We start from the raw sequence: 72,089 nt of genomic DNA, 5'->3' as shown, positions 1-72,089 counted from the left end.
AGATATTTCCATGTTTATACAGATCCTGGTGTAGATATTTCCATGTTTATACAGATAGCAGTGGAGATAATTCCATGTTTACAGATAGCGGTGGAGATATTACCATGTTTATACTGATGGCGGTGTAGGTATTTCCATGTTTTCTCAGATGGCGCTGTAGATATTTCCATGTTTATACTGATGACTGTGTTGTTATTTCCATGTTTATACAGAAGGCGGTTTAGGTATTTCCATATTTATAGAGTTAGCCTTGTAGATATTTCCATGTTTATACAGATAGTGTTGTAGACATTTCCATCTTCATAGAGATAGCGGTGTAGATATTTCCATATTTATACAGATCTCGGTGTAGATATTTCCATGTTTATACAGTTAGCGGTGAAGATATCTCCATGTTTATACAGATAGCTGTGTAGATATTTCCTTTTTTATACAGATCGTGGTGTAGATATTTCCATGTTTATACAGATAGCTGTGTAGATATTTCCATGTTTATCTAAGTAGCGGTGCAGATATTTCCAAGTTTATACAGATCGCGGTGTAGACATTTCCATCTTTCCACAGATGGCAGTGTAGATATTTCTATGTTTATACAGACGGCGGCATAGATATTTCCATGTTTATACAGATGGCGCTGAAGATATTTCCATGTTAATGCAGATGGCGGTGTAGATATTTCCATGTTCATAGAAATGGCGGTGTAGATATTTATATGTTTGTAGAGATAGTGGTGTAGATATTTCCATGTTTATAGACATGGCGGAGTAGGTATTTCTTTGTTTATAGAGATATTGGTGTAGATAATTCCATGTTTATAGAGATGGCAGTGCAGGTATTTCCATGTTTATAGAGATAGTGGTGTAGATATTTCCATGTTTATACAGATAGCGGTATAAATATTTCCATGTTTATACAGATAGCAGTGTTGGTATTTCCATGTTTATACAGATAGCGGTGAATTTATTGCCATGTTTATACAGAGAGACTTGTAGATATTTCCATGTTTATACAGATCATGGTGTTGATATTTCCACGATTATACAGATAGTGGTGTTGGTATTTCCCTGTTTATACAGATAGCAGTGTAGATATTTCCATATTTATACAGCTCGCGGTGCAGATATTTCCATCTTTATACAGACGGCAGTGTAGATATTTCCATGTTTACACAGATGGCGGTGTAGATAGTTCCATGTTTATGGAGATGGCGGTGAAGATATTTTCATGTTTATAGAGATGGCGGTGTAGATATTACCATGTTTATAGAGATTGTGGTGTAGATATTTCCATGTTTATACAGATTAAAGGGTAGGTATTTCCATGTGTATAGAGATAACGGTGCAGAAGTTTCCATGTTTATACTGATGGCTCTGTAGTCATTTCTATGTGTATACAGACGGCAGTGTAGATATTTCCATGTTTATGGAGATGGTGGTGTAGATATTTCCATGTATATACAGATGACTGTGTAGATATTTCCATGTTTACAGATGGCAGTGTAGATATTTCCATGTTTAAAGAGATGGTGGTGTAGATATTTCCATGTATATACAGTTGACTGTGTAGATATTTCCATTTTTATACAGATAGCGGTGTAGATATTTCCATATATAAACAGATAGCGGTGGTGATATTTCCATGTTTATACAGAGAGCGATGTAGATATTTCCATGTTTATACAGATTGCTTTGTAGGTATTTCCATGTTTATAGAGGTAGCGGTGTAGATATTTCCATGTTTATACAGATGGCTTTGTAGATATTTCCATGTGTGTACAAGGCAGTGTAGATATTTCCATGTTTATGCAGATGGATGTGTAGATATTTCCATGTTTATAGAGATAGAGGTGGAGATATTTCCATGTTTATACAGATGGATGTGTAGATATTTCCATGTGTATACACATGGCAGTGTAGATATTTCTATGTTTATAGAGATGGTGGTGTAGATATTTCCATGTTTATACACATGACTTTGTAGATATTTGTATGTTTATACAGATGGCAGTGTAGGTATTTCCATGTTTATAGAGATAACGGTGAAGAATTTCCATGTTTATACAGATAGCAGTGTAGATACTTCCATGTTGATGGAGATTGCGTTGTAGGTATTTCCATGTTTATAGAGATAGCGTTGTAGGTATTTCCATGTTTATAGAGTTAGCAGAGTAGATATTTCCATGTTTACACAGATGGCTGTGTAGTTATTTCCATGTTTATACAGATAGCGGTGTACATATTTCCATATTTATACAGAACGTGGTGTAGATATTTACATGTTTATACAGATAGCGGTGTAGCTATTAACATGTTTATACAGACCGCGGTGTAGATATTTCAATGTTTATACAGATAGCCGTGCAGATATTTCCATGTTTGTACTGATGGCGGTGTTGATATTTCCATGTTTAAACAGATGCCTTTGCAGATATATCCATATTTATACAGAGGGCTGTGTACATATATCCATGTTTATACAGATAACGTTGTAGATATTTCCATCTTTATACAAACGATGGTGTAGATATTTCCGTGTTCCTACACATGACTGAGTAGTTATTTCCATGTTTATACAGATGGCAGTGTAGATATTTCCATATTTACAGAGATAGCAGTGTTGATATTTCCAAGTTTATACAGATAGCGGTGAAAATATTTCCATGTTTATACTGATCGTGGTGTACATATTTCCATGTTTATACAGATACCGGTGTAGATATTTCCATGTTTAAACGGACTGCAGTGTAGATATTTCTAAGTTTATACAGATAGCGGTGTAGATATTTCCATGTTTGTACAGATGGCGGTGTTGATATTTCCATCTGTACACAGATTGCTGTTTAGATATTTCTATCTTTATACAGATGGCAGTGCAGATATTTCCATGGATATGCAGATGGCGATGTAGATATTTTCATGTTTATAGAGATAGCGGTGTAGATATTTCCAGGTTTGTAGACATAGTGGTGAAGATATTTCCATGTTTATGTAGATGGCGTTGTAGATATTTCCATGTTTATACCGATAGCGGTGTTGGTATTTCCACGTTTATACAGATAGCGATGTAGATATTTCCATGTTTATACAGCTCGCGGTGCAGATATTTTTATCTTTATACAGATGGCATTGTAGATATTTCCTTATTCACACAAATGGCGGTGTAGGTGTTTCCATGTTTATACAGATGGCGGAGTAGATAGTTCCATGTTTACGGAGATGGCAGTGTAGATATTTACATGTTTATACAGATGGCTGTGTAGATATTTCCATGTGTATACAGATGGCATTGTAGATATTTCCATGTTTATACAGATGGTGGTGTAGATACTCCCATGTTTATACAGATGACTGTATAGGTATTTCCATGTTTTTACAGATTGCAGTGTAGATATTTCCATGTTTATAGAGATAGCGGTGTAGATATTTCCATGTTTGTACAGATGGCAGTGTTGATATTTCCATCTATACACAGATGGCCGTGTAGATATTTCCAAGTTTATACAGATGGCGGCATAGATATTTCCATGGATATGCAGATTGCGGTTTAGATATTTCCATGTATTTACAGATGTCTGTGTAGATATTTCCATGTTTATACAGACCGCGGTGTAGATATTTCCATGTTTATACAGATAACTTTGTAAGTATTTCCATGTTTATACAGATGGCTGTGTGCATATTTCCATGTTTATAGAGATACCGGTGTAGGTATTTCCGTGTTTATGGAGATAGCCGTGTAGATATTTCCATGTTTACACAGATGGCTGCGTAGATATTTCCATGTGAATACAGATCGCATTGTAGATATTTCCATGTTTATAGAGATGGCGTTGTAGATATATCCATGTTTATACAGATGACTGGGTAGATAATTCCATATTTTTAAAGATGGCAATGTAGATATTTCAATGTTTACAGAGATGGCGCTGTAGATATTTCCATGTTCATACAGATGGCGCTGTAGATATTTCCCTGTTTATACAGATAGCGGAGTAGATATTTCCTTGTTTACAGAGATAGCAGAGTAGATATTTCCATCTTTGCACAGATTGCGGTGTAGATATTGCCAACTTTACAGAGATAGCGGTGTAGGTATTTCCAAGTTTACACAGATAGCTGTGTAGATATTTCCAGGTATACAGAGATAGCATTGTAGATATTTCCAAGTTTATACAGATAGCGGTGTAGTTATTTCCACGTTGATACAGATAGCGTTGTAGATATTTCTAGGTTTATAGAAATAGCGGTGAAGTTATTTCCACGTTTATGCAGATAGCGATGTAGATATTTCCACGTTTATACAGATAGCGTTGAAGATATTTCCACATTTATACAGATAGCGGTTTAGATATTTCAACGTTTATACAGATAGCTGTGTAGATATTTCCACGTTTTACAGATAGCTGTGTAGATACTTCCATGTTTACACAGATAGCGTTGTAAATATTTCCATGTTTACACAGATAGCGTTGTAGATATTTCCATGTTTACACAGATAGCGGTGTACATATTTCCAAGTTTACACAGATAGCTGTTTAGATATTTCCATGTTTACAGAGATAGCGTTGTAGATATTTCATTGTTTATACAGATAGCGGTTTAGGTATTTCCATATTGATACAGATACAGGTGTAGGTATTTCCATGTTTATACAGATAGCGGTGGAGATAATTCCATGTTTATATAGATAGCGGTGGAGATATTTCTATGTTTATACAGATAGCGGTGTAGATATTTCCTTGTTTACACAGATAGCGGTATAGATATTTCCATGTTTATTGAGACAGCGGTGAAGATATTTCCATGCTCATACAGATGGCTGTGTAGATATTTCCATGTATATAGATATAGTGGTGCAGATATTTCCATGTTTATAGAGATGCTGGTGTAGATATTTCCATGTTTATGCAGATGACTCGGTAGGTATTTGCATGTTTATACCGATGGCGGCGTAGATATTTCCATGTTTATAGAGATAACAGTGTAGATATTTCCATGTTTATGAAGATAGTGGTTTAGATATTTCCATGTTTATAGAGATTGCAGTGTAGATATTTCAGTATTTATACAGATAGCGGTGTAGATATTTCCATGTTTATACAAATGGTGGTGTAGATATTTCCATGTTTATACAGATGGCGGTGTAGGTATTTCCTTGTTTATAAAGATAGCGGTGTACATATTTCCATGTTTATACAGATATTGGTGCAGATATTTCCAAGTTTTTCAGATAGCGGTGTACAAATTTCCATGTTTATACAGATAGCGGTGCAGATATTTCCATGTTTACACAGATACCCGTGTAGATATTTCGATGTTTACACTGATAGATTTGCAGATATTTCCATGTTTAAAAAGATAGCGGTGCAGATATTTCCATGTTTATACAGATAGCGGTGTCGGTATTTCCAAGTTTATAAAGATAGCGGTGTAGATATTTCCATGTTTATAGAGATGACTGTCTAGATATTTCCACGTATATACAGATTTCCCTGTAGATATTTGCATGTTTATACAGATGGTGGTGTAGGTATTTCCATGTTTATAGAGATTGCACTGCAGATATTTCCATGTTTATTCAGATAGAGGTGTAGATAATTCCATGTTTATACAGATAGCGGTGTTTTTATTTCCATGTTTATACAGATAGCGGTGTAGATATTTTCATGTTTATACCGCTCGCAGTGCAGATATTTCCATCTTTATACAGATGGCAGTGAAGATATTTCCATCTTTATAGAGATAGTGGTGTATATATTTCCATGTTTAAACAGATGGCGGTGTAGATACAGCCATGTTTCTGAAGATGGTGGTGTAGATATTTTCATGTTTACACAGATGGCAGTGTAGATATTTACATGTTTACAGAGATTTCGGTGTAGATATTTCCATGTTTATAGTGCAAGTGGTGTAGGTATTTCCATGTTTATAGAGATAGCGGTGTAGTCATATCCATATTTATACAGGTAGCGCTGTATGTATTTCCATTTTTATACAGATGGCGGTGTAGATATTTCCATGTTTCTATAGATGGCGGTGTAGGTATTTCCTTCTTTATACAGATAGCGGTGTAGATATTTCCATATTTAAACAGATAGCGGTGTAGATATTTCCATGTTTACAGAGAGAGCGGTGTAGATATTTCCAACTTTGCACAGATTGCCGTGTAGATATTTCCATTTTTAAACAGATTGCTGTGTAGATATTTCCATGGTTACACAGATAGCGTTGTAGATATTTCCATGTTTATACAGATAGCGGTGTAGATATTTCCATGTATATACAGATAGCAGTGTAGATATTTTCACGTTTTACAGATAGCTGTGTAGATATTTCCCTGTTTACACAGATAGCGTTGGAAATATGTCCATGTTTACACAGATAGCTTTGTAGATATTTCCATGCTTACACAGATTGCGGTGTAGATATCTCCAAGTTTACACAGATAGCTGTGTAGATATTTCCTTGTTTACACAGGTAGCGTTGTAGATATTTCATTGTATATAGAGATAGCGGTGTAGGTATTTCCATGTTGATAAAGATACCGGTGTAGGTATTTCCGTGTTTATAAAGATAGCGGTGGAGATATTTCCATGTTTATACAGATAGCGGTGTAAAAATTTTCATTTTTATACAGATAGCGGTGTAGATATTTACAAGTTTACACAGATAGCGGTGTAGATATTTCCATGTTTATAGAGATAGCAGTGTAGATATTTCCATGTTTATAAAGATGGCTCGGTAGATATTTCCATGTGTATACAGATGGGGGTGTAGATATTTCCATGTTTATACAGATGGCGCTGTAGATATTTCCATGTTTATACAGATGGCAGTGTAGATATTTCCATGTTTATACAGATAGCGCTGTAGATATTTCTATGTGTATAGAGATGGCGGTGTAGGTATTTCCATGTTTATAGAGATAGTTGTGTAGATATTTCCATGTTTATACAGATAGCAGTGTAGGTATTTCCATGTTTAGACAGATAGCGGTGTTGGTATTTCCATGTTTATACAACTAGCGTTGTAGATATTTCCATGTTTATACAGCTCGCGTTGTAGATATTTCCATCTTTATAGAGATGGCAGTGTAGATATTTCCATGTTTATAGAGATGACGGTGTAGATATTTTCATGTTTGCACAGATAGCGGTGAAGGTATTTCCATCTTTACACAGATAGCGGTGTAGATATTTCCAGGTTTATACAGATCGTGGTGTAGATATTTACATGTTTATACAGATAGTGGTGTGGATATTAACATGTTTATACAGACCGCGGTGTAGATATTTCCATGTTTACACACATAGCGTGATAGATATTTACATGTTTATGCAGATTGCGGTGTAGATATGTCCATGATTATTCAGATAGCGGTGTGGATATTTTCATGTTTATACAGATAAGGGTGGAGATATTTCCATGTTTATAGAGACTGCGGTATAGATATTTCCATGTTTATACAGATAGCGGTGTAGATATTTCCATGTTTACGGAGATAGCGGTGTAGATATTTCCATTTTTGCACAGATTGCTGTGTAGATATTTCCATTTTTACACAGATAGCTGGGTAGATATTTCCAAGTTTACACAGATAGCTGTGTAGATATTTCCAAGTTTACACAGATAGCATTGTACATATTTCCATGTTTATACAGGTAGCGGTGTAGATATTTCCATGTTTACAGACTTAGCGGTGTAGATATTTCCATGTTTATACAGATAGCGGTGGAGATATTTCCCTGTTTATACAGATAGCGATGTAGATATTTCCATGTTTATACAGACAGCGGTGTAGATATTTCCATGTTTATAGAGATAGCGGTGTAGATATTTCCATGTTTATACAGATGGCTGTGTAGATATTTCCATGTGTGTACAGATGGCAGTGTAGATATTTCCATGTGTATACAAATGGCGCTGTAGATATTTCCATATTTATACAGAAGGCCGTGTAGATATTCCCATCTTTACACAGATAGCGGTGTAGATATTTCCATGTTTACAGAGATAGCGGTGTAGATATTTCCATCTTTGCACAGATTGCGGTGTAAGTATTGCCAAATTTACACAGATAGCGGTGTAGATATTTCCAAGTTTACACAGATAGCTGTGTAGGTATTTCCATGTTTACAGAGATAGCATTGTAGATATTTCCATGTTAATACAGATTGCGTTGTGGTTATTTCCATGTTGATACTGATAGCGGTGTAGATATTTCCATGTTTATACAGGTAGCGGTGTAGAAATTCCCATGTTTATACAGATCGCTTTGTAGACATTTCCATCTTTCTACAGATGTCAGTGTAGATATTTCCAAGTTTATACAGATGGCAGTGTAGATATTTCCATGTTTATAGAGATGTCTGTGTAGATATTTCTATGTTTATGCAGATGGCGGTGTAGATATTTCCATGTTTATACAGCTCGCGGTGTAGATATTTCCCTCTTTATACAGATGGCAGTGTAGATATTTCCATGTGTATACAGACAGCGGTGTAGATATTTACATGTCTATAGAGGTAGCGGTGTAGGTATTTCCATATTTATACAGATTGCAGTGTAGATATTTCCATCTTTATACAGATGGCGGTGTAGATATTTCCATGTTTATACAGATAGCAGTGAAGATATTTCCATGTTTATACAGATAGTGGTGTAGATATTTCCATGTTTATACAGATGGCGGTGTAGATACATCCATGTTTCTGAAGATGGCGGTGTAGATATTTTCATGTTTATAGAGATGGCGGTGTAGATATTTCCATGTATATAGAGATATCATTGTAGATATTTCCATGTTTACAGAGAAATCGGTGTAGGTATTTCCATGTTTATAGAGATAGCGGTGTGGATATTTCCATATTTATACAGATAGCGGTGTAGTTATTTCCAAGTTTATACAGATGGCGGTGTAGATATTTCCTTATTTATACAGATATCTGTGTAGATATTTCCAGGTTTATACAGAGAGCGGTGTAGATATTTCCACATTTTACAGATAGTGGTGTAGATATTTCCATCTTTATACAGATAGCGGTGCAGATATTTCCATGTTTACAAAAATAGCCGTGTAGATATTTCTGTGTTTACACAGATAGAGTTGCAGATAGTACCATGTTTATAAAGATAGCTGTGCAGACATTTCCCTGTTTATACAGATAGCGGTGTGGCTATTTCCATGTTTATACAGATAGCGGTGTGGGTATTTCCATGTTTATAGAGATAGCGGTTTAGATATTTCCATGTTTATAGTGATGACTGTCTAGATATATCCATGTTTATACAGCTTTCCGTGTAGATATTTCCATGTTTATACAGATGGTGGTGTAGATATTTCCATGTTTATACAGATGACTCTGAAGTTATTTCCATGTTTATACATACGTCAGTGAAGGTATTTTCATGTTTATAGAGATAACGATGTAGATATTTCCATGTTTATACAGATAGCGGTGTAGGTATTTCCATGTTTAGAGAGACAGCGTTGTAGATATTTCCATATTTATACAGATAGCTGTGTAGATCTTTCCAGGTTTATACAGATAGCGGTGCAGATATTTCCATTTTTATACAGATAGCGGTGTAGATATTTCCATGTTTATGGAGATGGCGTTGTAGGTATTTCCATGTTTATAGAGATAGCGGTGTAGATATTTCCATGATTATACAACTCGCAGTGCAGATATTTCCAACTTTATACAGATGGCAGTGAAGATTTTTCCATGTTTATACAGATAGTGTTGTAGATATTTCGATCTTTATACAGATGGCGGTGAAGATACAGCCATGTTTCTGAAGATGGCGGTGTAGATATTTTCATGTTTATAGAGATGGCGGTGTAGATAATTCCATGTTTACAGAGATTGCGATGTAGATATTTCCATGTCTATAGAGAAAGCGGTGTTGGTAATTCCATGTTTATAGAGAGAGCAGTGTAGATATTTCCATATTTCTACAGATAGCGGTGTAGGTTTTTCCATCTTTATACAGATGGTGGTGTAGATATTTCCTTGTTTATACAGATAGTGGTGTAGATATTTCCATATATATACAGATTGCGGTGTAGATATTTCCATCTTTATACAGATGGCGGTGTAGATATTGCTATGTTTATACAGATGGCAGTAAAGATATTTCCATATTTATACAAATAGTGGTGTAGATATTTCCATGTTTATACAGATGGTGGTGTAGATACATTCATGTTTCTGAAGATGGCGGTGTAGATATTTTCTTGTTTATAGAGATGGAGTTGTAGATATTTCTATGTATATAGAAATAGCAGTGTAGATATTTTCATGTTTATAGAGAAAGTGGTGTAGGTATTTCCATGTTTATACAGATGGCAGTGTAGTTATTTCCATGTTTATACAGATATCGGTGTAGATATTTCCATGTTTACAGGGATAGCGGTGTAGCTATTTCTATCTTTGCAAAGATTGAGGTGTAGGTATTGCCAAACTTACAGAGATAGCGGTGTAGATATTTCCAAGTTTACACAGAGAGCTGTGTAGATATTTCCATGTTTACAGAGATAGCATTGTAGATATTTCCATGTTTATACAGATTGCGTTGTAGGTATTTCCATGTTTATACAGATTGCGGTGAAGATATTTCCATGTTTGTACAGATGGCGGTGTAGATATTTCCTTGTTTAAACAGACAGCGGTGTAGATATTTCCATGTTTATACAGGTAGCAGTGTAGATATTTCCATGTTTACAGAGATAGCGGTGTAGATATTTCCATCTTTGCACAGATTGCCGTGTAGATATTTCCACGTTTATGCAGATAGCTGTGTAGACATTTCCAAGTTTACACAGTTAGCTGTGTAGATATTTCCATGTTTACACACATAGCATGGTAGATATTTCCATGTTTATACAGATTGCGGTGTAGATATGTGCATGATTATACAGATAGCGGTGTAGATATTTTCATGTTTATACAGATAGCGGTGGACATATTTCCATGTTTATAAAGACTGCGGTATAGATACTTCCATGTTTATACAGATAGCGGTGTAGATATTTCCATGTTTACAGAGATAGCGGTGTAGATATTTCCAGCTTTGCGCAGATAGCTGAGTAGATATTTCCAAGTTTACACAGATAGCACTGTATATATTTCCATGTTTATACAGATAGCAGTGTAGATATATCCATGTTTATACAGATAGCGGTGTAGATATTTCCATGTTTATACAGATAGCGGTGGAGATATTTCCCTGTTTATACAGATAGCGATGTAGATATTTCCATGTTTATAGATATAGCGGTGTAGATATTTCCATGTTTATACAGATGGATGTGAAGATATTTCCATGTGTGTACAGATGGCAGTGTAGATATTTCCATGTTTATACAGATGGCGCTGTAGATATTTCCATGTTTATACAGATGGCAGTGTAGATATTTCCATGTTTATACAGATAGCGGTGTAGATATTTCCATGTTTACCGAGATAGCGGTGTAGATATTTCCATCTTTGCACAGATTGCGGTGTAAATATCGCCAAATTTACACAGATTGCGTTGTAGATATTTCCAAGTTTACACAGATAGCTGTGTAGATATTTCCATGTTTACTGAGATAGCATTGTAGATATTTCCATGTTTATACAGATTGCGGTGTAAATATTACCATGTTTACAGCTCGCGGTGTAGATATTTCCATCTTTATACAGATGGCAGTGTAGATATTTCCATGTTTATACAGATAGCGGTGTAGATATTTACATGTCTATAGAGGTAGCGGTGTAGGTATTTCCATATTTATACAGATTGCGGTGTAGATATTTCCATCTGTATACAGATGGCGGTGTAGATATTTCCATGTTTATACAGATGGCAGTGAAGATATTTCCATGTTTATACAGATAGTGGTTTAGATATTTCCATGTTTACACAGATGGCGGTGTAGATACATCCATGTTTCTGAAGATGGCGGTGTAGATATTTTCATGTTTATGGAGATGGCGGTGTAGATATTTCCATGTATATAGAGATTGCAGTGTAGATATTTCCATGTTTATAGAGAAATCGGTGTAGGTATTTCCATGTTTATAGAGATAGCGGTGTGGATATTTCCATATTTATACAGATAGCGGTGCAGGTATTTCCATGTTTATAGAGATGGCGGTGTAGATATTTCCTTGTTTATACAGATATCGTTGTAGATATTTCCAGGTTTATACAGAGAGCGGTGTAGATATTTCCACGTATTACAGATAGTGGTGTAGATATATCCATCTTTATACTGAGAGTGGTGCAGATATTTCCATGTTTACACAAACAGCCGTGTAGATATTTCTATGTTTACACAGATAGAGTTGAAGATATTTCCATGTTTATGAAGATAACGGTGCAGATATTTCCATGTTTATACAGATAACGGTGTGGCTATTTCCATGTTTATACAGATAGCGGTGTGGGTATTTCCATGTTTATACAGATAGCGGTATAGATATTTCCATGATTATATAGATGACTGTCTAGATATTTCCATGTTCATACAGCTTTCCGTGTAGATATTTCCATGTTTATACAGATGGTATTGTAGATATTTCCAAGTTTATACAGATGACTGTGAAAATATTTCCATGTTTATACAGAAGACAGTGTAGATATTTTCATGTTTATAGAGATAACGATGTAGATATTTCCATGTTTATACAGATAGCGGTGTAGACATTTCCATGTTTAGAGAGATAGCTTTGTAGATATTTCCATATTTATACAGATAGCGGTGTAGATCTTTCCCGGTTTATACAGATAGCGGTGTAGATATTTCCATGTTTATACAGATAGCGGTTTAGATATTTCCATGTTTATAGAGATGGCGTTGTAGGTATTTCCATGTTTGTAGAGATAGCGGTGTAGATATTTCCATGTTTATACAACTCGCAGTGGAGATATTTCCATCTTTATACAGATGGCAGTGAAGATTTTTCCATGTTTATACAGATAGTGGTGTAGATATTTCCATGTTTATACAGATGGCAATGTAGATACAGCCATGTTTCTGAAGATGGCGGTGTAGATATTTTCATGTTTATGGAGAAACCGGTGTTGGTATTTCCATGTTTATAGAGATAGCGGTGTAGATATTTCCATATTTCTACCGGTAGCGATGTAGTTATTTCCATGTTTATACAGATGGCGTTGTAGATATTTCCATGTATCTACAGATGGCGGTGTAGATATTTCCTTGTTTATTCAGATAGCGGTGTAGATATTTCCATGTTTATACAGATAGCGTTGTAGATATTTCCAAGTTTTCAGAGAAAGCGGTGTAGATACTTCCCTCTTTGCACAGATTTCCGTGTAGATATTTCCATTTTTACACAGATACCTGTGTAGATATTTCCAAGTTTACACATATAGCTGTGTAGATATTTCCATGTTTACACAGATAGCGTTGAAGATATTTCCATGTTTCTACGGATAGTGGTGGAGATATTTCCAGGTTTATACAGATAGCGATGTAGCTATTTCCATGTTTTTACAGATAACGGTGTAGATATTTCCATTTTTATAGAGATAGCAGTGTAGATATTTCCATGTTTATACAGATGGCTGTGTAGATATTTCCATGTTTATAGAGATAGCGGTGTAGATATTTCCCTCTTTATACAGATAGCGGTGTAGATATTTCCATGTTTATAGAGATGGCAGTGTAGATAGTTCCATGTTTATGGAGATGTCGGTGTAGATATTTTCATGTTTATATAAATGGCGGTGTAGATATTTCCATGTTTGTAGAGATTGTGCTGTTGATATTTCAATGTTTATAGAGTTAGCGCTGTAGGTATTTCCTTGTTTATACAGATAGTTTTGTAGATACATCCATGTTTATTCAGATGGCTGTGTAGATATTTCCGTGTGTATACAGATGACTCTGTAGATATTTGTATGTTTACACAAATGGCGGTGTAGATATTTTAATATTTATACAGAAAGCGGTGTAGATATATCCATGTTTATACAGATAGCGATATAGAGATTTCCATGTTTATACAGATAGTGGTGAAGATATTTCCATGTTTACAGAGATAGCGGTGTAGATATTTCCATCTTTGCACAGATTGCGGTGTAGATATTTCCATCTTTACACAGATAGCGGTGTAGATATTTTCATATTTATACAGATCGTGGTGTAGATATTTCCATCTTTCCACAGATGGCAGTTTAGATATATCCATGTTTATACATATGACAGTGTAGATATTTCCATGTTTATACACATAGCGGAGTAGATATTTCCATGTTCATGCAGATGGCGTTGTAGATATTTCCATGTTTATAGAGATAGCGGTGTAGATATTTCTATGTGTATAGAGATGGCAGTGTAGGTATTTCCATGTTTATAGAGATAGTTGTGTAGATATTTCCATGTTTATACAGATAGCAGTGTAGGTATTTCCATGTTTATACAGATAGCGGTGTTGTTATTTCCATGTTTATACAACTAGCGTTGTAGATATTTCCATGTTTATACAGCTCGCGGTGTAGATATTTCCATCTTTATAGAGATGGCAGTGTAGATATTTCCATGTTTATAGAGATGGCGGTGTAGATATTTTCATGTTTGCACAGATAGCTGTGAAGATATTTCCATGTTTATACAGATAGCGGTGTAGATATTTCCAGGTTTATACAGATCGTGGTGTAGATATTTACATGTTTATACAGATAGTGGTGTAGATATTAACATGTTTATACAGACCGCGGTGTAGATATTTCCATGTTTATAGAGATGGCGTTGTAGGTATTTCCATGTTTATAGAGATAGCGGTGTAGATATTTCCATGATTATACAACTCGCAGTGCAGATATTTCCAACTTTATACAGATGGCAGTGAAGATTTTTCCATGTTTATACAGATAGTGGTGTAGATATTTCGATCTTTATACAGATGGCGGTGAAGATACAGCCATGTTTCTGAAATGGTGGTGTAGATATTTTCATGTTTATAGAGATGGCGGTGTAGATAATTCCATGTTTATAGAGATTGCGATGTAGATATTTCCACGTTTATAGAGAAAGCGGTGTTGGTAATTCCATGTTTATAGAGATAGCGGTGTAGATATTTCCATATTTCTACAGATAGCGGTGTAGGTATTTCCATATTTATACAGATGGCGGTGTAGGTATTTCCTTGTTTATACAGATAGTGGTGTAGATATTTCCATATATATACAGATTGCGGTGTAGATATTTCCATCTTTATACAGATGGCAGTGTAGATATTGCCATGTTTATACAGATGGCAGTGAAGATATTTCCATATTTATACAGATAGTGGTGTAGATATTTCCATGTTTATACAGATGGCGGTGTAGATACATCACTGTTTCTGAAGATGGCGGTGTAGATATTTTCATGTTTATAGAGATGGAGTTGTAGATATTTCTATGTATATAGAGATAGCAGTGTAGATATTTTCATGTTTATAGAGAAAGTGGTGTAGGCATTTCCATGTTTATACAGATGGCAGTGTAGTTATTTCCATGTTTATACAGATATCGGTGTAGATATTTCCATGTTTACAGAGATAGCGGTGTAGCTATTTCTATCTTTGCAATGATTGCAGTGTAGGTATTGCCAAACTTACAGAGATAGCGGTGTAGATATATCCAAGTTTACACAGATAGCTGTGTAGATATTTCCATGTTTACAGAGATAGCATTGTAGATATTTCCATGTTTATACAGATAGTGGCGTATATATTTCCATGTTGATACAGATGACTGTGTAGGTATTTCCACGTTTATACAGATGGCGGTGTAGATATTTCCATGTTTATACAGATAGCGGTGTAGACATTTCCATGTTTATAGAGAGAGCGGTGTAGATATTTCCAGGTTTATACAGACAGCGGTGTAGTTATTTCCATGTTTATAGAGATAGTGGTGGAGATATTTCCATGTTTATAGAGATAGCGGTGGAGATATTTCCATGTTTATAGAGATGGCGATGTAGACATTTCCAAGTTTATACACAAAGCGGTGTAGATATTTCAATGTTAATACACATAGCGGTGTAGATATTAACAAGTTTATACAGATAGCGGTGTAGGTATTTCCATGTTTATAGAGATAGCGGTTTAGATATTTCCATGTTTATAAAGATAGCGGTGTAGATATTTCCATGTTTATACAGATGGACTTGTAGATATTTCCATGTTTATACAGATGACTGTGTAGACGTTTCCATGTTTTTACAGATGGCCGTGTAGACATTTCCATGTTTATACAGATAGGGTTGTGGCTATTTCCATGTTTATGCAGATAGTGATGTTGATATATCCATGTTTATAGAGATGGCTGTGTAGATATTTCCATGTTGATAGAGATGGCAGTGTAGACATTTCAATGTTTATACAGATGACTTTGTAGATGTTTCTGTGTTTATACAGATGACTGTGTAGTTATTTCCATGTTTATACCGATGGCGGTGTAGATATTTACATGTTTATAGAGATAGCTAAGTAGATATTTCCATGTTTATACAGATAGCGGTGTAGACATTTCCATGTTTATAGAGATAGCGGTGAAGATATTTCCATATTTATTCACACTGCGGTGTGGCTATTTCCATGTTTATACAGATAGCGATGTAGATATTTCCATGTTTATAGAGATGGCTGTGTATATATTTACATGTTTATACTGATGGCATTGTAGATATTTCCAATTTTATCGCGATAGTGGTGAAGATATTTCCATGTTTATACAGTTGACTGTGTAGTTAATTCCACGTTTATACAGATGGCGGTGTAGATATTTCCATGTTTATAGAGATAGCCATGTAGCTATTTCCATGTTTATGCAGATAGCGGTGTAGATATTTCCATGTTCACAGAGATAGAGGTGTAGTTATTTCCATATTTGCAAAGATTGCCGTGTACATATTATCATCTTCACAACATAGCGGTGTACATATTTCCATGTTTACACTGACAGCTGTGTAGATATATTCATGTTTGCACAGATAGTGTTGTTGACATTTCCATGTTTATACAGATAGCGGTGGAGATATTTACATGTTTATACAGATAGCGATTGAGTTATTTCCATGTTTATAGAGATGGCGGTTTGGTGTTTCCATGTTTATAGAGATAGCCGTGAAAATATTTCCATGTTTATACAGATGGCTGTCTAGATATTTCCATGTGTATAAGGATGGCAGTGTAGATATTTCCATGTTTACACAGATGGAGGTGAAGATATTTCCATGTTTATACAGACGACTGTTTAGATATTTCCATGTCTTTACAGATGGTGGAGTAGATATTTCCATGTGTATACACATAGCGGTGTGGCTATTTCCATGTTTATACAGATAGTGATGTAGATATTTCCATGTTTATACAGATAGCGGTGTAGATATTTCCATGTTTATACAGATAGCGGTGTAGATATATCCATGTTTATAAAGACCATGGTGTAGATATTTCCATGTGTATACAGATAGCGGTGTAGATATTTACATGTTTATACAGATAGCGGTGTAGATATTTCCATGTTTACAGAGATCGACGTGCAGATATTTCCATGTTTACACAGATAGTGTTGTGGCTATTTCCAAGTTTATACAGATAGCGGTGTAGATATTTCCATGTTTATAAAGATAGCAGTGTAGATATTTCCATGTTTATACAGATAGCGGTGTGGCTATTTCCACTTTCTACAGATGGCAGTGTAGATATTTCCATGTTTATACAGATGGAGGTGTAGATATTTCCATGAATTTACAGATGACTCTGTAGATATTTCCATGTTTTTACAGTTGGCGGTGTAGATATTTCCACGTTTATACAGACAGCGGTGTGGCTATTTCCATGTTTATGCAAATAGCGATGTAGATATTTCCATGTTTATAGAGATGGCAGTGTAGATATTTCCATGTTTATACAGATGGCAGTGTAGATATTTCCATGTTTATACAGATAGTGTTGTAGTTATTTCCATGTTTCTACAGATGACTCTGTAGGTATTTCCATGTTTATACAGATGGCGGTGTAGATATTTCCATGTTTATAGAGATAGCCATGTAGATATATCCATGTTTATACAGATAGCGGTGTAGACATTTCCATGTTTATAGAGATGGCGGTGTAGTTATTTCCATGTTTATACAGATAGCGGTGTAGATATTTCCATGTTTACACAGATAGCAGTGTGGACATTTCCATGTTTATACAGATAGCGGTGGAGATATTTCCATGTTTATTCAGATAGCGGTGTAGATATTTCCATGTTTATACAGAGAGCGGTGTTGGTATTTCCATGTTTATAGAGATAGCGGGGTAGATATTACATTGTTTATGAAGATGGCTGTGTAGATATTTCCATGTGTATACAGATGGCAGTGTAGATATTTCCATGTTTATACAGATGGAGGTGTAGATATTTCCATGTTTATACAGATGACTGTGTAGTTATTTCCACGTTTTTACAGATGGTGTTGTAGATAATTCCATGTGTATAGAGATAGCCATGGAGATATTTCCATGTTTATACAGATAGCGGTGTAGACATTTCCATGTTTATAGAGATAGCAGTGTAGATATTTCCATATTTATACAGATAGCGGTGTAGATATTTCCATATTTATACAGATGGTGGTGGAGATATTTCCATGTTTATAAAGATAGTGTTGGAAATATTTCCATGTTTATAGAGATGGCGGTGTAGATATTTCCAAGTTTATACAGATAGCGGTGTAGATATTTCCAAGTTTATACAGATAGCGGTGTAGATATTTCCATGTTTATGCAGATTTCGGTGTAGGTTTTTCCATGTTTATACAGATAGCAGTGCAGATATTTCCATGTTTATACAGATGGCTGTGTAGATATTTCCATGTGTATACAGATGGCAGTGTAGTTATTTCCATGTTTCTACAGATGTAGGTGTAGGTATTTCCATGTTTACACATGACTGTGTAGATATGTCCATGTTTTTACAGATAGCGTTGTAGGTATTTCTATATTTTTACAAATGTCTGTGTAGGTATTTCCATGTTTATACAGATGGCAGTGTAGATATTTCCATGTTTATACAGATAATGGTGTAGATATTTCCATGTTTATACAGATGACTGTGTAGGTATTTCCATGTTTATACAGATGGTGGTGTAGATATTTCCATGTTTATAAAGATAGCGGTGTAGACATTTCCATGTTTATAGAGATAGCGCTGTAGATATTTCCATGGTTATACAGATAGCGGTGTAGTTATTTCCATGTTTATACAGATAGTGGTGGAGATACTTCCATGTTTATAGAGATAGCGGTGGAGATATTTCCATGTTTATAGAGATGGCGGTGTTGACATTTCCAAGTTTATACAGATTGCGCTGTAGATATTTCCATGTTTATGCAGATAGCAGTGTAGATATTAACATGTTTATACACATAGCGGTGTAGGTATTTCCATGTTTATTGAGTCAGCGGTGTAGATATTTCCATGTTTATACAGATGACTGTGCAGATATTTCCATGTTTTTACAGTTGGCCGTGTAGTCATTTCCATGTTTATACAGATAGGGGTTTGGCTATTTCCATGTTTATGTAGATAGTGATGTATATATTTCCATGTTTATAGAGATGGCTGTGTTGTTATTTCCATGTTTATAGAGATGGCAGTGTAGACATTTAAATGTTTATACAGATGACTTTGTAGATATTTCCATGTTTATACAGATGACTGTGTAGGAATTTCCATGTTTATACCGATGGCGGTGTAGATATTTACATGTTTATAGAGATAGAAAAGTAGATATTTCCATGTTTATACAGATAGCGGTGTAGACATTTCCATGTTTATAGAGATAGCTGTGTATATATTTCCATATTTATTCACATAGCGGTGTGGCTATTTCCATGTTTATACAGATAGCGATGTAGATATTTCCATGTTTGTAGATATGGCTGTGTATATATTTACATGTTTATACAAATGGCAGTGTAGATATTCCCATGTTTATACAGATAGTGGTGCGGATATTTCCATGTTTATACAGACGACAGTGTAGGTATTTCCATGTTTATACAGATGGACGTGTAGATGTTTCCATGTTAATAGAGATAGCCATGTAGATGTTTCCGTGTTTATACAGATAGTGGTGTAGACATTTCCATGTTTATAGAGATAGTGGTGAAGATATTTCCATATTTATACAGATAGCGGTGTAAATATTTCAAGTTTATACAGATATCGGTGTAGATATTTCCATTTTTATACAGATAGCGGTGTAGATATTTCCATGTTTATACAGAGATTGGTGTAGTTATTTCCATGTTTTTTCAGATAGCGGCGGAGATGTTTCCATGTTTATACAGATAGCGGTGTGGGTGTTTCCATGTTTATAGAGATAGCGGTGAAGTTATTTCCAGGTTTATACAGATGGCATTGTAGATATTTCCAATTTTATAGGGATAGTGGTGTAGATATTTCCATGTTTATACAGATGACTATGTAGCTAATTCCAAGTTTATACAGATGGCGGTGTAGATATTTCCATGTTTACAGAGATAGCTATTTAGATATTTCCATGTTTATTCAGATAGCGGTGTAGATATTTCCATGTTCACAGAGATAGAGGTGTAGATATTTCCATATTTGCACAGATTGCCGTGTAGATAATATCATCTTCACACAGATAGCGGTGTACATATTTCCATGTTTACACAGACAGCTGTGTAGATACTTCCATGTTTACACAGAGAGTGTGGTAGACATTTCCATGTTTATACAGATAGCGGTGGAGATATTTCCATGTTTATACAGATAGCGGTTGAGATATTTCCATGTTTATAGACATGGCCGTGTAGATATTTCCAAGTTTATACAGATAGCAGTGTAGATATTTCCATGTTTATGCAGATAGCGGTGTAGATATTTCCATGTGTATAAGGCTGGCAGTGTAGATATTTCCATGTTTATACAGATGGAGGTGAAGTTATTTCCATGTTAATACAGATGACTGGGTAGATATTTCCATTTTTTTATTGATGGCGGAGTAGATATTTCCATGTTTATACAGATAGCGGTGTGGCTATTTCCATGTTTATACAGCTAGTGATGTAGATATTTCCATGTTTATACAGATAGAGGTGTAGATATTTCCAAATTTATACAGATAGCGGTGTAGATATATCCATGTTTATACAGACCGTGGTGTAGATATTTCCATGTTTATACAGATAGCAGTGTAGATATTTACATGTTCATACAGATAGCGGTGTAGATATTTCCATGTTTACAGAGATAGACGTGTAGATATTTCCATATTTGCACAGATTGCGGTGTAGATATTTCCACCTTCACACAAATAGCGGTGTACATATTTCCATGTTTACACAGACAGCTGAGTAGATATTTCCATGTTTACACAGACAGCTGAGTAGATATTTCCATGTTTACACAGATAGTGTTGTAGCTATTTCCATGTTTATACAGATAGCGGTGTAGATATTTCTTTGTTTATAAAGATAGCGGTGTAGATATTTCCATGTTTATACAGATAGCGGTGGAGATATTTCCATGTTTATACAGATAGCATTGTAGATATTTCCATGTTTATACAGATAGCGGTGTAGATATTTCCATGTTTATACAGATAGCGGTGTGGCTATTTCCACTTTATACAGATGGCAGTGTAGATATTTCCATGTTTATACAGATGGAGGTGTAGATATTTCAATGTTTATACAGATGACGCTGTGGATATTTCCATGTTTTTACATTTGGCGGTGTAAATATTTCCATGTTTATACAGACAGCGGTGTGGCTATTTCCATGTTTACGCAAATAGCGATGTAGATATTTCCATGTTTATAGAGATGGCAGTGTAGATATTTAAATGTTTATACAGATCGCAGTGTAGATATTTCCATGTTTATACAGATAGTGGTGTAGACATTTCCATGTATATAGAGATAGCGGTGAAGATATTTCCAAATTTACACAGATAGCGGCGTAGTTATTTCCAAGTTTATGCAGATAGCGGTGTAGATATTTCCATGTTTGTACAGACAGTGTTGTAGATATTTCCATGTTTATACAGATAGCGGTGTGGGTATTTCCATGTTTGTAGAGATAGCGATGTAGATATTTCCATGTTTATAGAGATGGCAGTGTAGATATTTCCATATTTTTACAGGTAACGGTGGAGATATTTCCATGTTTATGCAGATATCGTTGGAGATATTTCCATGTTTATACAAATAGCGGTGGAGATATTTACGTGTTTATACAGATGGTGGTGTAGATATTTCCAAGTTAATGCAGATAGCGTTGGAGATATTTCCAAGTTTATAGAGATAACGGTGTAGATATTTCCATGTGGATACAGATAGCGGTGTAGATATTTCCATGTTTATAGAGACAGCGGTGTAGATATTTCCATATTTATACAGATAGCAGTGTAGACATTTCTATGTTTATTCAGATGGCGGTGTAGACATTTCCATGTTTATACAGATAGCGGTGTAGCTATTTCCATTTTTATACAGATGGCAGTGTAGATATTTCCGTGTTTATGGAGACGGAGGTGTTGATATTTCCATGTTTATACAGATGGCTGTGTAGATATTTCCATGGTTACACAGATAATGCTGTAGATATTTCCATGTTAAATAGATGACGGTGTAGGTATTTCCATGTTTATACTGATGGCGGTGTAGATATTTCCATGTTTACACAGATAGCCATGTAGACATTTCCATGTTTATACAGATAGCGGTGTAGGCATTTCTATGTTTATAGAGATAGCGCTGTGGATATTTCCAGGTTTACATAGATAGCGGTTTAGATATTTCCATGTTTATACATATAGTGGTGGAGTTATTTCCATGTTTATACAGATAGCGGTGGAGATATTTCCATGTTAATAGAGATCACCGTGTAGATATTTACAAGTTTATACAGATAGCGGTGTAGATATTTACATATTTATACAGATAGCGGTGTAGATATTTCCATGTTTATACAGATAGCGGTGTAGGTATTTCCATGTGTATACAGATGGCAGAGTAGATATTTCGAGGCTCATACAGATGGAGGTGTAGATATTTCCATGTTTATACAGATGACAGTGTAGTTATTTCCATGTTTATATAGATAGCGGTGTAGATATTTCCATGTTTATAGAGATAGCCATGTAGATATTTCCATGTTTATACACATAGTGGTGTAGACATTTCCATGTTTATAGAGATATCGGTTAAGTTATTTCCATATTTACACAGATAGCGGTGTAGATATTTCCATGTTTATAGAGATATCGGTGATGCTATTTCCATGTTTTTACAGATGGCATTGTAGATATTTCCATGTTGATACAGATAGTGGTGTAGATATTTTCATGTTTATACAGATGACTGTGTAGTTAATTCCATGTTTATAAAGATGGCGGTGTAGATATTTCTATGTTTATAGAGATAGCCATGAAGATATTTCCATGTTTATAAAGATAGCGGTGTAGATGTTTCCATGTTTACAGAGATAGAGGTGTAGATATTTCCATATTTACACCGATTGCCGTGTAGATATTTCCATCTTCACACAGATAGCCGAGTACATATTTTCATGTTTACACAGATAGCGGTGTAGATATTTCCATGTTTATAAAGATAGCGGTGTAGATATTTCCATGTTTATAAAGATAGCGGTGGAGATATTTCCATGTTTATACAGATAGCGGTGGAGATATTTCCATGTTTATACAGATAGCGCTGTAGATATTTCCATGTTTATACAGACAGCCGTGTAGATATTTCCATATTTATACAAATAGCGGTGTAGATATTTCCATGTTTATACAGATAGCGGTGAAGGTATTTCCATGTTTATACAGATGGCATTGTAGATATTTCCATTTTTATACAGATAGTGGTGTAGATATTTCCATGTCTATACAGATGACTGTGTAGTTAATTCCATGTTTATAAAGATGGCGGTGTAGATATTTCCATGCTTATAGAGATAGCCATGTAGATATTTCCATGTTTATACGGATAGCGGTGTAGATATTTCCATGTTTATAGAGATAGTTGTGTAGATATTTCCATGTTTATACAGATAGCAGTGTAGGTATTTCCATGTTTATACAGATAGCGGTGTTGTTATTTCCATGTTTATACAACTAGTGTTGTAGATATTTCCATGTTTATACAGCTCGCGGTGTAGATATTTCCATTTTATAGAGATGGCAGTGTAGATATTTCCATGTTTATAGAGATGGCGGTGTAGATATTTTCATGTTTGCACAGATAGCTGTGAAGATATTTCCATGTTTATACAGATAGCGGTGTAGACATTTCCAGGTTTATACAGATCGTGGTGTAGATATTTACATGTTTTTACAGATAGTGGTGTAGATATTAACATGTTTATACAGACCGCGGTGTTGATATTTCCATGTTTACACACATAGCGTGATAGATATTTACATGTTTATACAGATTGCGGTGTAGATATGTCCATGATTATTCAGATAGCGGTGTAGATATTTTCATGTTTATACAGATAGCGGTGGAGATATTTCCATGTTTATAGAGACTGCGGTATAGATATTTCCATATTTATACAGATAGCGGTGTAGATATTTCCATGTTTACGAAGATAGCGGTGTAGATATTTCCATTTTTGCAAAGATTGCTGTGTAGGTATTTCCATTTTTACACAGATAGCTGGGTAGATATATCCAAGTTTACACAGATAGCTGTGTAGATATTTCCAGGTTTACACAGATAGCATTGTATATATTTCCATGTTTATACAGGTAGCGGTGTAGATATTTCCATGTTTATACAGATAGCGGTGTAGATATTTCCATGTTTATACAGATAGCGGTGGAGATATTTCCCTGTTTATACAGATAGCGATGTAGATATTTCCATGTTTATACAGATAGTGGTGTAGATATTTCCATGTTTATAGAGATTGCGGTGAATATATTTCCATGTTTATACAGATGGCTGTGTAGATATTTCCATGTGTGTACAGATGGCAGTGTAGATATTTCCATGTTTATACAGATGGCGCTGTAGATATTTCCATATTTATACAGATGGCCGTGTAGTTATTTCCATCTTTATACAGATAGCGGTGTAGATATTTCCATGTTTACAGAGATAGTGGTGTAGATATTTCCATCTTTGCTCAGACTGCGTTGTAAGTATTGCCAAATTTACACAGATAGCAGTGTAGATATTTCCAAGTTTACACAGATAGCTGTGTAGGTATTTCCATGTTTACAGAGATAGCATTGTAGATATTTCCATGTTTATACAGATTGCGGTGTGGTTATTTCCATGTTGATACTGACAGCGGTGTAGATATTTCCATGTTTATACAGGTAGCGGTGTAGAAATTCCCATGTTTATACAGATCGCTTTGTAGACATTTCCATCTTTCTACAGATGTCAGTGTAGATATTTCCAAGTTTATACAGGTGGCAGTGTAGATATTTCCATGTTTATACAGATGTCAGTGTAGATATTTCTATGTTTATGCAGATGGCGGAGTAGATATTTGCATGTTTATAGGGATGGCGGCGTAGTTATTTCTATGTCTATAGAGATAGCGGTGTAAATATTTCCATGCTCATAGAGATGGTGGTGTAACTACTTTCATGTTTATAGAGATAGCGGTGTAGATATTACCATGTTTATACAGATAACGGTGTTGGTATTTCCATGTTTATACAGATAGCGGTGTAGATATTTCCATGTTTATACAGCTCGCGGTGTAGATATTTCCCTCTTTATACAGATGGCAGTGTAGATATTTCCATGTGTATACAGATAGCGGTGTAGATATTTACATGTCTATAGAGGTAGCGGTGTAGGTATTTCCATATTTATACAGATTTCGGTGTACATATTTCCATCTTTATACAGATGTCGGTGTAGATATTTCCATGTTTACACAGATAGCAGTGAAGATATTTCCATGTTTATACAGATAGTGGTGTAGATATTTCCATGTTTATACAGATGGCGGTGTAGATACATCCATGTTTCTGAAGATGGCGGTGTAGATATTTTCATGTTTATAGAGATCGCGGTGTAGATATTTCCATGTATATAGAGATTGCATTGTAGATAATTCCATGTTTATAGAGAAATCGGTGTAGGTATTTCCATGTTTATAGAGATAGCGGTGTGGATATTTCCATATTTATACAGATAGCGGTGTAGTTATTTCCATGTTTATACAGATGGCGGTGTAGATATTTCCTTATTTATACAGATATCGGTGTAGATATTTCCAGGTTTATACAGAGAGCGGTGTGGATATTTCCACATTTTACAGATAGTGGTGTAGATATTTCCATCTTTATACAGATAGTGGTGCAGATATTTCCATGTTTACACAAATAGCCATGTAGATATTTCTGTGTTTACACAGATAGAGTTGCAGATATTTCCATGTTAATAAAGATAGCTGTGCAGACATTTCCATGTTTATACAGATAGCGGTGTGGCTATTTCCATGTTTATACAGATAGCGGTGTGGGTATTTCCATGTTTATACAGATAGCGGTTTAGATATTTCCATGTTTATAGTGATGACTGTCTAGATATTTCCATGTTTGTACAGCTTTCCGTGTAGATATTTCCATGTTTATACAGATGGTGGTGTAGATATTTCCATGTTTATACAGATGACTCTGAAGTTATTTCCATGTTTATACATATGTCAGTGAAGATATTTTCATGTTTATAGAGATAACGATGTAGATATTTCCATGTTTATACATATAGCAGTGTAGACATTTCCATGTTTAGAGAGACAGCGTTGTAGATATTTCCATATTTATACAGATAGCTGTGCAGATCTTTCCAGGTTTATACAGATAGCGGTGCAGATATTTCCATTTTTATACAGATAGCGGTGTAGATATTTCCATGTTTATAGAGATGGCGTTGTAGGTATTTCCATGTTTATAGAGATAGCGGTGTAGATATTTCCATGATTATACAACTCGCAGTGCAGATATTTCCAACTTTATACAGATGGCAGTGAAGATTTTTCCATGTTTATACAGATAGTGGTGTAGATATTTCGATCTTTATACAGATGGCGGTGAAGATACAGCCATGTTTCTGAAGATGGTGGTGTAGATATTTTCATGTTTATAGAGATGGCGGTGTAGATAATTCCATGTTTATAGAGATTGCGATGTAGATATTTCCACGTTTATAGAGAAAGCGGTGTTGGTAATTCCGTATTTATAGAGATAGCGGTGTAGATATTTCCATATTTCTACAGATAGCGGTGTAGGTATTTCCATGTTTATACAGATGGCGGTGTAGGTATTTCCTTGTTTATACAGATAGTGGTGTAGATATTTCCATATATATACAGATTGCGGTGTAGATATTTCCATCTTTATACAGATGGCAGTGTAGATATTGCCATGTTTATACAGATGGCAGTGAAGATATTTCCATATTTATACAGATAGTGGTGTAGATATTTCCATCTTTATACAGATGGCGGTGTAGATACATCAAGGTTTCTGAAGATGGCGGTGTAGATATTTTCATGTTTATAGAGATGGAGTTGTAGATATTTCTATGTATATAGAGATAGCTGTGTAGATATTTTCATGTTTATAGAGAAAGTGGTGTAGGTATTTCCATGTTTATACAGATGGCAGTGTAGTTATTTCCAGGTTTATACAGATATCGGTGTAGATATTTCCATGTTTACAGAGATAGCGGTGTAGCTATTTCTATCTTTGCAATGATTGCAGTGTAGGTATTGCCAAACTTACAGAGATAGCGGTGTAGATATATCCAAGTTTACACAGATAGCTGTGTAGATATTTCCATGTTTACAGAGATAGCATTGTAGATATTTCCATGTTTATACAGATAGTGGCGTATATATTTCCATGTTGATACAGATGACTGTGTAGGTATTTCCACGTTTATACAGATGGCGGTGTAGATATTTCCATGTTTATACAGATAGCGGTGTAGACATTTCCATGTTTATAGAGAGAGAGGTGTAGATATTTCCAGGTTTATACAGACAGCGGTGTAGTTATTTCCATGTTTATAGAGATAGTGGTGGAGATATTTCCATGTTTATAGAGATAGCGGTGGAGATATTTCCATGTTTATATAGATGGCGGTGTAGACATTTCCAAGTTTATACACATAGCGGTGTAGATATTTCCATGTTTATACAGATAGCGGTGTAGATATTAACATGTTTATACAGATAGCGGTGTAGGTATTTCCATGTTTATAGAGATAGCGGTTTAGATATTTCCATGTTTATAAAGATAGCGGTGTAGATATTTCCATGTTTATACAGATGGACTTGTAGATATTTCCATGTTTATACAGATGACTGTGTAGACGTTTCCATGTTTTTACAGATGGCCGTGTAGACATTTCCATGTTTATACAGATGGGGTTGTGGCCTTTTCCATGTTTATGCAGATAGTGATGTTGATATATCCATGTTTATAGAGATGGCTGTGTAGATATTTCCATGTTGATAGAGATGGCAGTGTAGACATTTCAATGTTTATACAGATGACTTTGTAGATGTTTCTGTGCTTATACAGATGACTGTGCAGTTATTTCCATGTTTATACCGATGGCGGTGTAGATATTTCCATGTTTATACAGATGGCAGTGTAGATATTTCCATGTTAATAGAGATGCCTGTGTAGATATTTCCATGTTTATACAGATGTCTTTGTAGACATTTCCATATTTATAGAGATAGCGGTGAAGATATTTCCATATTTATACAGATAGCGGTGTAGATATTTCCAAGTTTATACAGATAGCGGTGGAGATATTTCCATGTTTATACAGATAGCGGTGTAGATATTTCCATGTTTATACAGAGAGTGGTGTAGGTATTTCCATGTTTATAAAGATGGCATTGTAGATATTTCCATGTTTATACAGATAGTGGTGTAGATATTTGCATGTTTATACAGATGACTCTGTAGTTAACTCCATGTTTATACAGATGGCGGTGTAGACATTTCCATGTTTATAGAGATAGCCATGTAGATATTTCCATGTTTATACAGATAGCGGTGTAGATTTCCATGTTTACAGAGATAGAGGTGTAGATATTTCCATATTTGCAGATTGCCGTGTAGATATTTCCATCTTCACACAGATAGCGGTGTACATATTTCCATGTTTACACAGACAGCTGTGTAGATATTTCCATGTGTACACAGAAAGTGTTGTAGGTATTTCCATGTTTCCAAGATAGCGGTGTAGATATTTCCATGTTTATACAGATAGCGGTGTAGATATTTCCATGTTTATACAGATAGCGGTGTACGTCTTTCCGTGTTTATTGAGATAGCGGTGTAGATATTTACATGTTTATACAGATGGCTGTGTAGATATTTCCAAGTGTATACAGATTGCATTGAAGTTATTTCCATGTTTATACAGATGGAGGTGTAGATATATCCCTGTTTAGACAGATGACTGTGTAGATATTTCCAAGTTTATACAGATAACGGTGTAGATATATCCATGATTATACAGACCGTGGTGTAGATATTTCCATGTTTATACAGATAGCGGTGTAGATATTTTCATGTTTATACAGATAGCCATGTAGATATTTCCATGTTTACAGAGATAGTGGTGTAGATATTTCCATATTTGCACAGATTGCGGTGTAGATACTTCCATCTTCAAACAGATAGCGTTGTGCATATTTCCATGTTTACACAGATAGCTGTGTAGATATTTCCATGTTTACACAGACAGCTGTGTAGATATTTCCATGTTTACACAGACAGTGTTGTAAATATTTCCATTTTTATATAGATAGCGGTGGGGATATTTCCATGTTTATACAGATAACGGTGTAGATATTTCCATGTTTATAAAGATAGCGGTGGAGATATTTCCATGTTTATACAGATATCGGTGGAGATATTTCCAAGTTTATGCAGATTGCGGTGGAGATATTACCATGTTTATAGAAATAGCGGTGTAGATATTTCCATGTAGATAGAGATAGCGGTGTAGATATTTCCTTGTTTATAGAGATAGCGGTGTAGATATTTCCATATTTATGCAGATAGCGGTGTAGATATTTCCATGTTTTTTCAGATGGCGGTGTAGATATTTCCATGTTTATACAGATTGCGGTGTGGCTATTTCCATTTTTATACAGATGGCAGCGTAGATATATCCATGTTTATACTCATGGAGGTGTAGATATTTCCATGTTTATACAGATGACTCTGTAGATATTTCCATGTTTTTACAGATGGCGGTGTAGATATTTCCATGCTTTTACAGATAGTGGTGTGGCTATTTCCCTGTTTATGCAGATAGTGATGAAGATATTTAAAAGTTTATAGAGATGTCTGTGTAGATATTTCCATGTTTATAGAGATGGATGTGTAGATATTTCCATGTTTATACAGATAGTGGTGTAGATATTTCCTTGTTTATACAGATGACATTGTAGTTATTTCCAGGTTTATACAGATGGCGGTGTAGACATTTCCATGTTTATAGAGATAGCCACGTAGATATTTCCATGTTTATGCAGATAGTGGTGTAGATATTTCCAAGTTTATACAGATAGCGGTGTAGGTATTTCCATGTTGATACAGAGAGTGGTGGAGATATTTCCATGTTTATACAGATATCGGTGTAGCTATTTCCATATTTGTAGAGATAGCGGTGAAGATATTTCCATGTTTATACAGACGGCATTGTAGATATTTCTTGTTCATAGAGATAGTGGTGTAGATATTTCCATGTTTATACAGATGACTGTGTAGTTAATTCCATGTTTATACAGATGGCGTTGTAGATATTTCCACATTTATAGAGATAGCCATGTAGTTATTTCCATGTTTATACAGATAGCGGTGTAGATATTTACATGTTTATACAGATAGCGGTGTAGATATATCCATGTTTATACAGACCGTGGTGTAGATATTTCCATGTTTATACAGATAGCGGTGTAGATATTTCCATGTTTATACAGATAGCGGTGTAGGTATTTCCATGTTTACAGAGATAGAGTTGTAGATATATCCATATTTGCACAGATTGCGGTGTCGATATTTACATCTTCACACAGATAGCGGTGTATATATTTCCATGTTTACACAGACAGGTGTGTAGATATTTCCATGTTTACACAGATAGTTTTGTAGATATTTCCAAGTTCATGCAGATAGCGGTGTAGGTATTTCCATGTTTATAAAGATAGCGGAGGAGATACTTCCATGTTTATACAGACAGCGGTGGAGATATTTCCATTTTTATACACATAGCGCTGTAGATATTTCTATGTTTATACAGATAGCGGTGTAGATATCTCCATGTTTATACAGATAGCGGTGTAGATATTTCAATGTTTATACAGATTGCGGTGGAGATATTTCCATGTTTATACAGATATCGGTGCAGATATTTCCGTGTTTATACAGATAGCGGTGGAAATATTTACATGTTTATACAGATGGAGGTGTATGTATTTCCAAGTTTATGCAGATTGCGATGGAGATATTTCCATGTTTATAGAGATAGCGGTGTAGATATTTCCATGTAAATACAGATAGCCGTGTAGATATTTCCATGTTAATAGAGAAAGCTTTGTAGATATTTCCATATTTATAGAGATAGCGGTGTAGATATTTCCAAGTTTATACAGATAGCGGTGTGGCTATTTCCATTTTTATACAGATGGCAGTGTAGATATTTCCATGTTTATACAGATGGCGGTGTAGATATTTCCATGTTTATACAGATGACTGTGTAGATATTTCCATGTTTTTACAGATGGCGGTGTGGCTGTTTCCATGTTTATGCAGATAGCGATGTAGATATTTCCATGTTTATAGAGATGGCTGTGTAGATATTTCCATGTTTATACAGATGGCAGTGTTGATATTTCCATGTTTATACAGATATTTGTGCAGATATTTCCATTTTTATACAGATGACTGTGTAGGTATTTCCATGTTTATACAGATGGCGGTGTAGATATTTCCATGTTTATACAGATAGCGGTGGAGATATTTCCATGTTTATACAGATAGCGTTGTAGATATTTCCATGTTTATACAGATAGCGGTGTAGATATTTCCATGTTTATACAGATAGCGTTGTGGCTATTTCCACTTTATACAGATGGCAGTGTAGATATTTCCATGTTTATACAGATGGAGGTGTAGATATTTCAATGTTTATACAGATGACTCTGTGGATATTTCCATGTCTTTACAGGTGGCTGTGTAGATATTTCCATGTTTATACAGACAGCGGTGTGGCTATTTCCATGTTTATGCAAATAGCGATGTAGATATTTCCATGTTTACAGAGATGGCAGTGTAGATATTTCCATGTTTATACAGATCGCAGTGTAGATATTTCCATGTTTATACAGATAGTGGTGTAGACATTTCCATGTTTATAGAGATAGCGGTGAAGATATTTCCAAATTTACACAGCTAGCGGTGTAGTTATTTCCAAGTTTATGCAGATAGTGTTGTAGATATTTCCATGTTTGTACAGACAGCGTTGTAGATATTTCCATGTTTATACAGATAGCGGTGTGGCTATTTCCATGTTTGTAGAGATAGCGATGTAGATATTTCCATGTTTATAGAGATGGCAGTGTAGATATTTCCATATTTATACAGATAGCGGTGGAGATATTTCCATGTTTATGCAGATATCTTTGGAGATATTTCCATGTTTATACAAATAGCGGTGGAGATATTTACATGTTTATACAGATGGTGGTGTAGATATTTCCAAGTTTATGCAGATAGCGTAGGAGATATTTCCAAGTTTATAGAGATAACGGTGTAGATATTTCCATGTGGATACAGATAGCTGTGTAGATATTTCCATGTTTATAGAGATAGCGGTGTTGATATTTCCATATTTATACAGATAGCGGTGCAGATATTTCCATGTTTATTCAGATGGCGGTGTAGACATTTCCATGTTTATACAGATAGCGGTGTAGCTATTTCCATTTTTATACAGATGGCAGTGTAGATATTTCCGTGTTTATAGAGATGGATGTGTAGATATTTCCATGTTTATACAGATGGCTGTGTAGATATTTCCATGGTTACACAGATAATGCTGTAGATATTTCCATGTTAAATAGATGATGGTTTAGGTATTACCATGTTTATACTGATGGCGGTGTAGATATTTCCATGTTTATACAGATAGCCATGTAGACATTTCCATGTTTATACAGATAGCGGTGTAGGCATTTCCATGTTTATAGAGATAGCGCTGTGGATATTTCCAGGTTTATATAGATAGCGGGTTAGATATTTCCATGTTTATACATATAGCGGTGGAGTTATTTCCATGTTTATACAGATAGCGGTGGAGATATTTCCATGTTAATAGAGATGGCCGTGTAGATATTTCCAAGTTTATACAGATAGCGGTGTGGATACATACATATTAATACAGATAGCGGAGTAGATATTTCCATGTTTATACAGATAGCGGTGTAGGTATTTCCATGTGTATACAGATGTCAGTGTTGACATTTCGATGCTCATACAGATGGAGGTGTAGATATTTCCAGGTTTATACAGATAGTCGTGTAGATATTTCCATGTTTATACAGATGACAGTGCAGTTATTTCCATTTTATACAAATGGCGGTGTAGATATTTCCATGTTTATAGAGATAGCCATGTAGATATTTCCATGTTTATACAGATAGTGGTGTAGACATTTCCATGTTTATTGAGATATCGGTGAAGATATTTCCATATTTACACAGATAGCGGTGTAGATATTTCCATGTTTATAGAGATAGCGGTGATGCTATTTCCATGTTTATACAGATGGCATTGTAGATATTTCCATGTTTATAAAGATAGCGGTGTAGATATTTCCATGTTTAGACAGATAGCGGTGGAGATATTTCTAAGTTTATACAGATAGCGGTGTGGATGTTTCCATGTTTATACAGATAGCGGTGGAGATATTTCCATGTTTATACAGATAGCGGTGTATGTATTTCCATGTTTATAGAGATAGCGGTGATGTTATTTCCATGTTTATACAGATGGCATTGTAGATATTTCCATGTTTATACAGATAGTGGTGTAGATATATCCATGTTTCTACAGATGACTGTGTAGTTAATTGCACGTTTATAAAGATGGCGGTGTAGATATTTCAATGTTTATAGAGATAGCCATGTAGATATTTCCATGTTTATACATATAGCGGTGTACATATTTCCATGTTTACAGAGATAGAGGTGTAGATATTTCCATATTTGCACATATTGCCGTGTAGATATTTCCACCTTCACACAGAAAGTGGTGTACATATTTCCATGCTTACACAGACAGCTGTGTAGATATTTCCATGTTTACACAGATAGTGTTGTAGATATTTCCATGTTTATACAGATAGCGGTGTAGATATATCCATGTTTATACAGAGAGTGGTGTAGATATTTTCGTGTTTATACAGATAGCGGTGTAGGTATTTCCATGTTTACAGAGATGGAGGTGTAGATATTTCCATATTTGCCCAGATTGCGGTGTAGATATTTCCATCTTCACACAGATAGCGTTGTACATATTTCCATGTTTTCACAGACAGCTGTGTAGATATTTCCATGTTTACACAGATAGTGTTGTAGATATTTACATTTTTATACAGATAGCGGTGCAGATATTTGCATGTTTATACAGATAGCAGTGTAGATATTTCCATGTTTAAAAAGATAGCGGTGGAGATATTTCCATGTTTGTACAGATATCGTCGGAGATATTTCCAAGTTTATGCAAATTGCGGTGGAGATATTACCATGTTTATAGAGATAGCGGTGTAGATATTTCCATGTAGATACAGAGAGCGGTGTAGATATTTCCATGTTTATAGACATAGCGGTGTAGATATTTCCATATTTATGCAGATAGTGGTGTAGATATTTCCATGTTTATTGAGATGGCGGTGAAGATATTTCCATGTTTATAAAGATTGCGGTGTGGCTATTTCCATTTTTATACAGATGGCAGTGTAGATATATCCATGTTTATACAGATGGAGGTGTAGATATTTCCATGTTTAGACAGATGACTGTGTAGGTATTTCCAAGTTAAAACAGATAGCGGTGTAGATATATCCATGTTTATACCTACCGTGGTGTAGATATTTCCATGTTTATACAAATAGAGGTGTAGATATTTCCATGTGGATACAGATTACGGTGTAGATATTTCCAATTTTATAGAGATAGTGGTGTAGATATTTCCATGTTTATACAGATGACTGTGTAGATATTTCCATGTTTATACAGATAGTGGTGTAGATATTTCCATGTTTATACAGATGACAGTGTAGTTATTTCCATGTTTATACAGATGGCGGTGTAGATATTTCCATGTTTATAGAGATAGCCATGTAGATATTTCCATGTTTTTACAGATAGTGGTGTAGAAATTTCTATGTTTATAGAGATATCGGTGAATATATTTCCACATTTATACAGATAGCGGTGTAGATATTTCCAAGTTTATACAGATAGCGGTGTAGATATTTCCATGTTTATACAGATAGCGGTGTAGCTATTTCCATGTTTATAGAGATTGCGGTGAAGATATTTCCATGTTTATACACATGGCATTGTAGATATTTCCATGTTCATAGAGATAGTGGTGTAGATATTTCCATGTTTATACAGATGACTGTGTAGTTAATTCCATGTTTATACAGATGTCGGTGTAGATATTTCCATGTTTATAGAGATAGCCATGTAGATATTTCTATGTTTATACAGATAGCGGTGTAGATATTTCCATGTTTACAGAGCTAGAGGTGTAGATACTTCCATATTTGCACAGATTGCCATGTAGATATTTCCATCTTCACACAGATAGCGTTGTACATATTTCCATGTTTACACAGACAGCTGTGTAGATATTTCCATGTTTACACAGATAGTGTTGTAGATATTTCCATTTTTATGAAGATAGCGGTGCAGATATTTCCATGTTTATAAAGATAGTGGTGGAGATATTTCCATGTTTATAGAGATAACGGTGTAGATATTTCCGTATTTATGCAGGTAGCGGTGTAGATATTTCCATGTTTATTCAGATGGCGGTGTAGATATTTCCATGTTTATACAGATTGCAGTGTGGCAATTTCCGTTTTTATACAGATGGCAGTGTAGATATATCCATGTTTATACAGATGGAGGTGTAGTTACTTCCATGTTTATGCAGATGACTCTGTAGGTATTTCCATGTTTATACAGATACTGGTGTAGACATTTCCATGTTTATACAGAGAGTGGTGGAGATATTTCCATGTTTATACAGATAGCGGTGTAGATATTTCCAAGTTTATACAGATAGCGGTGTAGATATTTACATGTTTATACAGATAGCGGTGTAGATATTTCCATGTTAATACAGAGAGTGGTGGAGATATTTCCATGTTTATACAAATAGCGGTGTAGCTATTTCCATGTTTATAGAGATAGCGGTGAAGATATTTCCTTGTCTATACAGATGGCTTTGTAGATATTTCCATGTTCATAGAGATAGTGGTGTAGATATTTCCATGTTTATACAGATGACTGTGTACTTAATTCCATGTTTATACAGATTCCGGCGTAGATATTTCCATGTTTATAGAGATAGCCATGTAGATATTTCCATGTTTATACAGATAGCGGTGTAGATATTTCCATGTTTATACACATAGCGGTGTAGATATATCCATGTTTATACAGACCGTGGTGTAGATATTTCCATCTTTATACAGATAGCGGTGTAGATATTTACATGTTTATACAAGTAGCGGTGTACATATTTCCATGTTTATACATATAGCAGTGTAGATATATCCATATTTGCACAGATTGCGGTGTAGATATTTCCATCTTCACACAGATAGTGGTGTATATATTTCCATGTTTACACTCACAGGTGTGTAGATATTTCCATGTCTACACAGATAGTGTTGTAGATATTTCCAAGTTCAAGCAGATAGCGGTGTAGATATTTCCATGTTTATACAGATGGCGGTGTAGATATTGCCAAGTTTATGCAGATAGCGGTGTAGATATTTCCATGTGGATACAGATAGCGGTGTAGATATTTCCATGTTTATAGAGATAGCGGTGAAGTTATTTTCATATTTATACAGATAGCGGTGTAGATATTTCCATGTTTATTCAGATGGCGGTGTTGATATATCCATGTTTTTACACATAGCGGTGTGGCTATTTCCATTTTTATACAGATGGCAGTGTAGATATTTCCATGTTTATACAGATGGAGGTGTACATATTTCCATGTTTATACAGATGACTGTGTAGATATTTCCATGTTTTTACAGATGGCGCTGTAGTTGTATCCATGTTTATACAGATAGCATTGTGGCTGTTTCCATGTTTATGCAGACAGCGATGTAGATATTTCCATGTTTATAGAGATGCCTGTGTAGATATTTTCATGTTTATACAGATGGCAGTGTAGATATTTCCATGTTAATAGAGATGCCTGTGTAGATATTTCCATGTTTATACAGATGTCTTTGTAGACATTTCCATGTTTATAGAGATAGCGGTGAAGATATTTCCATATTTATTCAGATAGTGGTGTAGCTATTTCCACGTTTATACAGATAGCGGTGGAGATATTTCCATGTTTATACAGATAGCGGTGTAGATATTTCCAAGTTTATACAGAGAGTGGTGTAGGTATTTCCATGTTTATACAGATGGCATTGTAGATATTTCCATGTTTATACCGATAGTGGTGTAGATATTTGCATGTTTATACAGATGACTGTGTAGTTAATTCCATGTTTATACAGATGGCGGTGTAGACATTTCCATGTTTATAGAGATAGCCATGTAGATATTTCCATGTTTATACAGATAGCGGTGTAGATTTCCATGTTTACAGAGATAGAGGTGTAGATATTTCCATATTTGCACAGATTGCCCTGTAGATATTTCCATCTTCACACAGATAGCGGTGTACATATTTCCATGTTTACACAGACAGCTGTGTAGATATTTCCATGTTTACACAGATAGTGTTGTAGATATTTCCATGTTTACAAGATAGCGGTGTAGATATTTCCATGTTTATACAGATAGCGGTGTAGATATTTCCATGTTTATACAGATAGCGGTGTACGTCCTTCCATGTTTATAGAGATAGCAGTGTAGATATTTACATGTTTATACAGATGGCTGTGTAGATATTTCCAAGTGTATACAGATTGCATTGAAGTTAATTCCATGTTTATACAGATGGAGGTGTAGATATATCCCTGTTTAGACAGATGACTGTGTAGGTATTTCCAAGTTTATACAGATAGCGGTGTGGATATATCCATGATTATACAGACCGTGGTGTAGATATTTCCATGTTTATACAGATAGCGGTGTAGATATTTTCATGTTTATACAGATAGCTGTGTAGATATTTCCATGTTTACAGAGATAGTGGTGTAGATATTTCCATATTTGCACAGATTGCGGTGTAGATACTTCCATCTTCACACAGATAGCGTTGTGCATATTTCCATGTTTACACAGATAGCTGTGTAGATATTTCCATGTTTACTCAGATAGTGTTGTAGATATTTCCATTTTTATACAGATAGCGGTGCAGATATTTCCATGTTTATACAGATAGCGGTGGAGATATTTCCAAATATATGCAGAATGCGGTGGAGATATTACAATGTTTATAGAGATAGCGGTGTAGATATTTCCATGTAGATACAGATAGCGGTGTAGATATTTCCATGTTTATAGAGATAGCGGTGTAGATATTTCCATATTTATGCAGATAGCGGTGTAGATATTTCCATGTTTATTCAGATGGCGGTGTAGAAATTTCCATGTTTATACACATTGCGGTGTGGCTATTTCCATTTTTATACAGATGGCAGTGTAGATATATCCATGTTTTTACAGATGGAGTTGCAGATACTTCCATGTTTATACAGATGACTGTGTAGATATTTCCATGTTTTTACAGATGGCGGCGTAGATATTTCCATGTTTTTACAGATAGCAGTGTGGCTATTTCCATGTTTATGCAGATAGCGATGTAGATATTACCAAGTTTATAGAGTTGACTGTGTAGATATTTCCATGTTTATAGAGATGGCTGTGTGGATATTTCCATGTTTATACAGATATCGGTGTAGATATTTCCATGTTTATACAGATAGCGGTGTAGATATGTCCATGTTTACAGAGATAGAGGTGTAGATGTTTCCATACTTGCACAGATTGCGGTGCAGACATTTCCATCTTCACACAGATAGTGGTGTACCTATTTCCATGTTTACACAGAGAACTGTGTAGATATTTCCATGTTTACACAGATAGTGTTGTAGATATTTCCATGTTTATACAGATAGCGGTGTAGATATTTCCATGTTTATACAGATAGCGGTGGAGATATTTCCATGTTTATACAGATAGCGCTGTAGATATTTCCCTGTTTATACAGATAGCAGTGTAGATATTTCCATGTTTATACAGATAGCGGTGTAGATATTTCCATGTTTATACAAATAGCGTTGGAGATATTTCCATGTTTATACAGATTGCGGTAGAGATATTTCCATGTTTATACAGATAGCGGTGGAGATATTTCCATGTTTATACAGATGGCGGTGTAGATATTTCCAAGTTTTTGCAGACAGCGGTGGAGATATTTCCATTATTATAGAGGTAGCGGTGTAGATATTTCCATGTGGACACAGATAGCGGTGTAGATATTTCCATGTTTATAGAGATAGCGGTGAAGATATTTTCATATTTATACAGATAGCGGTGTAGATATTTCCTTGTTTATTCAAATGGCGGTGTTGATATATCCATGTTTATACACATAGCGGTGTGGCTATTTCCATTTTTATACAGATGGCAGTGTAGATATTTCCATGTTTATACAGATGGAGGTGTAGATATTTCCGTGTTTATACAGATGACTGTGTAGATATTTCCATGTTTTTACAGATGGCGCTGTAGATACTTCCATGTTTATACTGATAGCGGTGTGGCTATTTCCATGTTTATGCAGATAGCGATGTAGATATTTCCATGTTTATAGAGATGGCTGTGTAGATATTTCCATGTTTATACAGATGGCAGTGTAGATATTTCCATGTTTATAGAAATAGTGGTGTATATATTTCCATTTTTATACAGATGACGGTGAAGGTATTTCCATGTTTATACAGATGGCAGTGTAGATATTTCCATGTTAATAGACATAGCCATGTAGATGTTTCCATGTTTATACAGATATCGGTGTAGACATTTCCGTGTTTATAGAGATAGCGGTGAAGATATTTTAAATATTTATACAGATAGCGGTGTAGATATTTCCAAGTTTATACAGATAGCGGTGGATGTATTTGCATGTTTATACAGATAGCGGTGTAGATATTTCCATGTTTATACAGAGAGTGGTGGAGGTATTTCCATGTTTATACAGATAGTGGTGGATATGTTTCCATGTTTATACAGATACCGGTGTAGGTATTTCCATGTTTATACAGATGGCATTGTAGATATTTCCATGTTTATACAGATAGTGGTGTAGATATTTCCATGTTTCTACAGATGAGTTTGTAGTTAATTCCATGTTTATACAGATGGCGGTGTAGATATTTCCATGTTTATAGAGATAGCCATGTAGATATTTCCATGTTTATACAGATAGCGGTGTAGGTATTTCCATGTTTACAGAGATAGAGGTGTAGACATTTCCATGTTTATAGAGATAGCCATGTAGATATTTCTATGTTTATACAGATAGCGGTGTAGATATTTCCATGTTTACAGAAAGAGAGGAGTAGATATTTCCATATTTGCACAGATTGCCATGTAGATATATCCATCTTCACACAGATAGCGGTGTACATATTTCCATGTTTACACAGACAGCTGTGTAGATATTTCCATGTTTACACAGATAGTGTTGTGGATATTTCCATGTTTATACAGATAGCGGTGTAGACATTTCCATGTTCATAAAGATAGCGGTGCAGATATTTCCATGTTTATACAGATAGCCGTGTAGATATTTGCATGTTTATACAGATAGCGGTGTAGGTATTTACATGTTTATACAGATAGCGGTGTAGATATTTCCATGTTTACAGAGATAGAGGTGTATATATATCCATATTTGCACAGATTGCGGTGTCGATATTTCCATCTTCACACAGATAGCGGTGTATATATTTCCATGTTTACACAGACAGGTGTGTAGATATTTCCATGTTTACACAGATAGTGTTGTAGTTAATTCCATGTTCATGCAGATAGCGGTATAGATATTTCCATGTTTATAAAGATAGCGGAGTAGATACTTCCATGTTTATACAGATAGCGGTGGAGATATTTCCATTTTTAAACAGATAGCGCAGTAGATATTTCCATGTTTATACAGATAGCAGTGGAGATATTTCCATTTTTAAACAGATAGCGCAGTAGATATTTCCATGTTTATACAGATAGCAGTGTAGATATTTCCATGTTTACACAGATAGCGGTGTAGATATTTCCATGTTAATACAGATAGCATTGCAGATATTTCCATGTTTATACAGATATCGGTGTAGATATTTCCATGTTTATACAGATAGCGGTGTAGTTATTTCCATGTTTACAGAGATAGAGGAGTAGATATTTCCATATTTGCACAGATTGCCGTGTAGATATTTCCATCTGCACAAAGATAGCGGTGTACATATTTCCATGTTTACACAGACAGCTGTGTAGATATTTCCATGTTTACACAGATAGTGTTGTGGATATTTCCATGTTTATACAGATATCGGTGTAGATATTTCCATATTCATAAAGATAGCGGTGTAGATATTTCCATGTTTATACAGATAGCGGTGGAGATATTTCCATGTTTATATAGACAGCGCTGTAGGTATTTCCATGTTTATACAGACAGCGGTGTAGATATTTCCATGTTTATACAGATAGCGGTGTCGATATTTCCATGTTTATACAGATAGCGGTGTAGATATTTCCAAGTTTATACAGACCGTGGTATAGATATTTCCATATTTATACAGATAGCGGTGTAGATATTTACATGTTAATACAGATAGCGGTGTAGATATTTCCATGTTTACAGAAATAGAGGGGTATATATATACATATTTGCACAGATTGTGGTGTAGATATTTCCATCTTCACACATATAGCGGTGTATATATTTCCATGTTTACACAGACAGGTGTGTAGATATTTCCATGTTTACACAGATAGTGTTGTAGATAATTCCATGTTCATGCAGATAGCGGTATAGATATTTCCATGTTTATAAAGATAGCGGAGTAGATACTTCCATGTTTATACAGATAGCGGTGGAGATATTTCCATTTTTAAACAGATAGCGCAGTTGATATTTCCATGTTAATACAGTTAGCATTGGAGATATTTCCATGTTGATACAGATATCGGTGTAGATATTTCCATGTTTATACAGATAGCGGTGTAGGTATGTCCATGTTTACAGAGATAGAGGTGTAGATATTTCCATACTTGCACAGATTGCGGTGCAGACATTTCCATCTTCACACAGATAGTGGTGTACCTATTTCCATGTTTACACAGAGAGCTGTGTAGATATTTCCATGTTTACACAGATAGTGTTGTAGATATTTCCATGTTTATACAGATAGCGGTGTACATATTTCCATGTTTATACAGATAGCGGTGGAGATATTTCCATGTTTATACAGATAGCGCTGCAGATATTTCCCTGTTTATACAGATAGCGGTGTAGATATTTCCATGTTTATACAGATAGCGGTGTAGATATTTCCATGTTTATACAAATAGCGTTGGAGATATTTCCATGTTTATACAGATAGCGGTAGAGATATTTCCATGTTTATACAGATAGCGGTGGAGATATTTCCATGTTTATACAGATAGTGGTGTAGATAATTGCATGTTTATACAGATGACTGTGTAGTTAATTCCATGTTTATACAGATGGCGGTGTAGACATTTCCATGTTTATAGAGATAGCCATGTAGATATTTCCATGTTTATACAGATAGCGGTGTAGATTTCCATGTTTACAGAGATAGAGGTGTAGATATTTCCATATTTGCACAGATTGCCCTGTAGATATTTCCATCTTCACACAGATAGCGGTGTACATATTTCCATGTTTACACAGACTGCTGTGTAGATATTTCCATGTTTACACAGATAGTGTTGTAGATATTTCCATGTTTACAAGATAGCGGTGTAGATATTTCCATGTTTATACAGATAGCGGTGTAGATATTTCCATGTTTATACAGATAGCGGTGTACGTCCTTCCATGTTTATAGAGATAGCAGTGTAGATATTTACATGTTTATACAGATGGCTGTGTAGATATTTCCAAGTGTATACAGATTGCATTGAAGTTACTTCCATGTTTATACAGATGGAGGTGTAGATATATCCCTGTTTAGACAGATGGCTGTGTAGATATTTCCAAGTTTATACAGATAGCGGTGTGGATATATCCATGATTATACAGACCGTGGTGTAGATATTTCCATGTTTATACAGATAGCGGTGTAGATATTTTCATGTTTATCCAGATAGCTGTGTAGATATTTCCATGTTTACAGAGATAGTGGTGTAGCTATATCCATATTTGCACAGATTGCGGTGTAGATACTTCCATCTTCACACAGATAGCATTGTGCATATTTCCATGTTTACACAGATAGCTGTGTAGATATTTCCATGTTTACTCAGATAGTGTTGTAGATATTTCCATTTTTATACAGATAGCGGTGCAGATATTTCCATGTTTATACAGATAGCGGTGGAGATATTTCCAAATATATGCAGATTGCGGTGGAGATATTACAATGTTTATAGAGATAGCGGTGTAGATATTTCCATGTAGATACAGATAGCGGTGTAGATATTTCCATGTTTATAGAGATAGCGGTGTAGATATTTCCTTGTTTATAGAGATAGCGTTGTAGATATTTCCATGTAGATACAGATAGCCATGTAGATATTTCCATGTTTATAGAGATAGCCATGTAGATATTTCTATGTTTATACAGATAGCGGTGAAGACATTTCCATGTTTATAGAGATAGCGGTGAAGTTATTTCCCTATTTATACAGATAACGGTGTAGATATTTCCAGGTTTATACAGATAGCGGTGTAGATATTTCCATGTTTATACAGAGAGTGGTGGAGATATTTCCATGTTTATACAGAGAGCGTTGAAGATATTTCCATGTTTATACATATAGCGGTGTAGATATTTCCATGTTTATACAGATGGCATTGCAGATATTTCCATATTTATACAGATAGTGGTGTAGATATTTCCAAGTTTATACAGATAGCGGTGTAGATATTTCCATGTTTATACAGATAGCGGTGTAGTTATTTCCATGTTTATACTGAGAGTGGTGGAGTTATTCCCATGTTTATACAGATAGCGGTGTAGCTATTTCCATGTTTTTAGAGATAGCGGTGAAGATATTTCCATGTTTATACAGATGGCATTGTAGATATTTCCATGTTCATAGAGATAGTGGTGTAGATATTTCCATGTTTATACAGATGACTGTGTAGTTAATTCCATGTTTATACAGATGGCGGTGTAGATATTTCCATGTTTATAGAGATAGCCATGTAGATATTTCTATGTTTATACAGATAGCGGTGTAGATATTTCCATGTTTATACCGATAGCGGTGTAGATATTTACATGTTTATACAGATAGCGGTGTAGGTATTTCCATGTTTACAGAGATAGAGGTGTGTATATCCATATTTGCACAGATTGCGGTGTCGATATTTCCATCTTCACACAGATAGCGGTGAATATATTTCCATGTTTACACAGACAGGTGTGTAGATATTTCCATGTTTACGTAGATAGTGTTGTAGATATTTCCATGTTCATGCAGGTAGCGGTATAGATATTTCCATGTTTATAAAGATAGCGGAGTAGATACTTCCATATTTATACAGATAGCGGTGGAGATATTTCCATTTTTATACAGATAGCGGTGTAGGTATTTCCATGTTTATACAGATAGCGGTGTAGATATTTCCATGTTTACAGAGATAGCGGTGTAGTTATTTCCATGTTTATACAGATAGCGGTGTAGATATTTCCATGTTTACAGAGATAGAGGTGTAGATATTTCCATATTTGCACAGATTGCGGTGTAGATATTTCCATCTTCTCACAGATAGCGGCGTACCTATTTCCATGTTTACACAGACAGCTGTGTAGATATTTCCATGTTTAAACAGATAGTGTTTTAGTTATTTCCTTATTTATACAGATAGCGGTGTAGATATTTCCTTGTTTATAAAGATATCGGTGTAGATATTTCCATGTTTATACAGATAGCGGTGTAGTTATTTCCATGTTTACAGAGATAGAGGAGTAGATATTTCCATATTTGCACAGATTGCCGTGTAGATATATCCAACTTCACACAGATAGCGGTGTACATATTTTCATGTTTACACAGACAGCTGTGTAGATATTTCCATGTTTACACAGATAGTGTTGTGGATATTTCCATGTTTAAAGAGATAGTGTTTTAGTTATTTCCTTATTTATACAGATAGCGGTGTAGATATTTCCATGTTTATACAGATAGCACTGTAGATATTTCCCTGTTTATACAGATAGCGGTGTAGATATTTCCATGTTTATACAGTTAGCGTTGGCGATATTTCCATGTTGATACAGATAGCGGTGGAGATATTTCCATGTTTATACAGATATCGGTGGAGATATTTCCATGTATATACAGATGGCCGTGTAGAAATTTCCAAGTTTATGCAGATAGCGGTGGAGATATTTCCATTATTATAGAGAAAGCGGTGTAGATATTTCCATGTGGATACAGATAGCGGTGAAGATATTTCCATGTTTATAGAGATAGTGGTGAATGTATTTTCATATTTATACAGATAGCGGTGTAGATATTTCCATGTTTATTCAGATGGCGGTGTAGATATTTCCATGTCTATACACATAGCGGTGTGTCTATTTCCATTTTTATACAGATGGCAGTGTAGATATTTCCATGATTATACAGATGGAGGTGTAGATATATCGATGTTTATACAGATGACTGTGTAGATATTTCCATGTTTTTACAGATGGCGCTGTAGATACTTCCATGTTTATACAGATAGCGGTGCGGCTATTTCCATGTTTATACCGATAGCGATGGAGATATTTCCGTGTTAATAGAGTTGGCTGTGTAGATATTTCTATGTTTATTCAGATGGCAGTGTAGATATTTCCATGTTTATATAGATAGTGGTGTAGATATTTCCAAGTTTATACAGATGACGGTGTTGGTATTTCCAGGTTTATACAGATGGCGGTGTAGATATTTCCATGTTTATAGAGATAGCCATTTTGATGATTCCATGTTTAGACAGATAGCGGTGTAGACTTTTCCATGTTTATAGAGATAGCGGTGAAGATATTTCCATATTTATACAGATAGCGGTGTAGATATTTCCAAGTTTATACAGATAGCAGTGGAGGTAATTCCATGTTTATACAGATAGCGGTGTCGATGTTTCCTTGTTTAGAGAGATAAAGGTGTAGATATGTCCATCTTTGCACAGATTGCCGTGTAGTTATTTCCATTTTCACACAGATAGTGGTGTACATATTTCCATGTTTACACAGACAGCTGTGTAGATATTTCCATGTTTACACAGATAGTGTTTTAGATATTTCCATGTTTATACAGATAGCGGTGTAGATATTTCCATCTTTATAAAGATGGCGGTGTAGATATTTCCATGTTTATACAGATAGCGCTGTAGTTATTTCCATGTTTATACAGACAGCGGTGTACATGTTTCCATGTTTATACAGATAGCGGTGTAGATATTTCCATGTTTATACAGATAGCGGTGTTCGTACTTCCATGATTATAGAGATAGCGGTGTAGATATTTACATGCTTATACAGATGGCTGTGTAGATATTTCCATGTTTATACAGATTGCAGTGAAGGTATTTCCATGTTTATACAGATGGAGGTGTAGATATTTCCATGTTTAGACAGACGACTGTGTAGATATTTCCAAGTTTATACATATAGCGGTGCAGATATATCCATGTTTATACAGACCGTGGTGTAGATATTTCCATGTTTATATAGATAGCGGTGTAGATATTTTCATGTTTATAGAGATAGCGGTGTAGATATTTCCATGTTTACAGAGATAGAGGTGTAGATATTTCCATATTTGCCCAGATTGCGGTGTAGATATTTCTATCTTCACATAGATAGCGCTGTACATATTTCCATGTTTACACAGACAGCTGTGTAGATATTTCCATGTTTACACAGATAATGTTGTAGGTATTTCCATTTTTATATAGATAGCAGTGCAGATATTTCCATGTTTATACAGATAGCTGTGGAGATATTTCCATATTTATACAGATAACGGTTTATATATTTCCATGTTTATAAAGATAGCGGTGGAGATATTTCCATGTTAATACAGATATCGGTGGAGATATTTCCATGTTTATGCAGATTGCGGTGGAGATATTACCATGTTTATAGAGATAGCGGTGTAGATATTTCCATGTAGATACAGATAGCGGTGTAGTTATTTCCGTGTTTGTAGAGATAGCGGTGTAGATATTTCCAAGTTTATACACATAGCGGTGTAGATATTTCCATGTTTATACAGATATCTTTGTAGATATTTCCATGTTTATACAGAGAGTGGTGGAAATATTTCCATGTTTATACAGATAGCGGTGTAGCTATTTCCATGTTTATAGAGATAGCGGTGAAGATATTTCCATGTTTATACAGATGACTGTGTAGTTAATTCCATGTTTCCACCGATGGCGGTGTAGATATTTCCATGTTTACAGAGATAGCCATGTAGATATTTCCATGTTTATACAGACAGCGGTGTAGATATTTCCATGTTTATACACATAGTGATGTAGATACATCCATGTATATACAGACCGTGGTGTAGATATTTCCATGTTTATACAGATATCGGTGTAGATATTTCCTTGTTTATACAGATAGCGGTGTAGATATTTCCATGTTTACAGAGATAGAGGTGTAAATATATCCATATTTGCGCAGATGGCGGTGTCGATATTTCCATCTTCACACAGATAGCGGTGTATATTTTTCCATGTTTACACAGACAGGTGTGTAGATATTTCCATGTTTACACAGATAGTGTTGTAGATATTTCCATGTTCATGCAGATAGCGGTGTAGATATTTCCATGTTTATAAAGATAGCGGAGTAGATACTTCCATGTTTATACGGATAGCGGTGGAGATATTTCCATTTTTATACAGATAGCGCTGTAGATATTTCAATGTTTATACAGAGAGCGGTGTAGATATTTCCATGTTTATACAGATAGCGGTGGAGATATTTCCATGTTTATACAGATAGCGGTGGAAATATTTACATATTTATACAGATGGAGGTGTAGATATTTCCAAGGTTATGCAGATTGCAGTGGAGATATTTCCATGTTTATAGAGATAGCGGTGTAGTTATTCCCATGTAGATACAGATAGCCGTGCAGATATTTCCATGTTTATAGAGATAGCCATGTAGATATTTCCATGTTTATACAGATAGCGGTGTAGACTTTTCCATGTTTATAGAGATAGCGGTTAAGTTATTTCCCTATTTATACAGATAGCGGTGTAGATATTTCTAAGTTTATACAGATAGCGGTGTAGAAATTTCCATGTTTATACAGATAGCGATGTAGTTATTTCCATGTTTATAGAGATAGCGGTGATGTTATTTCCAAGTTTATACAGATGGCATTGTAGATATTTCCATGTTTATACCGATAGTGGTGTAGATATTTCTATGTTTATACAGATGACTGTGTAGTTATTTCCACGTTTATAAAGATGGCGGTGTAGATATTTCCATGTTTATAGATATAGCCATGTAGATATTTCCATGTTTACACAGATAGCGGTGAAGATATTTCCATGTTTACAGAGATAGAGGAGTAGATATTTCTACACTTTCACAGATTGCCGTGTAGATATTTCGATCTTCGCACAGATAGCGGTGTACATATTTCCATGTTTACACAGACAGCTGTGTAGATATTTCCATGTTTACACAGATAGTGTTGTGGGTATTTCCTGGTTCATACAGATAGCGGTGAAGATACTTCCATGTTCATAAAGATAGCGGTGTAGATATTTCCATGTTTATACAGATAGCGGCTGGAGTTATTTCCATGTTTATACAGATAGCGCTGTAGATATTTCCATTTTTATACAGACAGCGGTGTAGATATTTCCATGTTTATACAGATAGCAGTGTAGATATTTCCATGTTTATACAGATAGCGGTGTACGTACTTCCATATTTATAGAGATAGCAGTGTAGATATTTACATGCTGATACAGATGGCTGTGTAGATATTTCCATGTTTATACAGATTGCAGTGAAGTTATTTCCATGTTTATACAGATGGAGGTGTAGATATTTCCATGTTTAGACAGATGACTGTGTAGATATTTCCAAGTTTATACATATAGCGGTGAAGATATATCCATGTTTATACAGACCGTGGTGTAGATATTTCCATGGTTATACAGATAGCGGTGCAGATATTTCCATGTTTGTACAGATGGCGGTGTTGATATTTTCATCCATACACAGATGACCGTGTAGATATTTCCATGTTTATACAGATGGCGGCTCAGATATTTCCATGGATATGTAGCTGGTGGTGTAGATATTTCCATGTTTATACAGATAGCGGTGTAGTTATTTCCATGTTTATATAGATAGCGGTGTAGATATTTCCATGTATATACACATGGCTGTGTAGATAATTCCATGTTTATACAGATGGCGGTGTAGATATTTCCATGTTTATACAGATAACTTTGTGAGTATTTCCAAGTTTATACAGATGGCGGTGTAGATATTTCGATGTTTATAGAGATAGCAGTGGAGATATTTCCATGTTTATACAGATAGCGGTGTAGATATTTCCATGTTTATACTGATCGTGTTGTAGATATTTCCATGTTTACAGAGATGGCAGTGTAGATATTTCCATGTTCATAGAGATAGCGGTGTTGATTTTTCCATGTTTACAGAGATAGCGGTGTGGATATTTCCATGTTTATACTGATGGCGGTGTAGATATTTCTTGTTTATACAGATCGCGGTGTAGATGTTTCCATGTTTATACAGATAGCGGTGTAGATACTTCCATGTTTATACAGATATCGGTGTAGATATTTCCATGTTTGCACAGATTGCGGTGTAGATATTTCCATCTTTCTACAGATGGCATTGTAGATATTTCCATGTTTATACAGATGGCGGTGTAGATATTTCCATGTTTATATAGGTGGTGGTGTGGATATTTCCATGTTTATACAGATAGCGGTGTAGATATTTCCATGTTTATAGAGATAGCGGTGTAGGTATTTCCATGTTTATAGACATAGCGGTGTAGATATTTCCATGTTTATATAGATGGCGTTGTAGATATTTTCATGTTTATACCGATAGCGGTGTTGGTATTTCCATGTTTATACAGATAGTGATGTAGATATTTCCATGTTTATACAGCTCGCGGTTCAGATATTTATATCTTTATACAGAGGGAATTGTAGATATTTCCTTGTTCACAAAGATGGCGGTGTAGATGTTTCCATGTTTATACAGATGGCGGAGTAGTTAGTTCCATATTTATGGAGATGGCAGTGTAGATATTTTCATGTATATAGAGATGGCAGTGTAGATATTTCCATGTTTATAGAGATAGCAGTGTAGATATTTACATGCTTATACAGATGGCTGTGTAGATATTTCCATGTGTATACAGATGGCATTGTAGATATTTCCATGTTTATACAGATGACTGTATAGGTATTTCCATGTTTTTACAGATGGCAGTGCAGATATTTCCATGTTTATAGAGATAGCGGTGTAGATATTTCCATGTTTGTACACATGGCGGTGTTGATATTTCCATGTATACACAGATGGCCCTGTAGATATTTCCATGTTTATACAGATGGCGGCGTAGATATTTCCATGGGCATGCATATGGCGGAGTAGATATTTCCATGTTTATACAGATAGCGGTGTAGATATTTCCATGTTTACACAGATTGTGGTGTAGATATTTCCGTGTTGATACACATGGCGCAGTAGATACTTCCATCTTTATGGAGATGGCAGTGTAGATATTTTCATGTTTATAGAGATGGCGGTGTAGATATTTCCATATTTATAGAGATAGCGGTGTAGATATTTCCATCTTTCTACAGATGGCAGTGTAAATATTTCCATGTTTATACAGGTGGCCGTGTAGATATTTTCATATTTATACAGATGTCTGTGTAGATATTTCCATGTGTATACAGATGGTATTGTAGGTATTTCCATGTTTATACAGATGGTGGTGTAGATATTTCCATGTTTATACAATTGGCGGTGTAGATATTTCCATGTTTTTACCGATGGCAGTGTAGATATGTCAATGTTTATAGAGATGGCGCTGTAGATATTTCCATGTTTATACAGATAACGGTGGAGGTATTTCCATTTTTATACACAGAGCAGTGGAGATATTTCCATGTTTATACACATAGCGGTGTACATATTTCCATGTTCATAGAGACAGCGGTGTAGTTATTTCCATTTTTATACAGATAGTGGTGCAGATATTTCCATTTTTACACAGATGCCTATGCAGATAGTTCCATATTTATACAGAGGGCTTTGTAGATATTTCTACGTTTATACAGATGGCAGTGTAGATATTTAAATGTTCCTACACATGACTGTTTAGGTATTTCCATGTTTATACAGATGTCTTTGTAGATATTTCCATGTTTATAAAGATAGCGGTGCAGATATTTCCATGTTTATACAGATAGCGGTGTATATATTTCCATGTTTATACAGATCATGGTGTAGATATTTCCATGTTTATACAGATACCGGTGTAGATAATTCCATGTTTATAGTGATAGCAGTGTAGATATTTCCATGTTTGTACAGATTGAGGTGTTGATGTTCCCATCTATACACAGATTGCCGTGTAGGTATTTCTATGTGTATACAGATGGCATTGAAGATATTTCCATGTTTATACAGATGGTGGTGTAGATATTTCCATGTTTACACAGATGAATGTATAGGTATTTCGAAGTTTATACAGATGGCGGTGTAGATATTTCCATGTTTATAGAGATAGCGGTGTAGATATTTCCATATTTATACAGATAACGGTGTAGAAATTTCCATGTTTATACAGATAGCGGTGTAAATATTTCCATGTTTATACAGATCACGGTGTAGATATTTCCATGTTTATAGAGATAGTGGTGTAGATATTTCCATGTTTATACAGATTGCGGTGTAGATATTTCCATGTTTATACAGACCGTGGTGTAGATATTTCCATGTTTATACAGATAGCGGTGCAGATATTTCCATGTTTGTACAGATGGCGGTGTTGTTATTTCCATCTATACAGAGATGACCGTGTAGATATTTCCATGTTTATACAGATGGCGGCACAGATATATCCATGTATATGTAGATGGCGGTGTAGATATTTCCATGTTTATACACATGGCGGTGTAGATATTTCCATGTTTATACAGATAACTTTGTAAGTATTTCCATGTTTATACAGATAGGTATGTAGATATTTCCATGTTTATAGAGATGGCGGTGTAGATATTTCCATGTTTATACAGATCACGGTCTAGATATTTCCTTGTTTATACTAATAGCGGTGTAGTTATTTCCATGTTTATACAGATAGCGGTGTACATATTTCCATGTATATACAGATGGCTGTGTAGGTATTTCCATGTTTATACAGATGGCTGTGTAGATATTTCCATGTTTATACAGATTACTTTGTAGGTATTTCCATGTTTATACAGATGGCGGTGTAGATATTTCCATGTTTATACAGATCGCGTTGTAGATATTTCCATGTTTATACAGATCGCGGTGTAGATATTTCCATGTTTATACAAACAGCGGTGTAGATATTTCCTTGTGTTTACAGATAGCGGTGTAGATATTTCCATGTATATACAGATGGCTGTGTAGATATTTCCATGTTTATACAGATGGCTGTGTAGATATTTCCATGTTTATACAGATCACTTTGTAGGTATTTCCATGTTTATACAGATGGCGGTGTAGATATTTCCATGTTTATAAAGATCGCGGTGTAGATATTTCCATGTTTATACAGATCACGGTGTAGATATTTCCATGTTTATACAGATAGCGGTGTAGATATTTCCATGTGTTTACAGATAGCGATGTAGATATTTCCATGTTTACACAGATTGCGGTGTAGATATTTCCATCTTTCTACAGATGGCATTGTAGATATTTTCATGTTTATACAGATGGCGATGTAGATATTTCCATGTTTATATAGATGGTGGTGTAGATATTACCATGTTTATACAGGTAGGGGTGTAGATATTTCCATGTTTATACAGATTTTGGTGAAGATATTTCCATGTTTATACAGATCGTGGTGTAGATATTTCCATGTTTATACAGATTGTGGTGTAGATATTTCCATGTTAATACAGATAGCGGTGTAGATATTTCCATGTTTGTACAGATAGCGGTGTAGATATTTCCATATTTATACAGATAACGGTGTAGAAATTTCCATGTTTATACAGATAGCAGTGTAAATATTTCCATGTTTATACTGATCGTGGTGAAGATATTTCCATGTTTACAGAGATGGCGGTGTAGATATTTCCATGTTTATACAGATAACATTGTAAGTATTTCCATGTTTATATAGATGGTGGTGTAGATATTTCGATGTTTATAGAGATAGCAGTGGAGATATTTCCATGTTTACACAGATAGCAGTGTAGATATTTCCATGTTTATACTGATCATGGTGTAGATATTTCCATGTTTACAGAGATGGCGGTGTAGATATTTCCATGATCATAGAGATAGCGGTGCTGATTTTTCCATGTTTACAGAGATAGCGGTGTGGATATTTCCATGTTTATACAGATAGGGGTGTAGATATTTCCATGTTTATAGAGATGGCGGTATAGATATTTCCATGTTTATACAGATCACGGTGTAGATATTTGCTTGTTTATACAAATAGCGGTGTAGTTATTTCCATGTTTATACAGATAGCGGTGTAGATATTTCCACGTATATACAGATGGCTGTGTAGATATTTCCATGTTTATACAGATGGCTGTGTAGATATTTCCATGTTTATACAGATTACTTTGTAGGTATTTCCATGTTTATACAGATGGCGGTGTAGATATTTCCATGTTTATTGAGATAGCTTTGTAGATATTTCCATGTTTATACAGATTGCGGTGTAGATATTTCCATGTTTGTACAGATAGCGGTGTAGATATTTCCATATTTATACAGATAACGGTGTAGAAATTTCCATGTTTATACAGATAGCGGTGTAAATATTTCCATGTTTATACAGATCACGGTGTAGATATTTCCAAGTTTATAGGGATAGCAGTGTAGATATTTCCATGTTTATACAGATAGCGGTGTAGATATTTCCATGTTTATACAGACTGCGGTGTACATATTTCCATGGTTATACTGATAGCGGTGTAGATATTTCCATGTTTGTACAGATGGCGGTGTTGATATTTCCATCTATACACAGATGACCGTGTAGATATTTCCATGTTTATACAGATGGCGGCTCAGTTATTTCCATGGATATGTAGATGGTGGTGTAGATATTTCCATGTTTATACAGATAGCGGTGCAGTTATTTCCATGTTTATATAGATAGCGGTGTAGATATTTCCATGTATATACACATGGCTGTGTAGATATTTCCATGTTCATACAGATGGCGATGTAGATATTTCCATGTTTATACAGATAACATTGAAAGTATTTCCATGTTTATACAGATGGTGTAGATATTTCGATGTTTATAAAGATAGCAGTGGAGATATTTCCATGTTTATACAGATAGCGGTGTAGATATTTCCATGTTTATACTGATCGTGGTGTAGATATTTCCATGTTTACAGAGATGGCGGTGTAGATATTTCCATGATCATAGAGATAGCGGTGTTGATTTTTCCATGTTTACAGACATAGCGGTGTGGATATTTCCATGTTTATACAGATAGGGGTGTAGATATTTCCATCTTTATAGAGATGGCGGTATAGATATTTCCATGTTTATACAGATCACGGTGTAGATATTTGCTTGTTTATACAAATAGTGGTGTAGTTATTTCCATGTTTATACAGATAGCGGTGTAGATATGTCCACGTATATACAGATGGCTGTGTAGATATTTCCATGTTTATACAGATGGCTGTGTAGATATTTCCATGTTTATACAGTTTACTTTGTAGGTATTTCCATGTTTATACAGATGGCGGTGTAGATATTTCCAGGTTTATTGAGATAGCTTTGTAGATATTTCCATGTTTATACAGATTGCGGTGTAGATATTTCCATGTCTGTACAGATAGCGGTGTAGATATTTCCATATTTATACAGATAACGGTGTAGAAATTTCCATGTTTATACAGATAGCGGTGTAAATATTTCCATGTTTATACAGATCACGGTGTAGATATTTCCATGTTTATAGAGATAGCGGTGTAGATATTTCCATGTTTATACAGATAGCGGTGTAGATATTTCCATGTTTATACATACTGCGGTGTACATATTTCCAAGATTATACAGATAGCGGTGCAGATATTTCCATGTTTGTACAGATGGCGGTTTTCATATTTCCATCTATACACAGATGACCGTGTAGATATTTCCATGTTTATACAGATGGCGGCTCAGATATTTCCATGGATATGTAGACGGTGGTGTAGATATTTCCATGTTTATACAGATAGCGGTGTAGTTATTTCCATGTTTATATAGATAGCGGTGTAGATATTTCCATGTATATACACATGGCTGTGTAGATATTTCCATGTTTATACAGATGGCGGTGTAGATATTTCCATGTTTATACACACAACATTGTAAGCATTTCCATGTTTATACAGATGGTGGTGTAGATATTTCGATGTTTATATAGATAGCAGTGAAGATATTTCCATGTTTTTACAGATAGCGGTGTAGATATTTCCATGTTTATACTGATCGTGGTGTAGATATTTCCATGTTTACAGAGATGGCGGTGTAGATATTTCCATGATCATAGAAATAGCAGTGTTGATTTTTCCATGTTTACAGAGATAGCGTTGTGGATATTTCCATGTTTATACAGATAGGGGTGTAGATATTTCCATGTTTATAGAGATGGCGGTTTAGATATTTCCATGTTTATACAGATCACGGTGTAGATATTTGCTTGTTTATACAAATAGCGGTGTAGTTATTTCCATGTTTATACAGATAGCGGTGTAGATATTTCCACGTATATACAAATGGCTGTGTAGATATTTCCATGTTTATACAGATGGCTGTGTAGATATTTCCATGTTTATACAGATTACTTTGTAGGTATTTCCATGTTTATACAGATGGCAGTGTAGATATTTCCATGTTTATGGAGATAGCTTTGTAGATATTTCCATGTTTATACAGATTGCGGTGTAGATATTTCCATGTTTATACAGATCGTGGTGTAGATATTTCCATGTTTATACAGGTCGCGGTGTAGATATTTCCATGTTTATACAGATAGCGGTGTAGATATTTCCATGTTTTTACAGATATCGGTGTAGATATTTCCATGTTTACACAGATTGCGGTGTAGATATTTCCATCTTTCTACAGATGGCATTGTAGATATTTCCATGTTTATAGAGATGGCGGTGTAGATATTTCCATGTTTATATTGATGGTGGTGTAGATATTTCCATGTTTATACAGATAGCGGTGTAGATATTTCCATGTTTATAGAGATAGCGGTGTAGGTATTTCCATGTTTATACAGATCACGGTGTAGATATTTCCACGTTTATATTGATGGTGGTGTGGATATTTCCGTGTTTATACAGATAGCGGTGTAGATATTTCCATGTTTATAGAGATACCGGTGTAGGTATTTCCATGTTTATACAGATCACGGTGTAGATGATTGCTTGTTTATACAAATAGCGGTGTAGTTATTCCCATGTTTACACAGATAGCGGTGTAGATATTTCCACGTATATACAGATGACTGTGTGGATATTTCCATGTTTATACAGATGGCTGTGTAGATATTTCCATGTTTATACAGATTACTTTGTAGGTATTTCCATGTTTATACAGATGGCGGTGTAGATATTTCCATGTTTATGGAGATAGCTTTGTAGGTATTTCCATGTTTATACAGATTGCGGTGTAGATATTTCCATGTTTATACAGATCGCGGTGTAGATATATCCATATTCATACAGATCACGGTGTAGGTATTTCCATGTTTATACAGATAGCGGTGTAGATATTTCCATGTTTACACAGATTGCGGTGTAGATATTTCCATCTTTCTACAGATGGCATTGTAGATATTTCCATGTTTATACAGATGGCGGTGTAGATATTTCCATGTTTATGTAGATGGTGGTGTAGATATTTCCATGTTTATACAGATAGCGGTGTAGATATTTCCATGTTTATAGAGATAGCGGTGTTGGTATTTCCATGTTTATAGACATAGCGGTGTAGATATTTCCATGTTTATATAGATGGCGTTGTAGATATTTCCATGTTTATACCGATAGCGGTGTTGGTATTTCCATGTTTATACAGATAGCGGTGTAGATATTTCCATGTGTATACAGCTCGCCATGCAGATATTTATATCTTTATACAGATGGCATTGTAGATATTTCCTTATTCACACAGATGGCGGTGTAGATGTTTCCATGTTTATACAGATGGCGGAGGAGTTATTTCCATGTTTATGGAGATGGCAGTGTAGATATTTCCATGTTTATTGAGATGGCGGTGTAGATATTTCAATGTTTATAGAGATAGCAGTGTAGATATTTACATGATTCTACAGATGGCTGTGTAGATATTTCCATGTGTATACAGATGGCATTGTAGATATTTCAATGTTAATACAGATAACTGTATACGTATTTCCATGTTTTTACAGATGGCAGTGCAGATATTTCCATGTTTATAGAGATAGCGATGTAGATATTTCCATGTTTTTACAGATGGCAGTGTTGATATTTCCATGTATACAGAGATGGCCGTGTAGATATTTCCATGTTTATACAGATGGCGGCGTAGATATTTCCATGGGCATGCAGATGGCGGTGTAGATATTTCCATGTTTATACAGATAGCGGTGTAGTTATTTCCATGTTTACACAGATTGTGGTGTAGATATTTCCGTGTTTATACACATGGCAGAGTAGAGACTTCCATCTTTATGGAGATGGCAGTGTAGATATTTTCATGTTTATAGAGATGGCAGTGTAGATATTTCCATGTTTATACAGATGGCCGTGTAGATATTTCCATATTTATACAGATGTCTGTGTAGATATTTCCATGTGTATACAGATGGTTTTGTAGGTATTTCCATGTTTATACAGATGGTGGTGTAGATATTTCCATGTTTATACAGTTGGTGGTGTAGATATTTCCATGTTTTTACAGATGGCAGTGTAGATATTTCAATGTTTATAGAGATGGCGCTGTAGATATTTCCATGTTTATACAGATAACGGTGGAGATATTTCCATGTTAATACAGAGAACAGTGGAGATATTTCCAGGTTTATACACATAGCGGTGTACATATTTCCATGTTTATAGGGACAGCGGTGTAGGTATTTCCATGTTTATACAGATAGCGGTGCAGATATTTCCATGTTTACACAGATGCCTATGCACATATTTCCATATTTATACAGAGTGCTTTGTAGATATTTCTATGTTTATACAGATGGCAGTGTAGATATTTAAATGTTCCTACACATGACTGTGTAGCTATTTCCATGTTTACACAGATGTCTTTGTAGATATTTCCATGTTCATAGAAATAGAGGTGCAGATATTTCCATGTTTATACAGATAGTGGTGTATATATTTCCATGTTTATACAGATCATGGTGTAGATATTTCCATGTTTATACAGATACCGGTGTAGATATTTCCATGTTTATACAGACCGCAGTTTAGATATTTCCATGTTTATAGAGATAGCAGTGTAGATATTTCCATGTTTGTACAGATGGCGGTGTTGATGTTTCCATCTATACACAGATTGCCGTGTAGGTATTTCCATGTGTATTCAGATGGCACTGAAGATATTTCCATGTTTATACAGATGGTGGTGTAGATATTTCCATGTTTACACATATGACTCTATAGGTATTTGCATGTTAATACAGATGGCGGTCTAGATATTTCCATGTTTATAGAGAGAGCAGTGTAGATATTTCCATGTTTATACAGATAGCGGTGTAGATATTTCCATGTTTATACAGATCGCGGTGTAGATATTTCCATGTTTATACAGATCGCCGTGTGGATATTTCCATGTTTATACAGATCGCGGTGTAGATATTTCCAGGTTTATACAGATAGCGGTGTAGATATTTCCATGTGTTTACAGATAGCGGTGTAGATAGGTCCATGTTTACACAGATTACGGTGCAGTTATTTCCATCTTTCTACAGATGGCATTGTAGATATTACCATGTTTATACAGATGGCGGTGTAGATATTTACATGTTTATATATATTGTGGTGTAGATATTACCATGTTTATACAGGTAGCGGTGTAGATATTTCCATGTTAATACAGATCGTGGTGAAGATATTTCCATGTTTATACAGATCGCGGTGTAGATATTTCCATGTTTATAAAGATCGCGGTGTAGATATTTCCATGTTTGTACAGATAGCTGTGTAGGTATTTCCATGTTTATACAGATAGCGGTGTAGATATTTCCATATTTATACAGATAACGGTGTAGAAATTTCCATGTTTATACAGATAGTGGTGTAAATATTTCCATGTTTATAAAGATCACGGTGTAGATATTTCCATGTTTATAGAGATAGCGGTGTAGATATTTCCATGTTTATACAGATAGCGGTGTAGATATTTCCATGTTTATACAGACGTCGGTGTAGATATTTCCATGGTTATACAGATAGCGGTGCAGATATTTCCATGTTTGTACAGATGGCGGTGTTGATATTTCCATCTATAAACAGATGACCGTGTAGATATTTCCATGTTTATACAGATGGCGGCTCAGATATTTCCATGGATATGTAGATGGTGGTGTAGATATTTCCATGTTTATACAGATAGCGGTGTAGATATTTCCATGTTTATACTGATCGTGGTGTAGATATTTCCATGTGTACAGAGATGGCGGTGTAGATATTTCCATGTTCATAGAGATAGCGGTGTTGATTTTTCCATGTTTACAGAGTTAGCGGTGTGGATATTTCCACGTTTATACAGACAGGGGTGTAGATAATTCCATGTTTATAGAGATGGCGGTGTAGATATTTCCATGTTTATACAGATCACGGTGTAGATATTTGCTTGTTTATACAAATAGCGGTGTAGTTATTTCCATGTTTATACAGATAGCGGTGTAGATATTTCCATGTATATACAGATGGCTGTGTAGATATTTCCATGTTTATACAGATGGCTGTGTAGATATTTCCATGTTTATACAGATTACTTTGTAGGTATTTCCATGTTTAAACAGATGGCGGTGTAGATATTTCCATGTTTATGGAGATAGCCTTGAAGTTATTTCCATGTTTATACAGATTGCGGTGTAGATATTTCCATGTTTATACTGATCGTGGTGTAGATATTTCCATGTTTACAGAGATGGCGGTGTAGATATTTCCATGATCATAGAAATAGCAGTGTTGATTTTTCCATGTTTACAGAGTTAGCGTTGTGGATACTTCCATGTTTATACAGATAGGGGTGTAGATATTTCCATGTTTATAGAGATGGCGGTATAGATATTTCCATGTTTATACAGATCACGGTGTAGATATTTGCTTGTTTATACAAATAGCGGTGTAGTTATTTCCATGTTTATACAGGTAGCGGTGTAGATATTTCCACGTATATACAGATGGCTGTGTAGATATTTCCATGTTTACACAGATGGCTGTGTAGATATTTCCATGTTTATACAGATTACTTTGTAGGTATTTCCATGTTTATACAGATGGCGGTGTAGATATTTCCATGTATATGGAGATAGCTTTGTAGATATTTCCATGTTTATACAGATTGCGGTGTAGATATTTCCATGTTTATACAGATCGTGGTGTAGATATTTCCATGTTTACAGAGATGGCGGTGTAGATATTTCCATGATCATAGAGATAGCGGTGTTGATTTTTCCATGTTTACACAGATAGCGGTGTGGATATTTCCATGTTTATACAGATAGGGGTGTAGATATTTCCATGTTTATAGAGATGGCAGTATAGATATTTCCATGTTTATACAGATCACGGTGTAGATATTTGCTTGTCTATACAAATAGCGGTGTAGTTATTTCCATGTTTATACAGATAGCGGTGTAGTTATGTCCACGTATATACAGATGGCTGTGTAGATATTTCCATGTTTATACAGATGGCTGTGTAGATATTTCCATGTTTATACAGATTACTTTGTAGGTATTTCCATGTTTATACAGATGGCGGTGTAGATATTTCCAGGTTTATTGAGATAGCTTTGTAGATATTTCCATGTTTATACAGATTGCGGTGTAGATGTTTCCATGTTTGTACAGATAGCGGTGTAGATATTTCCATATTTATACTGATAACGGTGTAGAAATTTCCATGTTTATACATATAGCGGTGTAAATATTTCCATGTTTATACAGATCACGGTGTAGATATTTCCATGTTTATAGAGATAGCGGTGTAGATATTTCCATGTTTATACAGATAGCGGTGTAGATATTTCCATGTTTATACATACTGCGGTGTACATATTTCCATGGTTATACAGATAGCGTTGCAGATATTTCCATGTTTGTACAGATGGCGGTGTTGATATTTCCATCTATACACAGATGACCGTGTAGATATTTCCATGTTTATACAGATGGGTGCTCAGATATTTCCATGGATATGTAGACGGTGGTGTAGATATTTCCATGTTTATACAGATAGCGGTGTAGTTATTTCCATGTTTATATAGATAGCGGTGTAGATATTTCCATGTATATACACATGGCTGTGTAGATATTTCCATGTTTATACAGATGGCGGTGTAGATATTTCCATGTTTATACAGACAACATTGTAAGCATTTCCATGTTTATACAGATGGTGGTGTAGATATTTCGATGTTTATAGAGATAGCAGTGGAGATATTTCCATGTTTTTACAGATAGCGGTGTAGATATTTCCATGTTTATACTGATCGTGGTGTAGATATTTCCATGTTTACAGAGATGTCGGTGTAGATATTTCCATGATCATAGAAATAGCAGTGTTGATTTTTCCATGTTTACAGAGATAGCGTTGTGGATATTTCCATGTTTATACAGATAGGGGTGTAGATATTTCCATGTTTATAGAGATGGCGGTTTAGATATTTCCATGTTTATACAGATCACGGTGTAGATATTTGCTTGTTTATACAAATAGCGGTGTAGTTATTTCCATGTTTATACAGATAGCGGTGTAGATATTTCCACGTATATACAGATGGCTGTGTAGATATTTCCATGTTTATACAGATGGCTGTGTAGATATTTCCATGTTTATACAGATTACTTTGTAGGTATTTCCATGTTTATACAGATGGCGGTGTAGATATTTCCATGTTTATGGAGATAGCTTTGTAGATATTTCCATGTTTATACAGATTGCGGTGTAGATATTTCCATGTTTATACAGATCGTGGTGTAGATATTTCCATGTTTATACAGGTCGCGGTGTAGATATTTCCATGTTTATACAGATAGCGGTGTAGATATTTCCATGTTTTTACAGATATCGGTGTAGATATTTCCATGTTTACACAGATTGCGGTGTAGATATTTCCATCTTTCTACAGATGGCATTGTAGATATTTCCATGTTTATAGAGATGGCGGTGTAGATATTTCCATGTTTATATTGATGGTGGTGTAGATATTTCCATGTTTATACAGATAGCGCTGTAGATATTTCCATGTTTATAGAGATAGCGGTGTAGGTATTTCCATGTTTATACAGATCACGGTGTAGATATTTCCATGTTTATATTGATGGTGGTGTAGATATTTCCGTGTTTATACAGATAGCGATGTAGATATTTCCATGTTTATAGAGATACCGGTGTAGGTATTTCCAAGTTTATACAGATCACGGTGTAGATGATTGCTTGTTTATACAAATAGCGGTGTAGTTATTCCCATGTTTATACAGATAGCGGTGTAGATATTTCCACGTATATACAGATGACTGTGTGGATATTTCCATGTTTATACAGATGGCTGTGTAGATATTTCCATGTTTATACAGATTACTTTGTAGGTATTTCCATGTTTATACAGATGGCGGTGTAGATATTTCCATGTTTATGGAGATAGCTTTGTAGGTATTTCCATGTTTATACAGATTGCGGTGTAGATATTTCCATGTTTATACAGATCGCGGTGTAGATATATCCATTTTCATACAGATCGCGGTGTAGGTATTTCCATGTTTATACAGATAGCGGTGTAGATATTTCCATGTTTCTACAGATATCGGTGTAGATATTTCCATGTTTACACAGATTGCGGTGTAGATATTTCCATCTTTCTACAGATGGCATTGTAGATATTTCCATGTTTATACAGATGGTGGTGTAGATATTTCCATGTTTATATAGATGGTGGTGTAGATATTTCCATGTTTATACAGATAGCGGTGTAGATATTTCCATGTTTATAGAGATAGCGGTGTTGGTATTTCCATGTTTATAGACATAGCGGTGTAGATATTTTCATGTTTATATAGATGGCGTTGTAGATATTTCCATGTTTATACCGATATCGGTGTTGGTATTTCCATGTTTATACAGATAGCGGTGTAGATATTTCCATGTTTATACAGCTCGCGATGCAGATATTTATATCTTTATACAGATGGCATTGTGGATATTTCCTTATTCACACAGATGGCGGTGTAGATGTTTCCATGTTTATACAGATGGCGGAGTAGTTAGTTCCATGTTTATGTACATGGCAGTGTAGATATTTCCATGTTTATTGAGATGGCGGTGTAGATATTTCAATGTTTATAGAGATAGCAGTGTAGATATTTACATGATTCTACAGATGGCTGTGTAGATATTTCCATGTGTATACAGATGGCATTGTAGGTATTTCCATGTTTATACAGATAACTGTATACGTATTTCCATGTTTTTACAGATGGCAGTGCAGATATTTCCATGTTTATAGAGATAGCGATGTAGATATTTCCATGTTTGTACAGATGGCAGTGTTGATATTTCCATGTATACAGAGATGGCCGTGTAGATATTTCCATGTTTATACAGATGGCGGCGTAGATATTTCCATGGGCATGCAGATGGCGGTGTAGATATTTCCATGTTTATACAGATAGTGGTGTAGATATTTCCATGTTTACACAGATTGTGGTGTAGATATTTCCGTGTTTATACACATGGCGGAGTAGATATTTCCATCTTTATGGAGATGGCAGTGTAGATATTTTCATGTTTATAGAGATGGCGGTGTAGATATTTCCATATTTATAGAGATAGCGGTGTAGATATTTCCATCTTTCTACAGATGGCAGTGTAGATATTTCCATGTTTACACAGATGGCCGTGTAGATATTTCCATATTTATACAGATGTCTGTGTAGATATTTCCATGTGTATACAGATGGTTTTGTAGGTATTTCCATGTTTATACAGATGGTGGTGTAGATATTTCCATGTTTATACAGTTGGTGGTGTAGATATTTCCATGTTTTTACAGATGGCAGTGTAGATATTTCAATGTTTATAGAGATGGCGCTGTAGATATTTCCATGTTTATACAGATAACGGTGGAGATATTTCCATGTTAATACAGAGAGCAGTGGAGATATTTCCAGGTTTATACACATAGCGGTGTACATACTTCCATGTTTATAAAGACAGCGGTGTAGGTATTTCCATGTTTATACAGATAGCGGTGCAGATATTTCCATGTTTACACAGATGCCTATGCAGATATTTCCATATTTATACAGAGGGCTTTGTAGATATTTCTATGGTTATACAGATGGCAGTGTAGATATTTAAATGTTCCTACACATGACTGTGTAGCTATTTCCATGTTTACACAGATGTCTTTGTAGATATTTCCATGTTTATAGAGATAGAGGTGCAGATATTTCCATGTTTATACAGATAGCGGTGTAGATATTTCCATGATCATAGAAATAGCAGTGTTGATTTTTCCATGTTTACAGAGTTAGCGTTGTGGATATTTCCATGTTTATACAGATAGGGGTGTAGATATTTCCATGTTTATAGAGATGGCGGTATAGATATTTCCATGTTTATACAGATCACGGTGTAGATATTTGCTTGTTTATACAAATAGCGGTGTAGTTATTTCCATGTTTATACAGGTAGCGGTGTAGATATTTCCACGTATATACAGATGGCTGTGTAGATATTTCCATGTTTATACAGATGGCTGTGTAGATATTTCCATGTTTATACAGATTACTTTGTAGGTATTTCCATGTTTATACAGATGGCGGTGTAGATATTTCCATGTTTATGGAGATAGCTTTGTAGATATTTCCATGTTTATACAGATTACTTTGTAGGTATTTCCATGTTTATACAGATCGTGGTGTAGATATTTCCATGTTTACAGAGATGGCGGTGTAGATATTTCCATGATCATAGAGATAGCGGTGTTGATTTTTCCATGTTTACACAGATAGCGGTGTGGATATTTCCATGTTTATACAGATAGGGGTGTAGATATTTCCATGTTTATAGAGATGGCAGTATAGATATTTCCATGTTTATACAGATCACGGTGTAGATATTTGCTTGTCTATACAAATAGCGGTGTAGTTATTTCCATGTTTATACAGATAGCGGTGTAGATATGTCCACGTATATACAGATGGCTGTGTAGATATTTCCATGTTTATACAGATGGCTGTGTAGATATTTCCATGTTTATACAGATTACTTTGTAGGTATTTCCATGTTTATACAGATGGCGGTGTAGATATTTCCAGGTTTATTGAGATAGCTTTGTAGATATTTCCATGTTTATACAGATTGCGGTGTAGATGTTTCCATGTTTGTACACATAGCGGTGTAGATATTTCCATATTTATACTGATAACGGTGTAGAAATTTCCATGTTTATACAGATAGCGGTGTAAATATTTCCATGTTTATACAGATCACGGTGTAGATATTTCCATGTTTATAGAGATAGCGGTGTAGATATTTCCATGTTTATACAGATAGCGGTGTAGATATTTCCATGTTTATACATACTGCGGTGTACATATTTCCATGGTTATACAGATAGCGTTGCAGATATTTCCATGTTTGTACAGATGGCGGTGTTGATATTTCCATCTATACACAGATGACCGTGTAGATATTTCCATGTTTATACAGATGGCGGCTCAGATATTTCCATGGATATGTAGACGGTGGTGTAGATATTTCCATGTTTATACAGATAGCGGTGTAGTTATTTCCATGTTTATATAGATAGCGGTGTAGATATTTCCATGTATATACACATGGCTGTGTAGATATTTCCATGTTTATACAGATGGCGGTGTAGATATTTCCATGTTTATACAGACAACATTGTAAGCATTTCCATGTTTATACAGATGGTGGTGTAGATATTTCGATGTTTATAGAGATAGCAGTGGAGATATTTCCATGTTTTTACAGATAGCGGTGTAGATATTTCCATGTTTATACTGATCGTGGTGTAGATATTTCCATGTTTACAGAGATGTCGGTGTAGATATTTCCATGATCATAGAAATAGCAGTGTTGATTTTTCCATGTTTACAGAGATAGCGTTGTGGATATTTCCATGTTTATACAGATAGGGGTGTAGATATTTCCATGTTTATAGAGATGGCGGTTTAGATATTTCCATGTTTATACAGATCACGGTGTAGATATTTGCTTGTTTATACAAATAGCGGTGTAGTTATTTCCATGTTTATACAGATAGCGGTGTAGATATTTCCACGTATATACAGATGGCTGTGTAGATATTTCCATGTTTATACAGATGGCTGTGTAGATATTTCCATGTTTATACAGATTACTTTGTAGGTATTTCCATGTTTATACAGATGGCGGTGTAGATATTTCCATGTTTATGGAGATAGCTTTGTAGATATTTCCATGTTTATACAGATTGCGGTGTAGATATTTCCATGTTTATACAGATCGTGGTGTAGATATTTCCATGTTTATACAGGTCGCGGTGTAGATATTTCCATGTTTATACAGATAGCGGTGTAGATATTTCCATGTTTTTACAGATATCGGTGTAGATATTTCCATGTTTACACAGATTGCGGTGTAGATATTTCCATCTTTCTACAGATGGCATTGTAGATATTTCCATGTTTATAGAGATGGCGGTGTAGATATTTCCATGTTTATATTGATGGTGGTGTAGATATTTCCATGTTTATACAGATAGCGCTGTAGATATTTCCATGTTTATAGAGATAGCGGTGTAGGTATTTCCATGTTTATACAGATCACGGTGTAGTTATTTCCATGTTTATATTGATGGTGGTGTAGATATTTCCGTGTTTATACAGATAGCGGTGTAGATATTTCCATGTTTATAGAGATACCGGTGTAGGTATTTCCATGTTTATACAGATCACGGTGTAGATGATTGCTTGTTTATACAAATAGCGGTGTAGTTATTCCCATGTTTATACAGATAGCGGTGTAGATATTTCCACGTATATACAGATGACTGTGTGGATATTTCCATGTTTATACAGATGGCTGTGTAGATATTTCCATGTTTATACAGATTACTTTGTAGGTATTTCCATGTTTATACAGATGGCGGTGTAGATATTTCCATGTTTATGGAGATAGCTTTGTAGGTATTTCCATGTTTATACAGATTGCGGTGTAGATATTTCCATGTTTATACAGATCGCGGTGTAGGTATTTCCATGTTTATACAGATAGCGGTGTAGATATTTCCATGTTTCTACAGATATCGGTGTAGATATTTCCATGTTTACACAGATTGCGGTGTAGATATTTCCATCTTTCTACAGATGGCATTGTAGATATTTCCATGTTTATACAGATGGTGGTGTAGATATTTCCATGTTTATATAGATGGTGGTGTAGATATTTCCATGTTTATACAGATAGCGGTGTAGATATTTCCATGTTTATAGAGATAGCGGTGTTGGTATTTCCATGTTTATAGACATAGCGGTGTAGATATTTCCATGTTTATATAGATGGCGTTGTAGATATTTCCATGTTTATACCGATAGCGGTGTTGGTATTTCCATGTTTATACAGATAGCAGTGTAGATATTTCCATGTTTATACAGCTCGCGATGCAGATATTTATATCTTTATACAGATGGCATTGTGGATATTTCCTTATTCACACAGATGGCGGTGTAGATGTTTCCATGTTTATACAGATGGCGGAGTAGTTAGTTCCATGTTTATGTAGATGGCAGAGTAGATATTTCCATGTTTATTGAGATGGCGGTGTAGATATTTCAATGTTTATAGAGATAGCAGTGTAGATATTTACATGATTCTACAGATGGCTGTGTAGATATTTCCATGTGTATACAGATGGCATTGTAGGTATTTCCATGTTTATACAGATAACTGTATACGTATTTCCATGTTTTTACAGATGGCAGTGCAGATATTTCCATGTTTATAGAGATAGCGATGTAGATATTTCCATGTTTGTACAGATGGCAGTGTTGATATTTCCATGTATACAGAGATGGCCGTGTAGATATTTCCATGTTTATACAGATGGCGGCGTAGATATTTCCATGGGCATGCAGATGGCGGTGTAGATATTTCCATGTTTATACAGATAGTGGTGTAGATATTTCCATGTTTACACAGATTGTGGTGTAGATATTTCCGTGTTTATACACATGACGGAGTAGATACTTCCATCTTTATGGAGATGGCAGTGTAGATATTTTCATGTTTATAGAGATGGCGGTGTAGATATTTCCATATTTATAGAGATAGCGGTGTAGATATTTCCATCTTTCTACAGATGGCAGTGTAGATATTTCCATGTTTACACAGATGGCCATGTAGATATTTCCATATTTATACAGATGTCTGTGTAGATATTTCCATGTGTATACAGATGGTTTTGTAGGTATTTCCATGTTTATACAGATGGTGGTGTAGATATTTCCATGTTTATACAGTTGGTGGTGTAGCTATTTCCATGTTTTTACAGATGGCAGTGTAGATATTTCAATGTTTATAGAGATGGCGCTGTAGATATTTCCATGTTTATACAGATAACGGTGGAGATATTTCCATGTTAATACAGAGAGCAGTGGAGATATTTCCAGGTTTATACACATAGCGGTGTACATACTTCCATGTTTATAAAGACAGCGGTGTAGGTATTTCCATGTTTATACAGATAGCGGTGCAGATATTTCCATGTTTACACAGATGCCTATGCAGATATTTCCATATTTATACAGAGGGCTTTGTAGATATTTCTATGGTTATACAGATGGCAGTGTAGATATTTAAATGTTCCTACACATGACTGTGTAGCTATTTCCATGTTTACACAGATGTCTTTGTAGATATTTCCATGTTTATAGAGATAGAGGTGCAGATATTTCCATGTTTATACAGATAGCGGTGTATATATTTCCATGTTTATACAGATCATGGTGTAGATATTTCCATGTTTATACAGATACCGGTGTAGATATTTCCATGTTTATACAGACCGCAGTTTAGATATTTCCATGTTTATAGAGATAGCAGTGTAGATATTTCCATGTTTGTACAGATGGCGGTGTTGATGTTTCCATCTATACACAGATTGCCGTGTAGGTATTTCCATGTGTATTCAGATGGCACTGAAGATATTTCCATGTTTATACAGATGGTGGTGTAGATATTTCCATGTTTACACATATGACTCTATAGGTATTTGCATGTTAATACAGATGGCGGTCTAGATATTTCCATGTTTATAGAGAGAGCAGTGTAGATATTTCCATGTTTATACAGATAGCGGTGTAGATATTTCCATGTTTATACAGATCGCGGTGTAGATATTTCCATGTTTATACAGATCGCCGTGTGGATATTTCCATGTTTATACAGATCGCGGTGTAGATATTTCCATGTTTATACAGATAGCGGTGTAGATATTTCCATGTGTTTACATATAGCGGTGTAGATAGGTCCATGTTTACACAGATTACGGTGCAGTTATTTCCATCTTTCTACAGATGGCATTGTAGATATTACCATGTTTATACAGATGGCGGTGTAGATATTTACATGTTTATATATATTGTGGTGTAGATATTACCATGTTTATACAGGTAGCGGTGTAGATATTTCCATGTTTTTACAGATCGTGGTGAAGATATTTCCATGTTTATACAGATAGCGGTGTAGATATTTCCATGTTTATAAAGATCGCGGTGTAGATATTTCCATGTTTATACAGATAGCGGTGTAGGTATTTCCATGTTTATACAGATAGCGGTGTAGATATTTCCATATTTATGCAGATAACGGTGTAGAAATTTCCATGTTTATACAGATAGCGGTGTAAATATTTCCATGTTTATAAAGATCACGGTGTGGATATTTCCATGTTTATAGAGATACCGGTGTAGATATCTCCATGTTTATACAGATAGCTGTGTAGATATTTCCATGTTTATACATATTGCGGTGTACATATTTCCATGGTTATACAGATAGCGGTGCAGATATTTCCATGTTTGTACAGATGGCGGTGTTGATATTTCCATCTATACACAGATGACCGTGTAGATATTTCCATGTTTATACAGATGGCGGCTCAGATATTTCCATGGATATGTAGATGGCGGTGTAGATATTTCCATGTTTACACAGATAGCGGTGTAGTTATTTCCGTGTATATATAGATAGCGGTGTAGATATTTCCATGTATATTCACATGGCTGTGTAGATATTTCCATGTTTATACAGATGGCGGTGTTGATATTTCCATGTTTATACAGATAACTTTGTAAGTATTTCCATGTTTATACAGATGGCGGTGTAGATATTTCGATGTATATAGAGATAGCAGTGGAGATATTTCCATGTTTATACAGATCGCCGTGTGGATATTTCCATGTTTATACAGATCGTGGTGAAGATATTTCCATGTTTATACAGATAGCGGTGTAGATATTTCCATGTTTATAAAGATCGCGGTGTAGATATTTCCATGTTTATACAGATAGCGGTGTAGTTATTTCCATGTTTATACAGATGGCGGTGTAGTAATTTCCATGTTTATACAGATAGCGGTGTAGATATTTCCACGTATATACAGATGGCTGTGTAGATATTTCCATGTTTATACAGATGGCTGTGTAGATATTTCCATGTTTATACAGATGGCGGTGTAGATATTTCCATGTTTATGGAGATAGCTTTGTAGATATTTCCATGTTTATACAGATTGCGGTGTAGATGTTTCCATGTTTATACAGATTGTGGTGTAGATATTTCCATGTTTATACAGATCGTGGTGTAGATATTTCCATGTTTATACAGATAGCGGTGTGGATATTTCCATGTTTTTACAGATATCGGTGTAGATATTTCCATGTTTACACAGATTTCGGTGTAGATATTTCCATCTTTCTACAGATGGCATTGTAGATATTTCCACGTTTATACAGATGGCGGTGTAGATATTTCCATGTTTATATAGATGGTGGTGTAGATA

The sequence above is a fragment of the Pan paniscus genome, chromosome 6 (genome assembly GCF_029289425.2).
Source record: "Pan paniscus chromosome 6, NHGRI_mPanPan1-v2.0_pri, whole genome shotgun sequence".
Taxonomy (NCBI): domain Eukaryota; kingdom Metazoa; phylum Chordata; class Mammalia; order Primates; family Hominidae; genus Pan; species Pan paniscus.
Note: the sequence above shows the minus strand (reverse complement) of the source record.